General features: G+C 40.2%; 1 protein-coding gene and 1 pseudogene across 1 annotated transcript; one reads left to right on the forward strand and one right to left on the reverse strand.

Moving 5' to 3' along the window:
* The first annotated feature begins 6,780 nt into the window (after positions 1 to 6,780).
* LOC117276506 (pectin acetylesterase 8-like) lies at positions 6,781 to 32,549 on the forward strand (annotated as a pseudogene).
* A 20,267-nt stretch (positions 32,550 to 52,816) lies between these two features.
* On the reverse strand, positions 52,817 to 53,413 carry LOC138902310 (uncharacterized). Its single transcript, XM_070190156.1, has one exon. The coding sequence runs from the start codon at positions 53,411 to 53,413 to the stop codon at positions 52,817 to 52,819; it is 597 nt and encodes a 198-aa protein (XP_070046257.1).
* Between the last annotated feature and the right edge of the window lie 18,676 nt (positions 53,414 to 72,089).

Here is a 72,089-nt window from a genome sequence, read left to right on the forward strand (position 1 = left end):
AATAAAACCCTTTTTCAAATACAATTTCCTCAAATAAACATCTTTTGAATATAAAATTCTTTCAATAAATATCTTCAAATATAATTTCCTCAAATAAATATCTTTCGAATATAAAATTCTTTCAATAAATATCTTCAAATATAATTTTCTCAAATAAATATCTTGAATATAATTCTTTCAATTAAAAGTCACCATGTGACACCTCATTTCTAAATCAAAATAATACGGGTCTCAGCCCATTTTTATATTTTTCTTAAACACGGGTCTCAGCCCATTTTTTATGTTTCCACGGCACCTCGTGCCCTATAGTTAAACGATCATATTTCTCCGGCACCTCGTGCCCTCATTTCATATCACAACTGCACAGACAATTCACATGCCAAATATCATTATCATTTCATCACAGCACCTCGTGCCCACAATTCACATCTCAACTGCACAGACAATTAACGTGCCAAATATCCTCATTATTTACTCACGGCAACTCATTCCCACATTTTATTTTATAATTCGCCTGGCCATAGCCACAGGCTCTCAATTTCAACATAAATCATATTGTTATCAATTTACCAACAACAAGATAAATTGCACAAGGTATAAAAATAAACACAAGAAAATCACAACATCACATGAAAATCATCAACACCACAACCCCACGTCATCACATATCGTCCCTGACAATAGCCACCCTTATCGCTCCTATTGCCACCCTTATCGCTCCTATAACCACCCTTATCGCTCCGCCCAGACAATATCAATAGCCACCCTTCTCGCTTCTATTGCCACCTTTATCGCTTCGCCCAGACAATACTCCAACAACACAACAACAGTGAAATACCACCCTTATACCCACATAATATCAACGGTGAAATGCCATCCTTATCTCCTCAAAATAATAATTCACACAACATAACAATTTATACGGCAAATTATCACGGCAATATAACAAAATCAATTCACATTACAGTTTGCTCAATGGCCACAACAAATTCCAAGGATATAACAAAATCAATTAATTTCACAACAAATAGCCAAAAGTTCCACACAATGTGTACAACACCAAAAAACAACCAATAGAGATAGAAATTACTCAACATAAAGCAAAGTCTTCATTAAATTCAAATTTTCAATAATTATATAAACACCTATTCTTAAGCTCATTTAATTAATTATTTGTAGAGGGAAAATCCATAATTAAATTAAATTCTAATTATTATCAAACCAACAAATTCACGAAATTACATAAATAATCAAGTAACAATCATATCAAATTGTCATATAACAATAGATTCAACAACAACAAGGATTTAGGCACGTCAAATAGATGATTAAATATATACCAACAATTATCCAATTTACCACACAATATGTTCAAGACTTTAACTCAATTAAATTTACACATGTAAGCCGAGTACATACTCGTCACCTCGCTTACACAGCTTTTCACATTTCACAAATGGCACATACGACTCGATGCCTAAGGGGTAATTCCCTCACTCGAGGTTAAGCAAGATACTTACCTCTTTGAAGTTATGTAGATATTTTAAAATCGCCTTCTTGCTTGAATTGACCTCCGGACCACTCAAATCTATCCAAATTAATTGTATAACTTCATTAAAATTCATCGGAAATAATTCCGGATAATAATACGTCGACTTAAAAATTTATTCCAAAAAAGTCAACAAAAGCCAATGCGGGGCCCGCCCCTCGGAACCCGAAATATTTTGCATGAAATCCGAACACTCATTCCGATACGAGTTCAACCATACCAAGTTTATCGAATTCCAATAACAACTCGACCTCCAAATCTTAAATTTTTATTTTTGAAAGATTTTACAAAAATCTTGATTTTCCTCCATTTAAATCCAAATTAAATGATAGATTCAAAGACATAATCATGGAAATTAATCAAAACTGGATATGAATCACTTACCCCAAACACCCACGCAAGAATCTCTCCAAAAATTGCCTTCTATAGAGCTCCTAATTTGATTTTGAGTTATGAACTCTAACCCCCGTTTTTGGGACTTTTAATTCTGCTCAGATACACGTTCTCCGCGTTCGCGACTATTGCTTCATGTTCGCAATGGCCAAAGCCCAGTTGCCTCAAATCCTTCTTCGCGTTCACGTGACCAGAGTCGCGTTTGCGAAGGCCAACTATTCCTACCCCATCATTTCCTCTTCGCGTTCGCGTTCGTGACCAGCTGTCCAGCTCTTTCGCGTTCGCATTCCGCGCTTCACGTTCGCGAAGGTCACACAAACTCAGCCCCAACTCTTCCTTTCTTCTTCGCGTTCGCGTTCCCTTGGTCGCATTCGTGAAGGCTTGCCCTGCTCCTTCTTCATGTTCGCGTCCACAGCTTCGAGTTCGCGAAGGCCAAACCATCAGCCCTTCAAATTCCTCTTCGCGAACGAGGGACTCCCTTTGCGTTCGCGAAGAAGGAAACAAGACTTCAGCAACAACAGTCCAAACAGCTCCAATTTGGTCCGAAACCACCCCGAAACACACCCGAGCCACTCGGGACCCCGTCCAATCATACCAACCTATCTCATAACATAAAACAGACCAGCTCGAAGCCTCAAATCACATCAAACAAAATCAAAATTATGAATCGTACCCTAATTCAAACTTAATGAACTTTAAAACTTTAACGTCTACCATCGATGCCGAAACCTATCAAATCATGCCCGATTGACCTCAAATTTTGCACACAAGTCACATTCGACATTACGGACCTACTCCCACTTTCGGAATCGGATTTCGACCACGATATCAAAAAGTCAAGCCCACAGCCAAACTTTCTAAAATTTTGAGTTTCGCCATTTCAAGCTTAATTCCACTACGGACCTCCAAATAATTTTCCGAACACGCTCCTAAGTCTAAAATCATCATACAGAGCTAACTGAACCGACGGAACTCCATTTCGGAGTTGTCTTCATACGGTTCCGACTACGGTCAAAATCCTAAGACTTAAGCTTTCTTTTTAGGGACCAAGTATCCCAAATCACTTTGAATCATCCGCTAACTGAATTCAACCACACACGCAAGTCAATACGCGTAATACGAAGCTGCTCTAGGCCTTATGCCGCTGAACGGAACTTAAATTCTTGAAATGACAAGTCGGGTCGTTACAGGTCTGAATAAAATAAAGTTGTCTTAAAGAAAACACACAGCTAAAATAAAGTAGACGAGGACTTCAGAACTGCAGACGTTGTGCAGTTATACCTCAAGTCTCTTCTGGGTAGCTGAAATCCGAGCAAGCCTATGGTACGCCGCTGGGACCAACTCCGAAATCTGCATAAGAAGTGCAGAGTGTAGCATCAGTACAACCGACCCCATGTACTGGTAAGAGCCGAGCCTAACCACTACGAAGTAGTGACGAGACTAAGGCAGGTCGCTTACATTAGCATGTACACAATAATAATAATAATAATAACAAGAATAGTAGTAAGACCGGTAAATAATCTCAATAATTGAAGTCAATTCATCAGTCACAATCCCTCAACTTGTTTCCATTGCGGCGTGCAACCCGTTCCAACAATATAAACTTTAAATAAATCTGTTGCGGCGTGCAACCCGATCCCCCAGTATAAACTTTAAATAATTCTGTTACAGCGTGCAACCCAATCCCCCAGTATAAACTTTAAATAAATCTGTTGCGGCGTGCAACCCGATCCCCCATTATATTTATTTTTATTTTCGTTGCGGCGTGCAACCCGATCCCCCCATATATTTTAACAACTCTTAAATGTAATAAAAATACTCCAATAAATACCACGTTCAATTAGAAACTATTAAGCTTCAAGGCATACAATAATTATAATTTATTTATGAAACAAACAATGACAAGTAGCAATTAATTGTGGAAATCAGGAAGAAAATAGGTTGTCTAATATTTAATATGCTAAATGTCAAGTAGGAATTAAGACATATAAATCAAGTAAACATGTAACAATTATTGCAGGAATTCAAGAATTAATATTTAACAAGGAATAGGAGAGAAATAATTATTATAACAATTAATTCGTGTCTTACAATAATTTAAGATGTTAAAATAATTAAGCAAACAATTAATTTGATAAAGTATAGATACTCGTCACCTTGCCTATACATCGTTACACATGAAATTCAGATAGCAGATAATTCAAAGTTTCTATTCCCTCAAATCAAGGTTAACCACGACACTTACCTCGCTTTGCAACCAAATTCAAGAATCTAATAAACCTTTCCCTCGCAAATTCGTGTCCTAAATCATCAAATATAGTCATAAACAATTCAATATACTCAATACAAATCATAGGAATTAATTCCATATGAATTTACAAATTTTCCGGATTAAAATTCAAAATTTATTTTAAAAGTTCAACAGTGGGACCCACGTATCGAATCCCGAAAAAATTACGAAATCCGAACACTCGTTCCGATACGAGTTTAATCATACAAAAATTATCGAATTCCGACATCGGATTGGCTTTCAAATCTTCATTTTACATTTTTTAGAAGATTTTATAAAAATCTGATTTTTCTTCCATAAATTCACGGATTCATGATGTAAATGAGTATGGAATCATGAAATATAATCAATATATGATAAGGAACACTTACCTCAATATTTTCCCGTAAACATCGCCCAAACATCGCCTCACCCGAGCTCAAAAACTCGAAAAATAAAAAATGGGACGAAATCCCATTTCCAAAACGTAAGTTATGATGTCCAGGAATCTCTTCTTCGCGAACGCGATAGCACCTTCGCGTTCGCGAAGCACATTTTTGTGTTGCCCCAGATTTCTTCTTCGTGAATGCAAGGGCAGTCTCGCGAACGTGATGCCTTGCCAAACTTGGCCTTCGTGAACACGGTCTCCCCTACACGAACGCAAAGCCTTATCGCTTGGTGCCCGGCTAGGCCTCGCCCTTCTAAGCGAACGCGAGCGTTCCCACGCGTTCGTGATGTACACTGCCCTTTATCCCTTCGCGAATGTGGTCCCCTCTTCATGAACGCGAAGATTAAATTTTGCATGTCTCCAGTTCCTCTTCGCGAACCTGAGACTCCTATCACGAACGCGAAGAAGGAAACCAGACAGTGCATCAGAAAAATTCCAGCAGAGTTCCAAGTCCAAAATTCAACCCGTTAACCATCTGAAACTCACCCGAGGCCTCCGAGACCTCAACCAAATACACCACCAAGTCCTAAAACATCATACGAACTTAGTCGAAACCTCAAATAACATCAAACAAGGCTAAAACCACAAATCATACCACAATTCAAGCTTAAGGGACTTAAGAATTGTCAACTTCTACATTTGATGCCGAAACCTATCAAATCAAGTCCGATTGGCTTCAAATTTTGCACACAAGTCATAAATGACATAACAGACCTATAAAAATTTTCAAAACTCGAATCCGACCCTGATATCAATAAAAGTCAATTTGTGGTCAAACTTTAAAATCTTTAAACCTTTAGGCTTCTAGTTTTTGCCAATTAGCAATAATTCAAGTTATGAACCTCCAAATTAAATTCCTCGCATACGCCAAAGTCCTAAATCATGATACAGACCTACCAAAACTGTCAAAATAGTGATCCGAATCTGTTTGCTCAAAATGTTAACCAAAGTCAACTCAGTTGAGTTTTAAGGCTCTATTTCACATTTTAATCAATTATTCATATAAAAACTTTCCAGAAAATTATACGGATTGCGCAAGCAAGTCGAGGAATGATGAATAGTAATTTTTGAGGTCTTAGAATACAGAAATAATTATTAAATTTAAAGATAAATTCTTGGGTCATCACAAATAGAGGAGGCGAATTCACTTCAAATGAATTTAATAACTTTTGTCAATCTCGTGGAATTCGTCGTCCTCTAATGGTACCTTATTCACCCCAACAAAATGGGCTTGTAGAGAAAAAGAATCGAACGATTCTTAATATGGCTAGATGTATGTTGAAAGCTAAAAGTATGCCCAGGGAATTTTGGGCCGAAGCTATTTCTTCTGCAGTTTATTTGAACAACAGATCTCCAACAAGAAATGTTAGAGATCAAACCCCTCAAGAAGCATGGAGAGGAAGAAAGCCAAGTGTCAAGCACTTGAGAATCTTTTGGAGCATAGCCTATACTCATGTGCCACAACAAGGAAAAGTGAAGCTTGACAATCGAAGTGTCAAGAATGTATTTTTTGGCTATGATTCGAGTTCAAAAGGCTATAAGTTATACAACCCAAGCAGCGGAAAGGTGGTGGTAAATCACAATGTTAAATTTGATGAAGAATTGGCATGGAATTGGGAAGCTCAAGAAGAACCTTTATATGATTTTCTTCCATACTTTGGTGATGAAGAAGAATCAAAGACTTTGGAACCTGTTCAGGATACAACTCCCCCTCCTTCTCCAACCAATGTTACACCTCCCTCTTCTCAAGAAAGTTCAAATGAACAACCGCAAAGGACAATGAGTATTCAAGAGATCTATGAGGACATAGAAGAAGTTACTAATTTTGATTTTTTATATTGTCTCTTTACTGACAGTGCACCAATGAACTTTGATGAAGTTGTTACAGACAAAAAGTGGAGAGAAACCATGAAAGAGGAGATCGAATCAATAGAGAAGAACAAGACTTGGGAGTTAACAACTCTTCCCAAGGGTCATCGAGCAATTGGAGTAAAATAGGTATACAATACAAAGAAGAATGTTGATGGAGATGTGGAGAGATACAAGACACGACTTGTGGTTAAAGGATACAAGAAAAGGCACGGAATTGACTATGAAGAAGTCTATGCACCTGTTGCCCGCATGGAGACGATTCGTTTGCTGATCTCTTTGGCAGCGCAAATGAAGTGGAAGATCTATCAACTTGATGTCAAGTCAGCCTTCTTGAATGGCTATATTGAAGAAGAATTCTATGTTGAACAACCATTGGGCTTCGTGGTAAAAAATCTTGAATATAAAGTGTTAAAGTTGAACAAAGCTTATTATGGATTGAAGCAAGCCCCACGAATATGGAATAGTTTCATCGACAAGTATTTTCATGACAATGGGTTTACTCGTTGTCTCCATGAATATGCTCTTTATCTTAAAGTTCATACTAATGGAGATATCTTACTTGTTTATCTTTATCTTGATAATCTTATTTTTACGGGTAATAACCCAAGTTTGTTTGAATCTTTTAAGAAAGATATGTTTCGTGAGTTCGAGATGACAGACGTGGGGCTCATATCACACTACTTGCGTCTAGAAGTAAAGCAGGTGAAGGATGGAATTTTCATCTCTCAAGAAAGCTATACAAAAGAGATATTGAAGAAGTTCAACATGCTCGATTGCAACCCCGTGAACACACTGGTGGAGAGTGAGACAAAATTGTCCAAGTTTGACAAAGGAGAAAAAGTGGATCCCACATTTTTTAAAAGTCTTGTGGGAAGTTTGAGGTACTTGACTTCTACCATGCCAGATATACTCTATGGAGTTGGTGTAGTAAGTCGCTCCATGGATGCTCCTAGCTCCACTCACTTGAAGGTCGTTAGAAGAATTCTTCGTTACCTAAAAGGTACGATTGAGTTTGGGCTATTTTATTCTACTTCTAGTGATTTCAACCTTACAAGATTTTGTGATAGTGATTATGCGGGAAATATTGATGATAGAAAAAGCACAACTGGTTTTGTATTTTTCTTGGGTGATTCTGTTATTTCTTGGAGTTCAAAGAAACAGTCCATTGTTACTCTCTCGACTTGTGAAGCTGAATATGTTGCAGCAACATCTTGTACGTGTCATGCTATCTGGCTTGGAAGATTATTGAAGGAGCTCAATTTGCCACAAATTGAAGCTACAGAGATTTGTATTGATAAAAAATTCGCACACGCACTTGCCAAGAATCCGGTGTATCATGATCGAAGCAAGCATATTGACACACGGTATTACTTTATCAGAGAATGCATTTTAAAGAAGGAGGTATAACTCAAATATGTGAAGTTTCATGATCAAGTTGCGGACATTTTTACAAAACCTCTCAAACTTGAAGATTTTTAAAGATTGAGATCAAGACTTAGAATGAAGAAGAAAAATGAGAATTAAGGGGTAGATTTGTGGGACCAAGTAAAATAAAAAAAGTCAAATTTGGTTGGTTACATTGCATGTGGGCGGCTAAAGAAAGTTAGCATTTTGCAATGCAAATTGCAAAAGCCAAATTTGATGGGTTGCATTAGACGGCTCCTCCCCTTATAAATAAAGACATTCACTTCCATCTCAAACACACCAAAATAAGATAGAAGTATTAGAGTTGTGTGAGTAATCCACAGACTATTTTGTGGGAGATATTTAAAATAGTCTGTGAGAAAATAGAGTGGGAGTAATATTATGGTGAAATATTTAAAATAAAGAGTGTTATTTCTTTTGAGTCGTAGTAGTCTTTTGACACTACACAGTTGTAATATTATAGTGGTATTATATTGCTCCTATCGGGTATTGTATTTACCCCGTTAAAAAATTTGGTGTTATTGTTACTCTCTTGTGTTATTATTATTTGTCATGGATATTATTCCTAGGCGGGATATATTTATTTTCCCAACATAAGGAACACTCCATATTAAATTACATATGTATTAATTTGCATGCTTTACGTTCTATTATGGGGGAAAAGGGGATCAAAATGCTGCTAAAAGTTTTCTCTTAAGGTATATATAGAATTAACATGCAAAACATAACGGGACCAATTTAATTTTCTGCTTCAAAATTAGAAAGCAAGGGGTCACATATAAAAAACATTTTTAGTAACTAAGTTAAAGAAGATTTGCCCTATATTTCGTTTATAAGCCGTTCAAATATTAAGAATGTGGGGACCAATTTAATTAATGGGCTGTGAATTTATAATTGTACTCACATGCTGCTAAGTTTAGTTCTATTACAAAGACTTACTGGTTGATCACAGTGCTTTATAAAAAGGCTTTATATCTCACGCTTCTTTCTTCTTCTTTACAGCATTTTACTGGGGATTATATAGCAAAATTCGCAGGAAAATAAGTTTCCTACAAATTTTTCTTCCGAAAATATTTCGATGAAAAATCTTCGTAGGTAATTATTACCTGTGAATTTTCAAGATCCTCAGGTAAGTTACGTGGGGATTTTGAATTCGCATGTAAATTATCTGGGGTTTTAAATTCGCATGTAAAGTACTTGCGGATGTTTCCATAAAAAATTCTAAATATTCGCATGAAATATTTGGTAAAAAAATAACGAAAATTAGGAGTTTTCTTGTGGATTTTGATAGGAATTTTCAAGCGTAGGTGTCAAAATTTTTAGACTATAAATTAAAATTAGTATCATAGCATTTTTATGTATTTTATTAATTCAACTCTCAGCATATATGTTTTTCGTATATACTATATATATACCCAACTGCCACTTCCCAATGTAGTACTACTATTTACTTACTAATGCTTACTTCTTATTTTATAATTTTTTTTTATTTTGTAAAAGGATGCATTAATTAAGGATTCCGCAAAACAACGAAACACTCTTCTGCGAGTAATAGCAAATTACGTTCATATTACTGTTAAATTTAATATCTTTTTGTTGTTTTTCTAAAATTCATTTATATTCTCGAATAACATATTAATTTATTTTTTTAAATAAAAAATACATTAATTAACAAGAATTAAATACATTGTACATGATAATTAGTAAGAATTATTTCGCTACTCCTAATAAAGTATATGTGATTAAGTTATTTTAATAATAATAGAATTTAATCCAGAGATGATGTTAGAAGGTAGAATCATAAGATCACTAGATTAAGTTTCAATACTGACAATCTCAAACTACATCATTTTATACATACTATAGTTAAATTTTATCTTATTAAATACACGTGAAAAAATGACATACTTAACATAGAAAGTTATAAAAACTAGTTACGTTTTTATAAATGTAACATAATTTTCTCTGCTAAGAAACTAAACTTAAATACTATTCAATCATTTAGTATATTTTTTAAAGATATTAGCTGAAATATGTCACATGTAGTTGTATCCTAGCTTTATCATGTCCTTTATATCAGTCATATTAAATTTTTAATTCTTAAAATAACTAGCTTTGTGATAATTATTTTGTATTGAATTTGCTGAAAAGAGAAATAATTAACTATGTTATGCTTAATGCCTTATAATGTTCAATCCAAACATGTATACATCTATAGGTTTTATATAGGATCAATATTTTTACATTTACCTACATATAAATCGATAAATTATAATAGATAAAATCAATTCCTATGGATATTCTTTACAAATTATAATCTACGCTCTTAAGCCTTAAAAATAATATTTTTACCCTCCTCGATTTGTGTGCGCAGTTCGGGCAGGTTTTCGAAAAGCTTTTATCTTGAAAAGTAATGAAAATAAGAATTTTTGCCTTAAAAGATGATTTTAGTTGACTTCGATCAATATTTTTGGTAAACAGGCCTGAATCCGTATTTTGACGGTCCCAGTGGGTCCGTAACGAATTATGGGACTTGAACGTATGTCCGGATTCGAATTCGGAGGTCCCTAGCTCAAGTTATTAATTTTTCATGAAAATTTAAAGTCTAGAAATTAATTATTTTAAAGAATTTATTGATGTTTGGCATTGTTAGTACCGGGTCCGTATATTGGTTCCGAGACCGGTACAGGATTATTATGATATTTAAGGCATGTCTGAGAAATTTGGTGAGAAACGAAGTTGATTTGGACCTTCGGTTGAGAAAATAGTAATTTTTAAGTGTTCTTGAAGATTTCATTCGATTTAGTGCTAAATTCGTAGTTCAAGGTGTTATTATGGTGATTTGATATCGCGAGCAAGTTCGCATGATGTTTTTTAGACCTGTGTGTATGTTTGGTTTGGAGCCCCGAGGGCTCGGGTGAGTTTCGGATAGGTCACAGGATGTTTTGGACTTTGGAAATCTGGTTTTTCTACAGAGTCTGTATTCTGGCATGTCCTTTATCGCATTTGCGAAGGTACTCTTGCGAACGCGAAGAGTAAACTGGGAAGCTGATGTTTTCTTCTTCGCGAACACGAAGGCCTGGTCGCGAACGCGAAGTGATGGGGGACTTACCCTTCACGAACGCGACTGGCTCAACGCGAACGCGAAGCATGTGGGGACCTGGGGGATGGTTGGTCATGTTCTTCTACACGAATGCATCTACGGGGTCGCGAACGCGAAGGCTTGGGGGGAGCTGCCTTACGCGAATGCGTAGAAAGACTCGCGAACGCGAAGGCCTTAGGCCGCTGTGCATCGCGAACGTGACAGGCTTCTCGCGAACGCGATGAAGGCCGGTCCAGTAACTTAAAACAGACTCCAAACATGGGTTTAAGCCATTTCTTCAACATTTTTCAAGAACCAAACGGGTAGAGGCAATTTTCAAGAGTCATTTTCTTCCCCAAATTGTTGGTAAGTGATCCTAAACCATTTTCTTTCAATTACCCATTACATTTCTCGAATTTTCAACCTAAAATCTAGAGTTTTCATGGTAGAATTAGGGGTTAGGGTAGAAACTAGGAATTTCAGAAATTTGGGGATTTAGACTGCAATTTGGGGTCGGATTCCAAAACCACTTATATATTCGAGCTCGGGGATAAAAAGGTAAAAGAATTTGATCCGATCCTCGGGTTTTAACCAAGTGGGCCCGGGGTCGATTTTTTGACTTTTTGGAGGAAAGTTTGAAAAATTTAATTTATGAAATATAATTGATTCCTTTAGCAATAATTAATATTATTGAGTCATTTTTGAATAGATACGAGTGGTTTGGAGGTGAATTCCAAAGGAAAAGTTGTGATTGAGAATTAAGTGGCCTTCCGAGCAAGGTAAGTGGTGTGTCTAACTTTGGCTTGAGGGAATAGGTATTGTGTGAGTATTTGCTACATATTTTATTGTTGAATACGATGTATAGTTGAGGTGACGAGCATCTATACGTTGTGGTCGAGTCATAGCATACGAGTGAAATTCCATTTCTTGCAAATTTGTAGTCTTAAATCTTGTTATCCATGCCTATTATTGTTGTTGAAATGTTGGGAGACTTGTATCTGGTTCCACGGAGGTCGATAAAATTGTGAATATTGATTCGAGGTCGAGATGCTAAATTGTGAAAGTAATCATTGATGAAATATACAAGAAATTTCTCTCTCTATCCGTTATTATTGATTCTGTGAATTGTGACTCCAAATCCGGGTGGTAGTAGTTAATACAGATTTATGATATCTCACACTTATTATATTTCATCTTAGTTAATTAGTGTTAATTACTGAATGGAAATAAGGAATTGATTAATGATTCTCTAACATTGGCTTGCCTAGCAAGTAAAATGTTAGGCGCCATCACGGTCCCGTCGGTGGAAAATTTCGGGTCATAACAGTTGGTATCAGAGCACTAGGTTGCTTAGGTCTTACGATTCACGAGAAATCTTAGTAGAGTCTGGAGGATCGGCACAGAGACGTCTGTGCTTATCTTTCAGAGGCTATGAAGTTTAGGAACAAGTTTTCCTTCTATTCTTCTCTGTCGTGCGATTTTGCTTTCTCAATACTGATTGAACTCTTCTCCTCTTATTCTCTCGCAGATGGCGAGAACACGTACTGCTTCCTCCGCTAAGCAGCAGCAAGAGCCTCCAGTGACAGCTCCTACGAGGGGCAGAGGTCGAGGCCGAGGTAGGGGCAGGGCTCAGCCTAGGTCCCGAGCAGCAGCCCCAGCAGTGGAGCCTCAAATAGAGCTTGACGAGGAGGTTCCAGCCCAGACTGTTCCTGCCGGACCAGCTCAGGTTCCGGAGGAGTTCATTGTCACCCCAGTACTTCACGACGCTTTGGTCATTTGGTGGGCCTTATGGAGAGTGTGGCCCAGACTGGCGCATTTCCCATGGCACCAGCAATCTCTCAGGCTGGAGGAGGAGCCCAGACTCCTACCACTCCCGCTCCAGAGCAGATAGCTCCCCAGTATCAGGCTTTAGCAGCTCAGCTAGTCGGATTAGTTTAGCCGGTTATTACGGCACAGGTTGGAGAAGGGCCAACTATGTCTTCTGAGGCCTTATGAAGATTAGACAGGTTTATCAAGCTCTTTCATGTTCACTTCAGTGGTGCTCCTTCAGAGGATCCCCAGGAGTATCTTGACAGCTGTCACGAGGTTTTATGGAACATGGGTATAGTGGAGACCAATAGGGTCAATTTCACTGCTTTCAGATGATTGGTTCCATCAAGAAATGGTGGAGATATTACTTGTTGACCAGACTAGCTGGGACGCCTGCTCTTACTTGGGACCAGTTCTCTCAGCTCTTTATAGAGAAGTTTCTGCCTATCATATTGAGAGAGGAGCGTCGCCGTCAGTTCGAGCGTCTCCAGCACGGCAGCATGACTGTTACTCAGTATGAGACCCGTTTTGTGGATTTTGCCCATCATGGTATTCTCCTACTTCCCACCGAGAGAGAGAGAGAGGGTGAGGAGGTTTATTGATGGACTTGCTCATCCTATCAGATTGCAGATGGCTAAGAAGACTGGGAGTGAGATTTCTTTTCAGGCGTCTGCTAATGTCGCCAGACGAGTCGAACTGGTTCTTACTCAGGGAGGTCAGGGGTGTGACAAGAGACCTCGTCATTCCGATGAGTTCAGCAGTGCCTCACCTTGAGGCAGGAGTACTTTTGGTAGAGGCTATCCTCCCAGGCCATTTCATTCAGCGCTCCAGGCATCCTATGGTGCCTTAGGTGGTAGTTGCCCTTAGATGCATTATTCCGACCAGCTAGCCTATAGTGCACCATCAGCTCCTATTAGTGCACCTCCACTCCAGAGTCATCAGGGTGGTTATTCAGGTCGACAGGGTCAATTTCAGGGTCAGCAGTCACAGCAGCCGAAGTTATGTTATACTTGTGGTGATCCGAGGCACATTGCTAGATTTTGCCCTCGGGCGACGGGCAGCTCACAGCATCAGAGTTATCGTGCCATGGTTCCTGCACCAGTTGCTGCACCACCTGCTCAGCCAGCCATAGGCAGGGGTCAGGTAGCTAGAGGTAGAGGCCCGACTGTTATAGGTAGAGGTCAGGCCGTTAGAGGTGGAGACCAGAAAACTAGAGGTCATCCCAGGGACGTAGTTCAAGGTGATGGGGCCTAGCCCCGGTGTTATGTTTTCCCAGCCAGGCCTGAGGCTGAGTCATCTGACGTTGTTATCATAGGTACTGTTTCAGTTTGCAGTAGAGATGCTTCAGTTCTATTTGCTTCTTGTTTGGTTGTGCCTTGTAATTCTTTGGGTGCTCCTGTGTATGTGTCCACACCAGTGGAAGATGCTATTGTTGTAGATTGTGTTTATCGTTCGTGTGTGGTCACCATTTGGAGTCTCGAGACTCATGTAGATCTTCTACTTCTCGACATGGTTAATTTTGATGTCATACTGGGTATGGATTGGTTTTCACCTTATCATGCTATATTAGATTGTCATGCCAAGATAGTGACCTTAGCCTTGCAGGGGTTGCCTCGATTAGAGTGGAGAAGAAATCTTGGCCATTCTGCCAGCAGGGTTATCTCTTATGTGAAGGCTCGGCATATGGTCGAGAAGGGGTGTCTAGCTTATTTGGCTTATGTCCGCGATTCTAGTGCGGAGGTTCCTTCCATAGATTCGGTGCCGGTTGTTCGTGAGTTTCTGGAGGTGTTTCCTGCAGACCTTCCGGGGATGCCACCCGATAGGGATATTGTTTTCTGCATTGATTTGGCTCCGGGCACTCAGCCTATTTCCATTCTGCCATACTGTATGGCCCCGCCAAAGTTGAAAGAATTGAAGGAGCAGTTGCAAAATTTGCTTGGTAAGGGCTTCATTAGACCTAGTGTCTCGCCCTAGGGTGTACCTATGTTGTTTGTGAAGAAGAAAGATGGATCGATGAGGATGTGTATAGATTATCGACAGGTGAACAAAGTCACCATCAAGAACAAGTATCCATTGCCAAGGATTGATGATTTATTTGATCAGCTTCAGGGTGCCAAGGTATTTTCAAAGATTGATTTGAGATCTGACTACCATCAGTTAGGATTAGGGTATCCGATGTTCCTAAGACATATTTTCGGACTCAGTATGGGCATTATGAGTTTCTAGTGATGTCATTTGGGCTAACAAATGCCCCAACAGCATTCATGGATTTGATGAACCGGGTGTTCAAACCCTACTTGGATTCCTTTGTGGTTGTATTTATTGATGATATCTTAATCTACTCCCACAGTCGAGAGGAGCATGAGCAGCACCTTTGGATCGTTCTTCAGACTCTGAAAGACAGCCAATTATATGCTATGTTCTCAAAATGCGAGTTTTGGTTGAGTTCAATTGCTTTCTTGGGTCACGTTGTATCAGCAGAGGGTGTTTAGGTGGATCCTAAGAAGATTGAGGTAGTTTAGAACTGCCCTAGACCCACAACAGCTACAGAGATCCGTAGTTTCCTGAATTTGGCGGGCTATTACCGTCAATTTGTGGAGGGGTTTTCATCTATAACATCCCCGTTGACCAGATTGACCCAGAAAGGTGCCCCGTTCAGGTGGTCAGACGAGTGTGAAGCGAGCTTTCAGAAGCTCAAGACTGCTTTGACTACGACACTGGTATTGGTGTTACCCACAGGTTCAGGATCTTATACAGTATACTGTGACGCATCTCGTATTGGTCTGGGAGCGGTATTGATGCATGGTGGCAAAGCTATTGCATATGCTTCATGGCAGCTGAACGTTCACGAAAAGAATTACCTTGTTCATAATCTAGAACTGGCAGCCATTGTTCACGCGCTGAAGATTTGGAGGCACTATCTTTACGGCGTTCCATGTGAGGTATTCACTGATTATTAGAGCTTGCAGTATTTGTTCAAGCAGAAGGAACTCAATTTGAGGCAGAGAAGGTGGTTGGAGCTGTTGAAAGACTATGATATCATCATATTGTATCATCCCGGGAAGGCCAATATGGTGGCCGATGCTTTGAGTAGAAAATCAGCTAGTATGGGTAGCCATGCATATATTCCGGTGGGTGAGAGACCGCTTGCAATGGATGTTCAGGCCTTGGCCAACCAGTTCGTGAGGTTGGATGTTTCTGAGCCCAGCCGTGTTCTTGCTTGTACAATGTCTCTGCCTTCTTTATTTGAGCACATCAGAGACCGGCAGGATGACGATCTTCATTTACTTGTCCTTAGAGACATAGTGTGGAACGGTGGTGCCAAACAGGTTACTATTGGAGATGACGGAGTTTTGGGGATGCATGGTTGTATCTGTGTGCCAAATGTGGATAGACTTCGTAAAATGATCCTTGAGGAGTCCCACAGTTCCCGGTATTCTATTCATCCGGGCGCCGACAAGATGTATCAGGACTTGAGGCAGCATTATTGGTGGAGGCGAATGAAGAAGGACATAGTTTCCTATGTAGCTCGGTGCCTAAATTGCCAGCAGGTAAAGTGTGAGCATCAGAGACCTGGTGGTTTACTTCAGAGGTTAGAAATTCCTGAGTAGAAGTGGGAGCGTATCACTATGGATTTTGTTGTTGGACTCCCACGGACTTAGAGGAAGTTCGATGCAGTTTGGGTTATTGTGGACAGGCTGACTAAGTCAGTGCATTTCATTCCTGTGGCAGTTACCTATTTCTCGGAGCGGTTAGCAGAGATTTATATTCGGGAGATTGTCCGTCTCCACGGTGTGCCAGTGTCTATCATTTCCTATCAAGGTACGCAGTTTACCTCGCACTTCTGGAGGGCATTTCAGCGTGAGTTGGGTACGTGGGTTGAGTTAAGCACAACATTTCATCCTCAGACGGACGGGTAGTCCGAGCGTACTATTCAGAACTTGGAGGATATGCTCCGCGTTTGTGTTATAGACTTCGGAGGATCGTGGCATCAGTTCCTGCCCCTTGTAGAGTTTGCCTATAACAACAGCTACCAGTCGAGCATTCAGATGGCTCCCTATGAGGCATTATATGGTAGGCGGTATCAGTCGCCAGTTGGGTGGTTCGAGCCGGGAGAGGCTCGGTTGTTGGGCACAAACTTAGTACAGGATGCCTTGGATAAGGTCAAGATTATTCAGGATCGACATTGCACAGCTTAGTCCAGGCAGAAGAGTTATGCCTACCGTAGAGTTCGTAATATTGCATTCATGGTCAGAGAGAGAGTGTTACTTCGGGTATGACCCATGAAGGGTGTAATGAGGTTCAGAAAGAAGGGCAAGTTAAGCCCTAGGTATATCGGACCTTTTGAGATTCTGGAGAGAGTGGGAGAGGTGGCTTACAGGCTTGCGTTGCCACCTAATTTAGCAGTTGTTCATTCGGTATTCCATGTGTCCATGCTTCGAAAGTATCACGGCGATCCGTCCCATGTGTTAGATTTCAGCTCTCTCCAGTTAGACAAGGATTTGACTTACGAGGATGAGCCGGTGGCACTTCTAGCCTGGCAAGTTTGCCAGTTGAGATCAAAGAGTTACCCTTCAGTTCGAGTGCAGTGGAGAGGTCAACCTATTGAGGCAGCTACTTGGGAGTCTGAGTCCGATATGCGGAGTAGATATCCCCACCTTTTCACCAGCACGGGTACTTTTCTATGTCTATTCGATGACGAACGATTATTTTAGAGGTGGAGATCGTGATGACCCAAATGGGTCATCTTATGTTTTAGAACTCGAATCTGTTCTCTTAAGCCTTAAAAATATCATTTTTACCCTCCTCTATTTCAGTGCGGAGTCTGTGAAGGTTTCCGGAAAGCTTTTATGTTGAAAACTAAAGAAAATAAGAATATTTGCCTTAAAAGTTGATTTTAGTTGTCTTTGGTCAACATGTTTGGTAAATGGGCCCGGATCCGTATTTTGACGGTCCCGGTGAGTCCGTATCGAATTATGGGACCTAGGCATATGCCCGGAATCAAATTCGGAGGTCCCTAGCACAAGTTATGATTTTTTTATGAAAATTTAAAGATTGGAAATTAATTATTTTTAAGAATTTATTGATGTTTGGCATTGTTGGTAACGGGTCCGTATTTTGGTTTTGGAGCTCGGTACAGGTTTATTATGATATTTAAGACCTTTCTGAGATATTTGGTGAGAAACGGAGTTGATTTGACGTGATTCGGACCTTCAGTTGAGAAAATAGTAATTTTTAAGTGTTCTTGAGGATTTCATTCGATTTGGTGCTAAATTCGTAGTTCTAGGTGTTATTTTGACGATTTGATATCGCGAGCAAGTTCGCACGATATTTTTTAGACCTTTGTGTATGTTTGGTTTGGAGCCTCGAGGGCTCGAGTGAGTTTCAGATATGCCACGGGATGTTTTGGACTTTGGAAATCTTGTTTTTCTGCAGAGTCTGTATTCTGGCATGTCCTTCTTCGCGTTCGCGAAGGTACTCTCGCGAACGCGAAGAGTAAACTGGGCAGCTGAAGTTTTCGTCTTCGCGAACGCGAAGGCTTGGTTGCGAACGCGAAATAATGGGGGACTTACCCTTCGCGAACGCGACTGGCTCAACGCGAACGCAAAGCATGTGGGGACCTGAGGGGTGGTTGGTCATGTTTTTTCTACGCGAACACATCCACGGTTTCGCGAATGCGAAGGCTTGGGGGAGTTGCCTTACGCGAACGCGCAGAAAGACTCGCAAACGCGAAGGCCTTAGGCCGCTGTGCATCGCGAATGCGACAGGCTTCTCGCGAACGCGATGAAGGCCTGTCGAGTGACTTAAAACAGACTCCAAACACGGGTTTAAGTCATTTCTTCAATATTTTTCAAGATCCAAACGGGTAGAGGCGATTTTCCAGAGTCATTTTGCTTTCCCAAATTGTTGGTAAGTGATTCTAAACCATTTTCTTTCAATTACCCATTACATTTCTTGAATTTTCAACCTAAAATCTAGAGTTTTCAAGGTAGAATTAGGGGTTAGGGTAGAAACTAGGAATTTCGGGAATTTGGGGATTTAGACCTCAATTTGGGGTCAGATTTCAAAACCAATTATAAATTCGGGCTCGGGGATGAATGGGTAAAAGAATTTTGGTCCGAACCTCGGGTTTTGACCAAGCGGGCCCGGGGTTGATTTTTCGACTTTTTGGAGGAAAGTTTGAGAAATTTAATTTATGAAATATAATTGATTCCTTTAGAAATAATTGATATTATTGAGTCATTTTTGAATAGATACGAGTGGTTTGGAGGTGAATTCTAAAGGAAAAGTTGTGGTTGAGAATTAAGTGGCCTTCAGAGCAAGGTAAGTATCATGTCTAACTTTGTCTTGAGGGAATAGGTATTGTGTGTGTATTTGCTACGCATTTTGTTGTTGAATACGATTTATAGTTTAGGCGACGAGCATCTATACGTTGTGGTCGAGTCATAGCTCTTGCAAATTTGTAGTCTTAAATCTTGTAATCCATGCTTATTATTGTTTAATGATTCTCTAACGTTGGCTTGCCTAGCAAGTGAAATGTTAGGCGCCATCACGGTCCCGTCGGTGAGAAATTTCGGGTCGTGACACATATTAATTTTGTAACTTTCCGAAAAAATATAATTTTTAAATTTAAAATAATATCCTCTTAAAATTTCAAATAACATTTTAAAAAGTTTTCAAAGAATTTCAAACTTAAATATCTAGTTATAAAATTATCAGGTAAATTTTTTAGTATCATATATCGAAATAAAACAACAACAATAAATTTTTATCTAAATCCTAAGAACAAATTCCCAATTTGTATCATGAAATACTCAGTAAATTATCAAACAATAATTTTTGCCTAAATCCACACAAGTAATCTCTAGTTAATTTCTTACGTAGTAACATTTCTAGGTAAATCCCAAGCTATATCACCAAGAATAAATTTTAGCAAAATTACAATAATAAAATCTATATGTGATTCCCCAAATAAGTAAATCCCCAAGAAAAATATTTTAACCAAATTCACTTCGACATAATCTCTAGGTAATTTCCTAGGTAAGAAAATTCCCATGTAAATCCCCAAGAAACTATTCCTAACTAAATCCGCAATAATAACATCCCAGGTAATTTCGCCGCTAAGAGAATTCTCAGGTAAATCCCTAGGAAACTATCCCCAACTAAATTCGCATGTAGAATTTCCTACGAATTTTCCTTCGAATTAACATAGGATTTTGTTTCTATTTTCTTTATTGGTTTACCTACGGATTTTCTTACGTAAATATACTTGCCAATTTGTTCCCAGGTAATATTTTGGCGCATAATGACGCCAATATAATAAAAGGAGTAACCCAGATATAAAATGCTCAGCTGAATCATGATTTTAAAAAAAAAATGTTCTGCTTTTCAAGTACATCAATGAAAACCCAAATCGTTCACCCGAGTTGTCAGAAATATGAATAAGTTTGAAAACAATCATTTTTCCCAAAATCCTATCAATAATAAATAAGATGTATCATTTTCTTTCCAGATATCCAGCGTAAAACAAATACATCACTATGCACATCTCTCAACATGCGTGAGAAATCATGAATGATGTGATACCGTACAGTATGAGGAAAATACATCTCTATGCATGTATGTCATGTGTGCATATCAATATAATGTATCTCAGAGATGTACTCATTTACTCACACTCTCAGAGTACTCAATCTCACTGTCTCGCATTCTCTCTCACTATGCTCAACACACTCAATCACTCAACGCTATACAATACCTATTGCGGCATGCAGCCCGACCCCTGTTTATAGTCGACTGCGCTCACTAGGGGTGTGCAGACTCCGGAGGGGCTCCGACAACCCAAGCGCTATAATCTAAACGGACAACTCACATGCTGCACGGAAAACTCACGTACCATAATATCAATATCTGGATCCGCACGGACAACTCACGTGCTATAATAAGCCAATCTGGCCTGCTGCGACATGCAGCTCGATCCCATAATAATAAAGTATATAAAGCCAATATGGCCTGCTGCGGCGTATAGCCTGATCCCATAATTATCCTCACAATCAGGCCCTCGGCCTCACTCAGTCATCAATCTCTCCAGTCTCTTTCTCATGGGCTCACAATGTCATGAAAATAGCCCAAAATGATGATATGATGTATCAATAAATAACAACAGAGACTGATATATGCTATGCAATGAAATAAAAATGACTGAGTATAAAGTTTTAATCTAAAACAAATAATTCACAGCAATATGACCTCTGTGGGTCCCAATAATACTGGCACATAGCCTCAACATAATTTTTAATATGATTCTCAGCTAAATTTCTTCAACATATAAAACTGCATAGAAAATGCCATGATTATGACTACAAAATTCAACAGAACCAATTACATCACAATTTTTATGGTGCACGCCCATACGCCCGTCACCTAGCATGTGCGTCACCTCCCAACAATTCACATAATACATATATTCAGGGTTCATACCCTCATTTTCAAGGTTAGAAGAGTTACTTACCTCGAACAAGATGAATCCAATGCCGAGCAAGCTAAACAATGCTCCAAAAATCCCATTCTGCACGTATCAACTCCTGAACGGCTCGAATCTACCCACAATAAATTTGATTCAGTCCACTCAAATTATAGGAATTTGTTCCATATCAAAAGACTAATGTTTTTCACAAAATCCGAAATTACACTAAAAAATCGCCCGTGTGGCCCACGTCTCGAAACCCGTCAAAAGTTACAAAATCCGAAAGTCCATTCCACCACGAGTCTACCCATACTAATTTTACCAAAATCCGACCTCAACTCGACTTCCAAATCTTCAAATATTATTTTCAAATCCCTAAGTTCAAATCCCCGATTTACACTTCAAAAACATGTAATCTAGTCGGATTATTCTATGATAATTCAATATTATGGAGTATAAATGATCACAAGGGACTTACCTCAAGTTTTCCTTTGAAGACCTTGCTCAAACATCGCCCAAACCGAGCTTGAAATGCCCAAAAATGGCAAAAGCTCGGAACCCCTCTGTCTTTGTACGGCCCAGGGATTTTCGCACCTGCAGCAATTTGGCCGCTTCTGCGCGAACTGCATGTGCAGAAAAAGCCCCCGCATCTACGCCTTTGCTCGCATCTACGCACCTATGTGCGCTTCTGCGCAAGTCGCTTCTGCACGCATCCTTCCGCATCTGCGCTCACGCAGGTGGGGAATTTTCCTCACACCTGCGACCACTGTCTCATAGCCCTCTGCCCACATCTATGCTTGCCAGGCTCGCTTCTGCGATGGAATTTTCTACATGTGCGATTGCATCAGATGACAGAACCTTCAGCTTTTGTTTCAAAGTCCGAAATTGATCCGTTAACCATCCGAAACTCACTTGAGGCCCCCGGGATCTCAACCAAATATATCAACAAGTCCTACAACATCATACGAACTTAGTCGAACCTTCAAATCACCTCAACAACGCTAAAACCATGAATCATACCCCAATTCAAGCCTAATGAACTTTAAAATTTCAAGTTTCTATAAACGGCGCCGGAACCTATCAAATCACGTCCGATTGACCTCAAATATTTCACACAAGTCATAAATGACATAACAAAGGTATTCAAATTTTCAAAATTTGATTCCGACCCTGATATCAAAAAGTCAACTCCCCGGTCAAACTTATCAAAAATTTAACTTTCGCTATTTCAAGCCTAATTCCACTACGGACCTCCAAATAATTTTTCGGACACGCTCCTAACTCTAAAATCACCATACGGAGCTATTGGAAGTATCATAATTCAATTCCAAGGTCGTTTACATATAAGTGAATATCCGGTCAACCTTTCTAACTTAAGTTTTTAATTATGAGACTAAGTGTCTCATTTCACTCCGAAATCTTTCCGGACCTGAACCAACTAACTCGATAAGTCATAAATCAACTATAAGGCATAAATTGAGCAGTAAATGGGGGAACAAGGTTGTAATATTCAAAATGACTGGTTGGGTCGTTACAATTTCCCCACTTAAATATACGTTCGTCCTCGAACATGCCAAGAGTTGTTTCCAAGCCATCAAATCACTATTGCATCTTACCATGCACATACTCGGGGGTGATCCCACATCATCCTATTCCACATAGGCCTCACAACACAATACAACTGAATATCCATAATTTAACCTTAGCCCAAAAACCTTGGAATTCAATTCCCAACCTTCAAAATTTCTTTTTCAAGACACGAATCTTATATTTACACAATGTATAATCCTGAACAATTTGTATCCAGCCATAACCATAATCCCAGATTTAATCGCATAACATACTACACAACTCGCATACTCGTAATACCATTTCTGATCACAATAACTACTCAAAACCAACCAAGTACTAGTATAAAACCTCATATCAAGCCAAACCTCGTTCCAAAAACCTTCGTTCACTAGTGATAATTAAAGAAACATGCAGAAATCTCATGACCACTTACCAGATCAACAAGTCACGGAGCTCTCTCGCCTCAACCAGAACCAAAATTTCTTTCTGAGCCGACTTTCAATATTATCCTTCCGAATATACCGTAATCACACCTGATAGTACCCATTTTAGGTCCAATGACCTTATATTATTAAACACAACTATCCCACAGACATGCCACATCAATATAACCCAAGCCACAACTGCGCAATCTGTGTACCCAAATATGGGAGATATCTCAAGGAAGGGAACTGTATTGCAAGTTCAACAAGCACCAACACAAACGCAATATTACAACCAACTCCTCAAATTTTGTGAAAAGGATAACCGTAGGTTCTTGTGCACAATTGTAGACGAAGGAAATTAATAGATCAGATAAATTACTATAGAAATAGAATTCCCACCCAAGGCACGGACAACTCACGTGCCAATAATATGAATCGCCCGGCATGGTCACAGGCCTCCAATCCTAACATATCATACAGGAGAAAATAAACAAGTACACATGTATATGATAATAAAATAAGATTCTCATGCTCCTGGACTGGTAGAAATAGCACGCCATAGTGTAAGCACGTGCAAAGTCTGCTATCACACTTCAAATCGGCAATTTTATTTTTTAACGCAGAATTAGTAACTACCCCGTTTATTTAGGAAATCATCTTCTTTGTAACCTAAGGTATAGCCCAGATAGTTCTCAACAAAGGTACGAATATGGGAAATGTTATAACTTTACACTTAACAGTCAACCCTAGGCATATAATAGCCTAAGCATTCTTCGTAGTATGAATACTTGCTCTAATGACCGCACATGGGCTCAAACCTCACATATATGTGCATTCATAGCGCGTAGCTATCACAAATAATTAACGCAACTAGTGCCTCCACCGAGTTTTAAATAAAATAGTCACCTCAAATAGATCACAACCCCGAAACAATATATTTCTGAGAACTCCCAGTCTTCAAATCCCCAGAACACACGAATCACCATTTCTGATCCAATCTCCACAGCCCGAATGACTATCACATCCTTAATGCACAATCATCCCACTCGGAATATTTTCATAATTCTTCCGTGCCGCATAGCAATAATTTGAATATCAGCAGTCTATTAACCATGTGTGTACCGCAATAGCGAAACACAATGCACTTTTTGAAATGAGCACCCTTCTCAGGAATTACCGAACAATTATAACATTCATCGAAATATTTAAAATTGACCATGCTGTCCAACATTCGTTACCTTCTCTTCAAGACTGGACTGTCACCTTGTACATATAAATCCTAATCCCACACAACACATCACACTTATTATGCCATCATGTGACAAGCACAAGAATTCCATTATCAACTTTGAGTCACCAGCAAATTACATACCTGGTTAGTTAGAAACCTTCCTCTTGCTTCCTTCTAGGAGGAAATCACAATACACAACACGTTTCCCACACCAGTAGAAAATATCCGGTTCAAACCATGGTAGAAACCATCAAGAACACGTTGAAATCCATCTACACATAACCAAGCTATTAGAACTAAATTCCTCTAACTCGACCAAACCACGTAGGTCACCAAAACCCAAGAATATTGCCACCAAAACATCTATAGTCTCACCACATCATAATTACCCCTATAAATACCACAACCGAAACAACCACTCTGAAAAATACCTTATTTGAGTCTAAGGTCATTTCATTCACCTTCCTGATATCGAAATATAAAACCCATAATGATATACAAAAAAATGCCACAAGTTTCGACACCATCCAACTTAAGTCTCAGATTTTTGCCATAAACAAATCCGCCAAAAATTCTCAATTATTACATATTAATCTCGAATCCATTAGAACTTTCTTGAGAGTCACCCCTTTTGTTCAAATCCACATTACACCGCCCAAATAGGACAAAAGACACGTGCCCTATTAGCACAATAACACTCAAATAAGTAACTCTACTTTAATACCACCTATCAAATTCATACTCCGTGCGTACCACATCATTCACAAAATAACAACTCACACATCCCACGATTTCCATATACTCATAAGTGCAATATAACCCGTATCAAGGAATTTCCTTATTCGAGTCATCCTCGATCTCAACTTCTGCAAGTCATAACTAACCCACCTGTATGCCTCAGCCCAAAACTAAACCTTTACGTATAACCATGAAATTGAATTATCAATAGTAGGCTCCCCTACTTGGCTCAAAGCCATAGATTAAAACATTTCATAACTCACAATACAATTACTCTATTACTGCCATAATGCCACAGTCAGTTCAACGAAACTTCTTCTCAAACTCATGCAACGCTAACCATAAAAATACCCCAAATCATCCTCTAAGTTCGCAATCATTCTCTTGACACTCAAGTCAACTTTTTAAGCCAGATTCAAATTCAAATCTCCACACATACTCCATGCTGGTAGAAAAGAAACTCTCCACTCACATATAACAAAAATACCTACGTAGATTACTCCGCAGGAGATAACCCACCTGCTTAGTCTCAAATTGGCATCTTGTTATACCCTTTTGCAGCCACAATTACTATGAAATCACTTAATCTTTCTAAGTCCAAACTCATTAACCAGACACGAGAATTTAATTTTTCCTAAAAATTTAACAACGTGAAAGATCTTTCAAAATATTCACACTCGAGATTGTACGTCACATCAAAACAAAAATAAAGCACCCAATAACCTTCCTTTACATTTCAAGGAAACACTTCTCGTCATATTCAAATCGTCTTAACACATCCCGCGGTCATATCATACCCATCACACAGCTATTCCACCGCTCATCGAGCCACAAATTCTACTTGTAGGGTCATTATCGGACATATGAGTCCAATTGTACAAGTTACAACTGAAGCTACTGAGCTTAAGCTGCGGTCTAACCCTAGCCTCAAGTCCTCCAGACAAGCCCATCACCAAAACACAGAATACACATCTCGAACCTCATTCATAGAATCACAAGCTGGCGATGCACAACTGATACCGAGCACTCATGTGCGCATACGAATGCGTGGAAGGAATTCAAAGAGTTATATTTCAAGCAGAATCAATTCCGCATGATAACGAAAGAAAGATGGGAAATTATCCTAAATGCCCTGTAGCCTCTCGAAGATAAGTATGGACATCATCATACCGATCCGCAAGACTTTACTAGACACTTGCTCATGCCTTATAGAACCTATGAAACTAGAGCTTTGGTACCACCTTGTCACGAGCCCAAATCTACTAGTCGTGATGGTACCTAGCCCAACCCGCTAGGTAAGTCAACTAATAACCATCCAATTTCAATAATATTAATAAGACAATTGAACGAAAGGAATTATCTGAATCTTAAATATTTTTTCCAAGAACTGGTAGTACAAATCATGAGCTTCTAAGAATAGAGTTTACAAAGCGGAAATGAAATAAATACATCATCTGTTTGAATAGTAAATAAACAGAGTTTTGCAGATCTAAAGCTACCACAAACAAGAGGCAGCTACAGTCGGGCTGCAGGTACATCTTCAATCCAGCTCCCATCGAACACAGCAACATCAACAACCAACATCTGCACGCAAGGTGCAGAAGTGTAGTATGAGTACAACCGACCCCATATACTCAATATGTAACAAACCTAACCTTAGGTTGAAAGTAGTGACGAGCTTGTACCAAGATCAGTGTCCAACTCCCATAAGAAACAACAATTCATAACAACATAAAGCAAGTAATAAAAGGAGTAACCCAGATATAAAATGCTCAGCTGAATCATGATTTCAAAAAAAAATATTCTGCTTTTCAAGTACATCAATGAAAACCAAAATCGTTCACCGAAATTGCCAGAAATATGAATAAGTTTGAAAATATTAATTTTTTCCAAAATCCTTTCAATAATAAATAAGATGTTTCATTTTCTTTCCAGATATCCAGTGTAAAACAAATGCATCACTATGCCCATCTGTCAACATGCGTGAGAAATAATGAATGGTGTGATACCGTACAACATAAGAGAAATACATCTATATGCATGTATGTCATGTGTGCATATCAATACAATGTATCACAGAGATGTACTCATGTACTCATACTCTCAGAGTACTCAATCTCACTATCTCACATTCTCTCTCACTATGCTCAGCACACTCAATCACTCAGCGCTATACAATACCTGCTGCAGCGTGCAGCCAGATCCCTGTTTATAGTCGACTGCGCTCACTGGGGGTGTGCAGACTCCGGAGTGGCTCCTACAACCCAAGAGCTATAATCCGCATGGACAACTCACGTGCCGCACGGACAACTCACATTCCATAATATCAATTCCTGGATCCGCACGGACAACTCGCGTGCTATAATAAGCCAATCTGGTCTGCTGCGGCGTGCAGTCCGATCCCATAATAATAAAGTATATAAAGCCAATATGGTCTGTTGCGGCGTGTAGCCCGATCCCATAATTATCCTCACAATCAGGCCCTCGGCCTCACTCAGTCATCAATATCTCCAGTCTCTTTCTCATGGGCTCACAATGTCATGAAAATAGCCCAAAATAATGATATGATGTATCAATAAATAACAACAGAGACTGATATATGATATACAATTAAATGAATATGACTGAGTATAAATTTTCAATTTAAAACAAATAATTCACAGTAATATGACCTATTGGGTCCTAATAATACTGGCACATAGCCTCAACATGATTTTTAATATGATTCTCACCTAAATTTATTCAACATATAAAACTGCATAGAAAATGCGAAGATTATGACTACAAAATTCCATGGAACCAATTACGTCACAATGTTTATGGTGCACGCCCACACGCCCATTACCTAGCATATGCGTCCTCTCCCAACAATTCACATAATACATATATTCAGGGTTCATACCCTCAGCTCCAAGGTTAGAAGAGTTACTTACCTCGAACAAGACGAATCCAATGTCAAGCAAGCTAAACAATGCTCCAGAAATCCAATTATGTGCATATCAACTCCTGAACGGCACGAATCTAGCCACAATAAATTTGATTCAGTCCACCCAAATTATAGGAATTTATTCCATATCAAAATACTAATCTTTTCAACAAAATCAGAAATTACACTAAAAAATTGTCCGTGGGGCCCACATCTCGAAACCTATCAAAAGTTATAAAATTCGAAAGCCCATTCCACCACGAGTCTACCCATACTAATTTTACCAAAATCCGACCTCAACTCAACTTCCAAATCTTCTTCAAATCTTATTTTCAAGTCACTAAGTTCAAATCCTCGTTTTACACCTCAAAAACATGTAATCTATTCGGATTATTCGATGATAATTCAATATTATGAAATAAAAATGATAACAAGGGACTTACCTCAAGTTTTCCTGTGAAAACCTTTCTCAAACATCGCCCAACCCGAGCTTGAAATGTCCAAAAATGGCAAAAGCTCGGAAACCCTCTGTTTTTGTAGTGCCCGGGGATTTTCGCACTTGCGGTAACTTGGCCGCTTCTGCGCCAACCGCATGTGCGGAAACATCCTTCGCATTTGTGCCTTTGCTCGCATGTGTGCGCTTCTACGCAAGTCGCTTCTGCGCGCATCCTTTCGCATCTGCGCTCACGCAGGTGCGGAATTTTCCTCGCACCTGTGACCATTGTCTCACAGCCCTCTGCCCGCATCTGCGCTTGCCAGGCTCACTTCTGCGAGCTCGCACCTGTGATGGAATTTTCCGCAAGTACGATTGCATCAGATGGAAGAACCTTTAGCTTTTGCTTCGAAGTCCGAAATTGATCCGTTAACCATTAGAAACTCACCCGAGGCCCCCGAGATCTCAACCAAATATATCAACAAGTCCTACAACACCATACGAACTTAGTCGAACCTTCAAATCACCTCAACAACGCTAAAACCATGAATCATACCTCAATTCAAGCCTAATGAACTTTGAAATTTCAAGTTTCTACAAACGACGCCGGAACCTATCAAGTCACATCCGGTTGACCTCAAATTTTGCACACAAGTCATAAATGACATAATAGAGGTATTCAAATTTTCAGAATCGGATTCCGACCCCGATATCAAAAAGTCAACTCCCCGGTCAAACTTTTCAAAAATTCAACTTTTGCTATTTCAAGCCTAATTCCACTACGGACCTTTAAAAAATTTTTCGGACACTCTCCTAACTCCAAAATACCATACGTAGTTATTGGAATCATCAGAATTCAATTCCGAGGTCGTTTACACATAATTGAATATCCGGTCAACCTTTCCAACTTAAGTTTTTAATTATGAGACTAAGTGTCTCATTTCACTCCGAAATCTTTTCGGACCCGAACCAACTGACCCGATATGTCATAAATCAATTGTAAGGCATAAATTGAGCAGTAAATGGGGGAACGTGGCTGTAATACTCAAAACGACCGATTGGGTCGTTACACTTATTTTGGTTAATTTTGTTTATAAAGTATGTTTGGATGGAAGTGCTCCCGCATTCCACTCTTATCCAGGAACTGGCTTTGAGTGTATAGTTGGCTCATTCATCTTCAGGTATATATATACTCATATTTTATGTTAATTTGGTTAATTAATGTTGTTGTGTGTTTTTTAACCTTATTTTTGCTAATCTTGAACTCTTAATTTCTAGGGAGGGGGTGGTGTGAGACCACTTTCGACTGCCAAACTCGTGCGGCAACGGACTTATCTTCGAAAAATAAGCCAACTGTAGCTTATTTTAGAGAAGTTCTAAGCAATGTTCCTCAACAAAATCCAGGTGCATGTTTAATGTAGTAGGTTGTTTGTATTTTTACTATTTACCTTTTCTTCTTGCAAGTGTATGTTGTGGCACTAATAACTATTGAAGATACACTACTAGAAATTCAGCAAAAACCGACCAAGGTCGACCGACCAACTTTGGTTGGTAAAACAACCGACCAAAAAACCGACCAAAGTTGGTCGGTTTTTCAAAATATTTTTTTTTTAATTTTTTTTTTTAAGAAACCGACCAACTTTGGTCGGTTTTCTTTGGCGCAAAAATGCGGGAAACTATTTTTGAGTCCCGCGAATTTTATGTTTCAAAAAACCGACCAACTTTGGTCGATTTTTCAATTAATATAAATAAAAATTAATATTAAAAAAACCGACCAAAATTAGTCGGTTAATTCGGCGGGTCATTTAAAAAAATCGACCAACTTTGGTCGGTAATTTTACTTTTTAATAAAACCGACCAACTTTGGTCGGTTATTTTCGTGCGAAAATACAATTAAAGAGTATAAATCAAATAAAAAACAGTCTTAAAACAAAATGTACCAATGATCTAGTGGTAGAATAGTATCCTGCCACAGTACAGACCCCGGTTCGATTCCCAGATGGTGAATTTTTTTTTACATAATTAAAATACCGACCAACTTTGGTCGGTTTTTTTTGCAATATTTTTTTTTTGAATTTAATTGACCGACCAAAGTTGGTCGGTAATTTCCGACCAACTTTGGTCGGTATTCCTTTCCGACCACAAAAATATCGTCCACACGTAAATGGTCGCGTTTTGGTCGGTTTTTGGCCATTACCGACCAACGTTGGTCGGTTTTTTTGGTCGGTTTTTACCGGATTTCTAGTAGTGATATTCTCAACATTTATTTTTAGATTTCTACAATTGGAACCTAGTTAAGGTTAGATATTGTGATGGATCATCATATACCGGTAATGTTGAAGAAGTTGACCTGTAAGTTAGAATCTTCTCATTTGTTGGTGTTAATTAGAAGTGTAAAATGTTAACTGTCTAACTAGAAATGCCAAAAATATCAGGTTACAAACCTCCACTACAGAGGGGCAAGAATTTCTGGCGCAATCATAGAGGAATTGTTATACCGTAAAGGAACGATGTATGCTCTCAAAATGTATGTCTCATATCTCCCTTATTGTACTCTTATTTCTCTCCAATTAAGTGACAGAAATACAAAAAATGTTTCAAAATTTCTTTGACAGTCCATTCTTAGTGGAACTTCAGCAGGAGGGTTGGGTGCAATCCTACATTGTGACAAGTTCAGACTTTTTTTCCCATTGATTGCTCGAGTAACATTTCTGATGCTGGTTTTTTTGTGAACGTGTAAGTTCATGAACTATGAGAAATTAATCTTTTTAAGAGTGTATTTTCTCTTTTTAACTAATTCTTGTATTAGTTTATGCAGAAAAACTATAATTGGTGAACCAGTTATTGAGGAGAAGTGCAAGAAAGTCGTTGCCTTACACGTAAGAGGCATCGTTTAAATGATTTCCCTTTTCTTATTTTTATTAGTTTTATCTCGACTATAGTTCACTACATTTTCCTTGTACCTAATTAAATTAAATAAACATTTTTTATCCTCTTTTGGGGTAATTTAGGGATCTGTCAAGAATCTGCTACTCTCTTGCACGGCCTTGAGCTTAGACCCAAGTTTGGTAAGACCAATTTTATTTATTTAGTTATTTTGTGAAAAAATGAGCCTAATTGATTTGTCTCACAAATATACGATGATTTTGCAGTGCTTCTTCCCTCGGTATGCAGCAAGACATATTTGCACACCACTTTTCATCGTCAACTCGGCCTAAGATTCTTGGCAGGTTAGAAAATAAATTTCTATGATTTACAAATTTTGTTCATTTATCCTATTACTTTATTTCTTTCGTTTCCTTCCAAATTCTAAATGGTTTTGCCTTTTGATTCATAAAAATTTAGATAAACAACAGTTTAGTTCCCAAGGAGGCTGATCCAGATAATAGGTGGATAAATTGCAAAACAAATATAAATAATTGCTCACCTAGTCAACTGCAAACTCTTCAAGGTATATATATTAGCCAGTTTATTCTCTTTTAACATTTTCTCTAACTTGTTTTTGAGTTTTTGTTCATCAGATTTGAGGTTGACGTTTTTGGAGGCACTGAACGAACTAGGACCAAGTATATCAATAGGATATTTCATTTCCTATTGCCATTCCCACAATGGTATTGAAGAACAAGGCTATTGGTCCTACAACAACTCTCCAACATTAGCTAACAAGGTCACTTTTCGTTTTTCCTTTTTTCTATTGTATAATTTTCAGCTTTCCTTGAATTGTTATTTGACAATAACTCATTGTAACAGACAATTGTCGAAGCTGTTGGAGACTGATTTTTTGATTGGAGTGGGTTTCAAGAGGTTTATTGCCCTTATCCTTGTGGCAAAAATTTCCATTAGAGGTGCTCGTGCATGTAGTATTACGTACTATTTTTGTATTTCAGATGTTTTTTTTCCTTTTAACAAGTGGGAGTAATTAGTATAGAGCTACCTCAGTGTCTTTGTTATGACCCAAATACCGAACCAGTCGTGATAGCGCCTATCGTGAAACTAGGCAAGCCGACATTCTCAATATGCTTTCAATATATAACAGAAGTGAGCTAAAGCAATTAAACTAACTGAAGGTTTACATAATAACGGGGTAAAAACCCAAAACACAAGTGCAGAATGATAGCCCGACATCGGGGTGTCACTTAGTCATGAGCATCTAACAACCAATCTAGAAACAGAGTCTACTACAGTCTGTGTCAAATGCTAATACAAGAGAGAAAAGATAATAAGAAACGAGAAACAAGGACTGTGGACGCCAGCAGCTACCTCGCAAGTCTTCGAAAATCAGCTCGCGCACGAACTCAGCGACCGCCAGAACCATACACACCTGGATCTGCACATGAAGTACATGGTGTAGCATGAGTACAATCAACTCAACAAGTAATAGAATTAAATAAGGAACTGAGAAGCAGTGACGAACTATAAAAATACAGATCATTTCAAAAGTTTTTAGTAAAGAGCGAACATGCTTTCAAATCCGGTGGTATAAGTCAAATCAGTTCGAGCTCAAGTAAAACAAATACAAATCTTCAAGAAATTTCACAACAACAACAGATAACAACTAAGTGCAATAATAACTAAAAGCAAGTACAGTCTCTCAAGCCAACAATCACTCAACTCATCGCAACAGCTCATACTCTCGGCTCTCAACCCTCAATACATACTCTCAATAGGTACCTACGCTCACTGGGGGTGTACAGACTCCGGGGGGATGGGAGGGGAGGGGAGAGGCTCTTTCATCCCAAGCACTATATTGCTATGGCGCGCAACCCGATCCAATATTATTGCGGCATACAACCCGATCCAATATTATTGCGGCATGCAACCCGATCCAATAATATATATATATATAGCCCGAAGGTTTGTTGCGGAGTGCAACCCGATCTAATAATATATATATATAGCCCGAAGGCTTGTTGCGACGTGAAACTCGATCCATATACCTCACAGTTCGTAGCTCGGAACTCAGGCCCTATCTCATCTCTAACCTTTCCAGCCCCTCGGGCTCACAGAATATCATAATAATTAGCCCAAACAGAGAATACAATAAGTATCAACAAGAAATGAGAGGGAACGAAGATATAACACACAAGTAAGAGTGTGACTGAGTACAAAACAACAATTAGCAGTCAATTCAACAAGTATTCGACTGTTGCGGGTCCTAACAGTGATATCATATGGCCTAGACATGGTTTCTAACATGAAAGGCAATCAATTGCTCAAAGACAAGGAAAGACAAGTAATAACAATGGCTATTCGACTTTACAGTCTCACAGGACGGACCAAGTCACAATCCCTCATGTGTACGCTCACACGCCCGTCACCTAGCATGTGCGTCACCTCCAAATATTTACATCATACAAATTCTCGGGGTTTCATACCCTCAAAAACATATTTAAGATAGTTACTTACTTCAACCATGCAGAAATCCTACTCCGAAATGCCTTTGCCTCTCGAATCAGCCTCCAAATGTCTCAAATCTAGCCACAAACAGTACGAGATAATCAATATTGGTTAAAAGGATTAATTTCACAAGAAAAATACTAAATTATAGTCCAAAATCCGAAATCGACTCAACCCGGCCCACCGAGCCCACATCTCGAAACCCGACGAAAGTCACAAAATCCGAAAGCCCATTCACTCACGAGTCTAACCATACCAAATTTATCAAAATTCGACCTCAATTGCCCCTCCAAAATCCTAAAATTCACTCTCTAATTTCCAAGCCCTAACTTTCCAAATCTCACCTCAAACATTCACCAACTAGGTGTAAATATCAGTGGGAAAACACCATTATTGAAGATAAATAGGCACAAGAAACTTACCTCAATGATTACTCCAAAATCTCTCTCAAAATCTCCAAAATCCGAGCTCAAAAATGATGAAAATGGTGAAAAATCTCGAAGTGTTCTATTTATAGGTTCTGCCCAGACTTCTCTCACCTATGACTCCATTTATGCATATGCGGGCAAAGCCCTGATTCTGCGAAAAAATCACTAAACACTGCCTCCGCTCATGCAATCAAGTGACCGCATATGCGCTCTTCGCGGGTGCGGAAACTACATCGCACTTGCGGTCCAAACTCACACCTGCGCCCCTAAATCTGCTTCTGCCACCATCGCAGGTTATCATCGCACCTGCGTCCTCTGCCCAGATCCGCCTTAGCCGCATCTGCGGCTCCTCCTTCACTTATGCGGGCTCGCACCTGCGGTTCCCACTGCGCAGGTGTGGTTACACCAGTAGCAGCAACTTCAGCTGCAATTCCTCAACTCCCTTCAAGCCGTTAGCAACACGAAATCATCCCGAGGCCTCCGGGACCTCAACCAATTATACCAACAAGTCTTATAGCCCGATACGAACTTAGTCGGACCTTGAATCCCTCAAAATCACATCAAAACACCAAATTACACCCGGATTCAAGCCTAAAGAACTTCTAAACTTCTGAATTCCACAACAACATCGAAACCTACCAAACCACATCCGATTGACCTCAAATTTTACACACAAATAAAAAATGACAACACGAACCTATTCCAACTTCCGAAAATCCAATCCGACCCCGATATCAAAATTTTCACTGCTGGCCAAAATTCTAACTTTCGCCAATTCAAGCCTAATTCTACTATAGACCTCCAAATCACATTCCAGATGCGCTCCTAAGTCCAAAATCACCTAACGGAGCTAACAGAACCATAAAAATTCAAACCTGAGGTCGTTTTCCCTTAAGTTAGCATCCGATCGACTTTTTCAACTTAAGCTTCCAATTAAGAGATTAAGTATCTCAATTCACTCCAAAACCACTTCGGACCCGAACCAACCATTCCGGTAAGACATAATACAGTTGTAAAGCTCAAAAGAAGCAGAAATGTGGGAAACAAGGCTATAACTCTCAAAACGACTCCCCCTCTTAAACAAACGTTCGTCCTCGAACGGGTCTAGAAACATACCTGGAGTCTCAAATAGGTGTGGATATCTGCTCCGCATCTCCCACTCGGTCTCCCAAGTGGCCTCCTCCACAACCTGACCTCTCCACTGCACCTTCACTGAAGCTATATCCTTTGACCTCAAATTCCGAACCTGCTGCTCCAAAATGGCCACCGGCTCCACATCATAAGTCATATCACCATCCAACTGAACCGTGTTGAAATTCAAAACATGGGACGGATCGCCGATATTCTTTCGGAGCATAGAAACATGAAATACTGGATGCACACTCGACAAGCTAGGTGGCAAGGCAAGCTTGTAATCCCCGATCCTCCGAAGTACCTCAAAAGGCCCAATAAACCGAGGGCTCACCTTGCCCCTCTTTCCAAACCTCATAACACCCTTCATGGGTGATACCTTCAGCAGAACCTTCTCCCCGACCATGAAAGACACATCACAGACCTTCCTGTCAGCATAGCTCTTTTGCCTAGACTGCGTTGTGCGAAGCCACTATCGAATCAATTTCACCTTGTCTAATGCATCCTGGACCATATCTGTACCCAAGAGCCTAGCCTCACCCGGATCAAACCATCCCACCGGAGATCTACACCACCTCCCATACAAAGCCTCGTACGGAGCCATCTGAATGCTCGACTGATAACTGTTGTTATATGCGAACTCTGCGAGCGGCAGAAACTGGTCCCATGAACCCCCAAAATAAATGACACAAGCACGTAACATGTCCTCCAATATCTGGATAGTGCGCTCGGACTGTCCATCTGTCTGTGGGTGAAAGGTTGTGCTCAACTCAACCTGAGTACCCAACTCTCGCTGCATGGCTCTCCAAAACTACGATGTAGACTGCGTGCCTCTATCTGAAATGATGGAAACTGGGACACCATGAAGGCGAACAATCTCTCGGATATAAATGTCAGCCAACCACTCTGAAGAATAAGTAGTACCAACTGGAATAAAGTGTTCAGACTTGGTCAACCGATCCACAATTACCCAAATAGCATCGAACTTCCTCGAAGTCTGTGGGAGCCCAACTACGAAATCCATGGTGATCCGCTCCCACTTCCACACTAGGATCTCTAACCTCTGAAGCAAGCCACCTGGTCTCTGATGCTCATACTTAACCTGCTGACAATTGAGACACCGAGCCATAAACCCAACTATATCCTTCTTCATCCTCCTCCACTAATAGTGTTGTCTCAAATCTTGGTACATCTTCGCAGCACCCGGATGAATGGAATACCGTGAGTTATGGGCCTCCTCAAGAATCAACTCCCGAGGCCCATCCACATTGGGCACATATATCCGGCCCTGCATCCTCAATACGCCATCATCACCAATAGTCACATCTCTAGCATTACCTCGCCGAACCCTATCTTGGAGGACGAGTAGATGGGGGTCATCATACTGACGCTCCCTGATACGATCATAAAGAGAAGACCTAGAGACCACACAAGCCAATACCTAACTCAGCTTCGAAATATCCAATCTGACAAGCTGGCTAGCTAAGGACTGAACATCCAATGCCAAGGGTCTCTCCGCTGCTGGAAGATACGCTAAACTCCCTAAACTCTCCGCATGACGACTCAAGGCATCGGCCACCACATTGGCCTTCCAGGGATGGTACAAAATGGTGATATCATAGTCTTTGTGAAGCTCCAACCACCTCTGCTGACGCAAGTTAAGATCCTTCTTCTTGAACAGATGCTGCAAACTCCGGTGACCAGTGTAGATCTCACAACGAACCCCGTACAGATAGTGCTACCAAATCTTCAAGGTGTGAACAATAGCTGTTAACTCAAGATCATGGACATGATAGTTTTTCTCATGGGTCTTTAATTTGCTCGAATCATAAGCAATCACTCTACCCTCCTACATTAGAACACATCCAATACATATCCGTGAGGCATCATAATACATTCTGTAAGAACCAGAAGCTGATGGTAGAACTAGAACTGGAGCTGTGGTCAAAGCAGTCTTGAGCTTCTGAAAGCTCTCCTCGCACTCATCCAACCTCCTGAATGGAGCCCCCTTTTGGGTCAATTTGGTCAAGGGCGATGCAATAGTTGAAAAACCCTCCACAAAATAAAGGTAATAGCCCGCCAAACCAAGAAAGCTCCTAATCTCCGTGGCTGAGGACAGTCTGGGCCAACTCTGTACCGCCTCTATCTTCTTCAGATCCACCTGAATACCCTCACTGGACACCATGTGCCCCAAGAATACCACTGAACTGAGACAAAACTCACACTTGGAGAACTTTGCATAAAGCTTCTCCTCCCTCAATCTCTGTAACACAATCCTCAGATGTTGGGCATGCTTCTCCTGGCTATGAGAGTACACCAGGATATCATCAATGAATACAATAACGAATGAGTCAAAATATGACTGAAACACATTGTTCATCAAATGCATGAACGTTGCTGGGGCATTAGTCAGCCCAAAAGACATCACAAGGAACTAATAATGGCCATATCGGGTCTTGAAAGCTGTCTTAAGAATATCCGAATCCCGAATCTTCAGCTGGTGATACCCTGGCCTTAAATCAATCTTAGAGAACAACCTCTCCCCTGAAGCTGGTCAAATAGATCATCAATACGTGGCAAATGATACCTGTTCTTGACTGTGACCTTGTTTAACTGACTGTAGTCAATGCACATCCTCATAGAACCATATTTGTTCTTTACAAATAGAATCGGTGCACCCCATGGTGACACGCAAGGCGAATAAACCCCTTATCAAGGACTTCCTGAAGCTATTCCTTCAACTCTGCCGGTGCCATATGATACGGTGGAATAGAAATGGGTTGAGTGCCCAGCACCAAATCAATACCGAAGTCAATATCTCTGTCAGGCGGCATGCTCAACAGGTCTGCATAAAACACATCCGAAAAATCACGCACCACCAGAACAGAATCAATGGAAGGAGTCTCTGCACTAACATCCCTTACAAAAGCCAAATAGGATAGACAACCATTATCAACCATCCACCGAGCCTTCAAGTATGAAATCACTTTACTGGGAACATAGTCTATAGAACCGCTACACTCAACCCTTAGCAACCCCGGCATCGCCAACGTCACAATCTTAGCGTGACAATCTAGAACAACATGATATGGAGACAACCAATCCATACCCAATATCACATCAAAATCGACCATACTGAGCAGCAAAAGATCCACTCTGGTCTCCAGACCCCCAATAGTCACCACACAAGACCGATATACATGGTCCACAATAATAGTACCATCCACAGGAGTAGATACATGAACAGATGAAACTAAAGATTCAATATCCAGCAAATGAGCGAAATACGAGAAAACATATGAATAAGTGGAACCAGGGTCAAATAATACAGAGGCATCTCTGTTGCAAACTGAGACAATACCTATAATCACAGTATCTGAAGCAATGGCATCTGGTCTGGCAGGGAGGGCATAAAAATGAGCCTGGCCACCCCCTGATTTGCCTCCCCCCTCGGGCGACCCCTAGCTGACTGGGCTCCACCCCGGGCTGGCTGAGCGGGTGGTGGAGGGGCTGGTGCTGATGACATAGATTGGCTCCTCTATAGAGCAGGACCTCCCACTATATGGGGACACTCTCTCCTCATGTGACCAAACTCCCCAAACTCATAACAACTTCCCGGTGCTGGTGCAGGGGACTGAAGGGAGCCCCAAGCACCGGGATAACTGGTAGAAGGACCAGGCATAGACGAACACTGACCCGATGGAGCACGAGACGAACTCTAGGATATGAGGGAACCGAGAGATGAACGACCTTGCTGATAACTGTGAGAACCATGGCCAGATGATGCACCACGGTGAACTGGACGAGCCTTCTGAGCATGTATGAAAGGACGGCCTCTACCGTGCTGGCACTGATCCCCAGAAGGAGCACCTCTAAATCCTCCCTGTCCGCAAGGCCTATTGACCTCCCTCTCAACCATCTCTAGTCTGCGAACCATCTCAATCTGACGAAAAATGTAGACAACCTCATCAAAAGTAGAATAAGACACTCTCTCTCTAGTCATAAGCAATCACAGCTGTAAAGTGAGGCCATCAATAAACCTCCTGATCCTCTCCCTGTCTGTGGGAACCAACCAGATAGCATGATGGACCAACTTCGAGAATCGCATCACATACTGCGTCACAGACATATCACCCTGACGAAGCTGCTCAAACCGTCTGCGCAGCTCCTCTCTGCGGGACTGAGGCACGAACTTCTCCAGAAAGAGAACGGAGAAATCCTTCCAGGTAAGGGGCGCTGCGCCGACTAGCCTACGCCTCTCGTAAGACTCCCACCAACTAAATGCAACCGCAGAGAACTGAAAGGTAGTGAACGAGACCCCACTGGTATCCAGAATACCTATTGTACGGAGTATCCTTTGACACCTGTCCAAAAAACCCTCTCCACCACTGAAAGATAGAGGCTAGAGTCTCCCAAACCTCTCCAATCTACACTGCTCATCCTCAGGCATTGCAGGAACCACAGAGTCCTGAGCAGCTGCAACTGGCTGGGCTGGTAGTGTCCGTGGTGTCTGGAATCCCTGTACCACCTGCTCTGGTATGCGGGCAGCGGGAGTCTGAGCACCTCCCCCGGCTTGAGAAGTGGCTGCTGCAGCCGAAACATAGACCGCCTGAGCAAGACTTGTACACGCGGTCAGAATCTGAGCTAAGGCCTCCTGAAGGCCAGGAATCACGATGGGCACAGGTAGTGCCTGAGCTGGTGCATCAACAACTGGAATTTGGTCATGATCTGGGGTAATTGGTGGATCTGCAGGTACCGCCCCAGATGCTGTGCGGGCTGCACCTCCACCCCTACCGTGGACTCTACCGCGGCCTCGGCCTCTCGGGAACTCGGCCTCTTGCGGCCCAATAGTACGAGTCCTCACCATCTGTGAGTGAATGAAACAACATATGTTTAGTTACTAGAATCAACAGATTCGCATGACAAGAATTCAAGAATGTGGAGTTTCCTAAGGGTTCTGCAGCCTCTCGAAGATAAGTACAGATGTCCCCGTACTGATCCGCAAGACTCTACTAAACCTGCTCATGACTCGTGAGACCTATGTAACCTAGGCTCTAATACCAACTTGTCACGACCCAAATACATAACCAGTCATGATGGAGCCTATCGTAGAACTAGGCAAGCCGACATTCTCAATATGCTTTCAATATATAACAGAAGTGAGCTAAAGCAATTAAACTAACCGAAGGTTTTCATAATAATGAGGTAGAAACCCAAAACACAAGTGCAGAATGATAGCCCGACATTGGGGTGTCACTAAGTCATGAGCATCTAACAACTAATCTAGAAACATAGTCTACTACAGTATGTGTCAAATGCTAATACAAGAGAGAAAAGATAATAAGAAAGGAGAAACAAGGATTGCGGACGCCGGCAGCTACCTCGTAAGGCTCCGAAAATCAGCTCGTGCACGAACTCAGCAACCGCCAGAACCGTACATACCTGGATCTGCACATGAAGTGCAGGGTGTAGCATGAGTACAATCAACTCAGCAAGTGACGAACTAAATAAGGATTAAATAAGGAACAGAGAAGCAGTGACGAACTATAAAAATACAGATCATTTTAAAGTTTTCAGTAAAGAGTGAACATGCTTTCAAACCCGGTGGTATAAGTCAAATCAGTTCGAGCTCAAGTAAAACATATATGAATCTTTCATAAATTTCACAACAACAACAGATAATAACTAAGTACAACAATAAATAAAATCAAGTACAGCCTCTCAAGGCAGCTGTCACTCAACTCATCTCAACAGCTCATACTCTCGGCTCTCAACCCTTAATACACACTCTCAATAGGTACCTGCGCTCACTGGGGGTGTACAGACTCTGGAGGTGCTCCTTCAGCTCAAGCGCTATATTACTGCAGCGCGCAGCCCGATCCAATATTATTGCGGCATGCAACCCGATTCAATATAGTTGCGGCGTGCAACCCGATCCAATAATATATATATAGCCCGAAGGCTTGTTGCTGCGTGCAACCCGATCAAATATTATTGTGGCATGCAACCCGATCCAATAATATATATATAGCCCAAAGGCTTGTTGCGACGCACAACTCGATCCATATACCTCACACCTCGCAGCTCGGCACTCAGGCCCTATCTCGGTCACTAACCTCTCCAGCCCCTCGGGCTAACAAAATATCATAATAATTCGCCCAAATAGAGAATACAACAAGTATCAACAAGAAATGAGAGGGAACAGAGATATAACACACAAGTAAGACTGTGACTGAGTACAAGACAGTAATTAGCAGTCAATTTAACAAGTATTCGACCGATACGGGTCCCAAAAGTGATATCATATGGCCTAAGCATGGTGTCTAACATGAAAGGCAGTCAATTGATAAAAGACAAGGAAAAACGAGTAATAACAATGGCTATTCGACTTTATAGTCTCATAGGACGGACCAAGTCATAATCCCTCACGGTGCACGCTCACACGCCCGTCACCTAGCATGTGCGTCACCTCCAAATATTCACATCATACAAATTCTCGGGGTTTCATACCCTCAAAACCAGCTTTAAGACTGTTACTTACCTCAACCTCGCAGAAATCCTACTCCGAAATTCCTTTGCCTCTCGAATCGACCTCCAAATACCCCGAATCTAGCCACAAACAGTACGAGATAATCAATATTGGCTAAAAGGATCAATTCCACAAGAAAATTACTAAAATATAGTCCAAAATCGGAAATTGGCTCAACCCGGCCTCCAGGCCCACGTCTCGTAACCCAACGAATGTCACAAAACCCAAAAGCTCATTCACTGATGAGTCTAACCATACCAAATTTATCAAAATCCGACCTCAATTGCCCCTCTAAAACTCTAAAATTCACTCTCCAATTCCCAAGCCCTAACTTCCCAAATCTCACCTCAAACACTCACCAACTAGGTGTAAAAATCAGTGGGGAAATACCATTATTGAAGATAAATAGGCAAGGAACTTAGCTCAGTGATTACTCCGAAATCTCTCTCAAAATCCCCAAAATGCGAGCTCAAAAATGATTAAAATGGTTAAAAATCTCCAAGTGTTCTATTTATAGGTTCTGCCTAGACTTCTCGCACCTGCGGCTCTATTTTCGCATCTGCGGAGCCGCATTTACCGGCAAAGCCCCGCTTCTGCGGAAAAATCACTAAGCACTGCCTCCACTCCTACGATCAAGTGACCGCATCTGCGCTCTTCGCGGGTGCGGGAACTAAATCTCACCTGCGGTCCAAACTCGCACCTGCGCCCCTAAATCCGTTTCTGCGGCCATCGCAGGTGCGGGAATGCCATCGCATCTGCGTCCTCTGCCCAGATCCTCCTCAGCTGCATCTGCGGCTCCTCCTTCGCTTCTGCAGGCTCGCATCTGCGGTTCCCATTCCGCAGGTGCGGTTACACCGGTAGCAGCAACTTCAGCTGCAATTCCTCAACTCCCATCAAGCCGTTAACCACCCGAAATTACCCCGAGGCCTCCGGGACCTCAACCAATAATTATTCCAATAAGTCCTATAACTCGATACGAACTTAGTCGGACCTTGAATCCCTCAAAACCACATCAAAACATCAAGTTACACCCTTATTCAAGCCTAAAGAACTTCTAAACTTCCGAATTCCACGCCGAAACCTACCAAACCATGTCCGATTGATCTCAAATTTTACATACAAGTCAAAAATAACACCACGAACCTATTCCAACTTCCGAAAATCCAATCCGACCCCGATATCAAAATTTCCACTGTCGGCCAAAATTCCAACTTTCGCCAATTCAAGCCTAATTCTACTACGGACCTCCAAATCACATTCCGGACGTACTCCTAAGTCCAAAATCACCTAACGGAGCTAACATAACCATAAAAATTTAAATCCCGGGTCGTTTTCCCATAAGTCGACATCAGATTGACTTTTTCAACTTAAGCTTCCAATTAAGAGACTAAGTGTCTCAATTCACTCCAAAACCACTCCGGACCCGAACCAACCAACCAACCCGGTAAGACATAATACAACGGTAAAGCACAAAAGAAGCAAAAATGGGAGAAACGGGGTTATAACTCTCGAAACGACCGGTCGGGTCGTTACAGTCTTAGATATTGTTAGCTAACCTACTTATGTATGTGAGGATATTATCAAAAACAACTGGTGGTTCTTAAGATTGTTCATCAAATTTTTATATATTGTTGCAAATTGTAATGTTTTTTTTTTTCACTTCAACATGTTTTGATCGAGCAAGTTATGAAAAAAGCTTAGATTAAAATTCTCTTCACATTTTACTCCATCTTGGCCGAGAGTGTATATATATATATATATATATATATATATATATATATATATATATATATATATATACTAACACAAAGTTTCAAGTTCATGAACAAGTTCTTGCCCTTGACGCTCACGAGTGATGGAACTGGGCAAGTCATTCCTCAAAATTGTAACTTACTTTTCTTAAGCCAAATTATTCAACAACTCAAAGCAAGAAGCTCAACCCAAGAGAGGTAAAGACCAATTAAGTAGGAGTAGTACTTAAATACTTTAAAAAATGTTAGAATTGTTCCCCAAATTATTTTTTTGTTGATTTAATAATTTATTAAGTACTTATTTGGGTTGTTTGGTCTCGTTCGGCCTCCTAGGGGAAGGGCTGCGTAAGATTTAAGGCAAAGTCTCTTTTATTTTTTTATGACAAGGAATGAAATTGATGCGAACTCTAACTGAAATCAAATATTGAATACAATGATTAAAAATAAGACTTAGACCAATTAATTAAATAAAATTAGGTAGATCATATTTGATGGCCGCTTATATTGTACTAGAAAACTTTAGATAATATATACAGTCAGACTTTTCTATAATAGTATCGATATATAACAACCATTCACTATAAAAGCCAAGTTTTTTGTAGAACCGATTTTTATGCTATGTTATAATATATGTTCTCTATAATAATACTTCGCTATAACAACCAAAAAATCCGGAACAAATGAAGTTTTTATAGAGATGTTTGATTGTATTGGTGAACTTATTCAAATTCAATGTAAGTTTGATTATTGCTTGCATGCGATGAATGTTTCCATGCCATATTCATAATTAAAATGAAACATACAACACGTTTTTGAAACTCCCAAAAGAGTAAATAAATTTGGATCGAACGTTACAATGTCAAAGACCTATTTATGAACCATCTATTGTTTGATAAAAGAAAAACAAATAAACATCTGTTGTGTCTCACATTAACTTGATCAAGCATTACCAATCAGAATAAAGCTGTTTCGCAAACATAGTTTGACTGTCAGAATTGCGTAAGCAAACTAAACTTTAATTTTATTTAATTGTTGAAATTATTTATATACTTGTGGTATATCTATTTGCATAGATCTTTGCATTTGTACCCCTAATATATGATATAAATCCAAGTAAATGATAAATGTTTTGTAATATTTTATCACAGATTGTCTAAGAATCTATTTATACAAGGCAATATGCATTGATAATGTTCATCATCCAAAATTAATGTTCTCAATAAGCTGAGATATTTTTTACATGTAATTAAATCTATAGTTACTTTTCATTTCATTCTAATTACGATTCCCTATTTTATTTAAATGGACGGATTTGGGCATGAGGATTCTAAATTGACAAGTGTAACTACTTTATAATTATTTGGATGCACAGTAGATATTTAAAAGGGATGTCTTCTAATAAGGTGCCAATTAATTTATAATTTTAGAAAAGATGGTTACCAAGAATTTTTATTGGTATTGATAAAAGTATTATTTTGCAGGAATATATATGATGAGAAAAATGTGTTATAAGCAAATTATGGCGGTATTACAAATTTGTATTTTTGTTTTAATTTTATTTCCAGAGACATTCGTAAATTGTAAAATTAAAACAATTGAAGAAATAGAGTACATTTGCTATCTGCAATGCATGGAAGACTATATAGAGTACAGTTGGGACCTATTTAAGGATCTTAACAGAGATCAAATTATTGAAAAATGCAAAAGGGGTGAAAGATATCTGCCATGTGAAATTGACGGAGAAGCGATTTCATAGTGCATTACAGATGTTATTTTTGCCATATGATCCTTTTCACATGGGATAAGTGGAAAATAACATAGTAGACTTATAAATAAAATACGAAATATTTTTATAAGATTATTTTCTTCTAGGCAAATTGTAAGCGAGCATAGAAGATCATTCAACTGATATTATTCAGTACTGACCTTATCCAAAATTACAAAAAATTTAATACATTACTCCAACCTCTCTTATTGGGTTAAACTATGTGTTGGAGGAAATGGAATTAAAAGAAAGAAAAAGTATAAGGATGAGAAATAAATCCATCAAATGTCTCACGACCCCAATTTTCCTCCGTAGTATGTCGTGGTGGCACCTAGTCTCTACGACTAGGTAAGCATAAAAAATAGTATTAACTTGACAAAAACAATTACCAAATGCTAAAGCAAGATTGGATAACTGATAAAAATCTTCCGATACAAAATATAGTCTCAAGAATATATCCCCAAAACCGGTGAGACCGAGTCATAAGCTCTATAGAATAACTCTAGAATATCTAATACATCACTGTCTGAAGGAAATACAACAAGAAATAAAATAGGGAAGGTGACTCCGAGGCCTGCAGACATGGAGGAGGTATACCTTGAAGTCTCCCCAAGCAGTAGCTACCACAACCTCTAACGACCGGTACGAGTAGACGTACCTGGATCTGCACAACAAAATATGCAGAAGCGTAGTATGAGTACACCACAACAGTACCCAATAAGCATCGAGTCTAACCTCAGTAGAATAATGACGAGGCCAGTTCAAGACACCTATTAGGATATAAAAAAGTAATATAAAAACGAAATACAGATATAAAATGAAAAGGGAAGAAACAACTGATACGAAACAAGATAATAGCATGAACTAGTACCGGAAATCAACAATGAAAATAGCATAATGAAGAAATAAAAGAGCTACGATGATCATGTGCGGTCAACAAACGATAGTACAATAAAGAATGAAGCAATAAGATATATATTTCCCACCAAAACACTTTGCAACATGGAATAAACGGCAAGAATCACATCGAGGTACCGCCTCGTGTATAACGAAATCTAAATCGAGGTACCGCGTCGTATAATCAAGAATCACAACCGAGGTACCGCCTCATATTCATAATTCTCAATTTCAATCACAATCATTCCTTATACCGCCGCGTAAGCCTTACATTTGAAAATAGATTTTGAAAACAATTTTTCTGAAATTGCTACACGCACTTTAGCCCACCTTATGATGCCGCGTGGCTTCACGTAGTTCCTCTACAAGTAACATGTACATAAGTCCCACCCTATACCACCGCATGCACATCAACCCCAAGCCTTATACCGTCGCATGCGCGTCAATAACATATCACAATAAAAATTCACACCACAAGTGCCCATATATCACAACTTGCTAACAATAACAATATCAATGTTCCCAGTACAATAGCTCACGGCTCCACCACAACGTATACAAGCATATCAATAATAACAGTGAATGAAAAATTCTCAACAAGATAGATGTTTTAACAATAACCAACATCGCCTCAAGGTATTAACGACTTTCACAACTTAAACCCCAAATAACTCAACAATGAGAGAAATAATATATAACCACGATATTAGATAAGACTAACTTGCAATGAAGGAGATAATATTTAACAACGAGCCTCAAATAATGGAAATGAACAAGTAAGGAGATAACATGAACAATTACTTCAAGTACAAAAATCAAATAAGGAAAGAAATAACACGGACAATAACTTCAAATAATGATAATCATCAATAAAGAGATAGCACGTATAAATAGAAAGAGACAACAAGTTCAACTAAAGCATGGAAGCAATTTTGCATGTAGGTTGTAGATCAAGTACTAAGCAAGTCAATTAAGGCATGTAGGGATAGTTTAATACAATTAAGGATAAATTGACTATGAGAATTTAGAACATGATATGACATTTCAATTAAAGCAGAAAAATAGTCTAAGTAGCCTCAAACGATCAAATACCACGTACAACCCGTGTACCCACTCGTCACCTTGCGTACACAGATTTCACTTAGCACAATTAGATCAACAATACCAATCCTATGGGGTAGTTTTCCCACACGAAGTTAGGGAAGACACTTACCTTGACTAGGCCAACTCAACCCTAAAAAATTGTTTTTCCCTTAAAACTCGTCTCCACACGGCTCAAATCTACCCAAAATTAACTCAATATCATCAACCAATGCAAGAGAAAATAATTATAATAAATAAAGCTTTGATCATTACACTTTCCCCAAAAAGTCAACAAAAGTCAACCCGGGGCTCGCCCGGTCAAAACCCAGATTCAATGGTAAATTTCATCTATCCATGACCCCACGAGTTTATATATGTGATTAGTTTCAAAATCCGAGTCCAAATCGACTCTCAAAACTCAATTTCTTATTTTTCAAAAACATGACAAAGTTTCACAAGTTTTTACTTTGATTCATATGATTTTGATGTTAAAATCTATGATATGTTGATGGAATATAATAAGAAATAGATTAGAACCACTTACCCAAGGTTTGTAGGTGAAAATTCCCCCTCGAAGTCGTCTCCTACTGAGTCTAGGGTTAAAAACGAGAGAATGATTGATAAATCCCGACTTCCAGCCCTTTTGATCAGTTGCAGGTGTTGCGATTGCAACATGGGTTCACAATTGCGAAGAAAGCCTCGCAAATGCGGCACTGAAGCCTTGGAAATCTCATCGCAAATGCGAATATGGGATCACATTTGCGACCCCTGCTGTCCTCCCAATTGCGACAAGATCATCGCATTTGCGAACCTAGCTTATCCCAGAAAACCTTCGCAAATGCGACCAAGGCATCACATTTGCGATACCTGTGATTCCTGCTATAGTCGCATATGCGACCTTGGTGTTCGCAATTGAGACACCTGAGGGAACCAGACACCAGCTTCTATTTTTCAGTCCAATACACTTCCGGAATGTGTCCGAAACTCAACCGAGCCTTTGGGGCTCCAAGCCAAACATCCACACAAGTCTAAAAATATCATACAAACTCGCTCACGTGATCAAAACATAAAAATAACATCTAAAACTACGAATCGAATAAACAAATGCATGAAATTCGAAGAAATTTTATAGAACACGAAGAGGACCAAAAAGAAAGACCACCAAAAGTAACGACCACCAAGATAGGCATAGTAATTCGATCTTTTGATCACCCATTTTTTGAAAACCATTTTTGGGGGCTTCCGCCTTACACACGGAAGATTGGATTGCCTGAATCACGAGTCTTATATACTGTGTTACGATCACCTCATATTGATAAAAAGTCCAGAGAACAATTTTATATGAAAATAAAGAAAGAATTTCTGGTCATAAAAACAGAAAGGCATGAATTGCGCAAGAAGTTCTTTCGGTTAAAACGCCGTGCGACTCGGAGGACATAAGACTTCTTGGTCAAGCCAAAAAGATTGCCGACTGGATGCTCCTACCCCACCATGCCTGGCCCTTTATCTTACCTTAAGAAGAAAGAGGAGGTATGAAGCGTGGGACAGAATGCAAGAAGTGATACAACAGATAACCTTATTAAGGAGTGGCGGCAACCCTCTTGATTGATCAACGCGAGTGAACTGTGCTTAGACGCTTCGTAAAACCGCACCGATCTACGAGAGGAGCTGATAGATGAGTAGGCTTCCCCTTTCGATTCACGGAATGTGATCTGGGACACGATGGGAGTTTGCGTGTCTCGGTAGGAAAGAGATCACCGGAGTATAGCACAAGATCGCCTTTTCTTGCTGCCGTGGGGTCGACCTGTGAACAAGGTAAACCCAATGAGAACTTCTAAAATTATGAATAAGCGTCCGAATCCTATCAAATCAACTCCGATCGACACCAAATATTGCAAACAAGTTCTAAATGCCAAAAATGGACCTATTCCAAGTCCCTAAAATCAAATTTCAAGCTCGATAGCTAAAAGTCAACCTAGGGTCAAACTTTCTAACTTTAAATTGCCAAATTTTGGCAAATCAACAAAAATCAACCTACGGACTTCCAAAATCAATTTCGGGCATACGCCCAAGTCCGAAATCACGATACGAAGCTATCGGAGCCATAAAATTACAGTTCTGGGGTTATTTTCACAACATTTTTAAATTTAAACTTCTAAGTCAAGAATCAAGGGTCCAAATCAACCCAAAAGCTTCCTGGAATGAAACTAATCAACTCTGCAAGTCATAAAAGCATAAACACACATGTGTGAAGCATGAAAAGGAAAAACGGGGTGTAATTACACAAAATGATCGATCTGGTCGTTACATTCTCCCTCTATTAAAACAAACGTTTGTCCTCGAACTTGCATAAGGACATACTTGAAGTGGTGAATTAATGAGGATAATGACTCTGCATGTCGTGCTCGGTCTCCCAGGTCTCCTCCTCGACCGAATGACCCCTCCACTGAACCTTCACTGAAGCGAAATCCTTTGATCTCAACTTCCGGACCTGTCGGTCCAAGATAGACACATGCTCCTCAATATAACTCAAATCCTCGTCCAACTGGACTGTGCTGAAGTCTAGAACATGAGACAGATTACCATGATACTTCCGGAGCATATAGACTTGGAACACTAAATGAACCGCAGATAAACTAGGTTGCAAGGAAAGCATGTAGATCACCTCCCCAATCCTTTCAGGGATCTCAAAAGGTCTGATATACCTAGGGCTTAACTTTCCCTTCCTCCCGAACCTCATCACACCCTTCCAATCCACGTAACACATCTGTCTCGATTAGGATGTACGAAGTCAATCTTGGATCATCTTGACCTTTTCCAGAGTATCTCAACCCAGATCCGTGCCTAATAACTTAGCCTCTCCCGCCTCAAACCAACCAACTGAAGAATGACATCGTCTCCCAAATAGAGCCTGTAAGGAGCTATCTGAATACTCGATTGATAGTTGTTGTTGTAGGCAAACTCTGCAAGTGTCAAGAACCGATCCCAAGCACCCCCACCATAACACAGGCGTGAAGCATATCCTCCAATATGTGAATAGTGCGCTCGGACTGTCCGTCCATCTGAGGGTGAAATGTTGTACTCCACTCAACCCGTGTGCCTAGCTCACGCTATACAACTCTCCAGAAGTGTGATGTGAACTGCGTACCCCGGTGAGATGATGGATACCGACACACCATAAAGTTGGACAATCTCGCAGATATAGATCCAAGCAAGCTGCTCTAAAGAATAGGTAGTTATTACCGGAATGAAGTGAGCCGACTTGGTCAACCTGTCCACAATCACCCATACTGCATCAAATTTCTTCTGAGTCTGTGGAAGCCCAACAACAAAATCTATGGTGAAACACTCCCATTTCCACTCGGTAATCTCAATTCTCTAAAGCAAACCGCCTGGCCTCTGGTGCTCACACTTCACCTACTGATAATTTAGGCACCGAGCTACATACTCCACTATGTCTTTCTTCATCCTCCTCCACCAGTAGTGATGTCTCAAATCCTGATGCATCTTAGCGACACCCGAATGAATGGAGTACCGCGAACTGTGGGCCTCTTGAAGAATCAACTCACGTAAACCATCCACATAGGGCACACATAACCAGCCCTGCATCCTCAACACTCCGTCATCCCCAATAGTAACCTCCTTGGCATCACCGTGCTGAACCGTGTCCTTAAGGACAAGCAAATGGGGGTCGTCATACTAACACTATCTGATGCAGTCATATAGAGAAGACCGAGAAACCACGTAGGCAAGAAATCGACTGGGCTCAAAAATATCTAATCTAACAAACTGGTTGGTTAACGTCTGAACCTTCAATGCTAATGGCCTCTCAACTACCAGTAGATATGCTAAACTACTCAAACTCTCCAACTCTCGACTCAAGGAATCGGCCACCACATTGGTCTTTCCGGGATGATATAGAATGGTGATATCATAGTCCTTAAGTAACTCTAACCATCTCTACTGCCTCTAGTTAAGATCTTTCCGTTTGAATAGATGTTGTAGACTCCGATTGTCGGTAAAGACCTCATAGGGAACAATGTACAAATAATGCCGTGAGATCTTCAATGCATAAGCAGTGGTTGCTAACTCCAAGTCATGGAATGGGTAATTCTTCTCATGGGTCTTCAGTTGTCGAGATGTGTAGGCAATCACCCTACTGTCTTGCATCAACACCGTGCCAAGGCTAACACGTGACGCATCACAATACACAGTATAAGACCACAAGCTCGTAGGCAACACCAATACTGGGGCTTTAGTCAAGGCAGTTTTGAGGTTTTGAAATATCACCTCACACTCTTCGGTCCATCTGAATGGAGCAACCTTTTGGGTCAATCTGGTCATAAGTGCAGCAATAGATGAGAAGCCCTCTACGAAACAACAATAATACCTAGCCAAACCAAGGAAACTCTGGATCTTAGTGGCTGAAGACGGTCTGGGCCAACTCTGCACTGCCTCAATCTTCTTCAGGTCTACCTTGATCCCCTCAGTCGACACCACATGACCCAGAAACGCCACCAAATCAATGTAGAATTCACACTTTGAGAACTTTGCATATAACTTCTTCTCTCTCAAGGTCTGGAGCATGATCCTCAAGTGCTGCTCATGATCGTCTCGACTAAGGGAGTACACCAAGATATCGTCAATAAACACAATGACGAATGAATCAAGATAAGACTGGAATATACTGTTCATTAGGTGCATAAATGTTGATGGGTCATTGGGCCCAAAATATATCACAAGGAACTTATAATGACTATAACGAGTCCTAAAGGCAGTCTTCGAGATTTCTAGATCCAAATCTTTAACTGATGATAACCTGACCGCAAGTCAATCTTGGAGAACACCCTGGCACCCTGTAGTTGATCAAATAAGTCATCAATGCATGGAAATGGATACATGTTCTTCACCGTAACCTTGTTCAATTGCCGACAGTCAATACATATGCACATATAACCATCCTTCTTCTTTACATATAAGAGCAGAGCACCCCACGACGATACACTAGGCCGAATGAATCCCTTGTCAATAAACTCTTGCTACTGCTCCTTTAACTCCTTCAGCTCCGATGAGGCCATACGATATGGTGGATAGAAATGGGATAAGTGCCCGACAATAAGTCAATACCAAAACCGATATCTCTATTGGGCGGCATGCTCGGAAGATATGCTGAAAACACATATGTAAAGTCTCTCACTACCGAACTGACTCAACGGTAGGAGTATCAGCACTGACATCCCTCACAAAGGATATATAAGCATCACACCCCTTATCAACCATCCGCTGAGCCTTTAGAAAAGATACAACCTTGCTAGGACCATAATCTAATGCACCTTTCCACTCTAACTGTGGTAAAACTGGCATAGCCAACATCACAGTCTTGGCGTGACAATATAGAATAGCATGATAGGGCGACAACTCATCTATGCCCAAGATAACATCAAAGTCTACCATACTAAGAAACAATAGATCGACTATAGTCTCAAAAACACAAATAACAACTAGACACGACCGATACACACAGTACAGAACAATAGAATCTCCCACGGGAGTGGACACATAAATGGGAGACCTCAAAGAATCACGAGATATACCCAAGTACGGAGCAAAGTAAGATGAAACATATGGATAAGTGGATCCCGAATCAAATAAGACTGATGCATCCCTATAGCAAACCAGAACCATACCTATAATGACTGTATCTGAAGAAACTAACTCCGTACTACCTGGAACATCATAGAACCTGGCCGTAGCTGGCTGTGCGGGTGGAGTGGCAACTGGGGCAACAACCATGGCTTATGAAATCTGTAGATCTAACTAGATCTATGAAGCCTCAACGGCCTGTGGAGGTGCACCCCTCCTGAGTCTGGGGCAGTCTCTAATAATATGGAGGGTATCACCACACTCAAACGTGCAAGTTAATTCCACATTGGCGGTGTTACAAAAGAGGAAGAAGGCTATTGGGTGGACTTTAGCGGATATTCAGGGTATAAGACCCACCTTTTTCATACATAAGATCAAGTTGGAGGATGGTGTTAAACCGTCCATTGAACATCAAAGAAGACTCAATGAGGCTATGCAAGAAGTAGTCAAGAAGGAGATTATCAAGTGGTTCGATGCCGGATTTGTCTACCCCATCTCCAATAGTTCATGGACCTCTCCGGTTCAGTGTGTCCCAAAGAAGAGGGGCATGATGGTGGTTACCAATGAGAAGAATGAATTGATTCCTACAAGAACGGTGACCGGTTGGAGGGATTGTATGGATTATCGCAAGCTCAACAAAGTTACAAGGAAATATCACTCTCCACTTCCTTTCTTAGATAAAATGCTCGATAGATTGTCCGGCCATGATTTCTATTACTTTCTTAATGGGTACTCGGGCTACAAAAAGTTCTTATTACTCCGGAAGATCAAGAGAAAACAACCTTTACATGTCCCTATGGTACTTTTGCTTTCAAGAGGATGCCATTTGGTTTGTACAATGCACCGATGACTTTTCAATGGTGTATGATGGCTATTTTCACGGATATGGTGGAGGACTACCTGGAAGTTTTCATGGATGACTTCTCGGTGGTAGGGGAATCTTTTGATGATTGTCTTGCAAATTTGGACAAAGTGATAGCTAGATGTGAAGACACCAACTTGGTACTCAATTGGGATAAATGTCATTTCATGGTTGACGAAGGTATTGTCCTTGGCCATAAAATCTCAAGGGATGTAATTGAAGTTAACAAGGCGAATATTGAAGTGATTTCTAAGATTCTACCTCCAACTTCGGTGAAGGGTGTGCGGAGTTTCCTAGGCCATGCGGGAGTTTACCTGCGCTTTATCAAAGATTTCTCTAAAGTGGTGAACCCATTGTGTAAGCTCTTTGAGAAGGATGCCAAGTTCAATTTCAATGATGATTGCATGAGGGATTTTGAACTATTGAAGCTCAAGTTGATAACTACTCATATCATTACAACTCCAAATTAGAGTATGCCTTTTGAACTCATGTGTGATTCAAGTGAAGTAGCGGTTGGGGCAGTTTTGGGGCAACGTATCAACAAAATTTTCTATCCATTCTACTATGCTAGTAAGACCATGAATAGTTCCCAAGTCAATTATGCCATTACGGAGAAAGAGCTCCTTGCTATTGTGTTTGCAATTGAGAAGTTACGCCCGTACTTGATGGGTGCCAAAGTTATTGTCCACACAGACCATGCGGCGCCTCGTTATCTTATGAGAAAAAAGGATTACAAAGCCCGATTGATGGGATAGGTACTCTTGTTGCAATAATTTGATATTGATATCCAAGATAGGAAAGGTAGTAAAAACCAAGTGGCGGATCCCTTGTCTCGTTTGGAGGAGGAGGGGAGGCCGCATGATTACTATTAAATCAATGACTCCTTTCCCGATGAGCAACTTTTGGCGATTTCAATGAAAGAGGTGCCATAGTTTGCGGATTTGGCAAATTTTCTTATGAGTGGAATCATTCCGGATGAGTTCTCTTCAAACCAAAGGAAGAAGCTCAAAAGAGATTGTCAAAATTATAATTGGGATGAACAATACCTTTTCTGGATTTATATGGATGGGGTGATTAGGCGGTGTGTACCAGAAGAAAAGCAAGGTGATATTCTTGGGGCTTGGCATTCTTCATCATATGGTGGTCATCATGGTGGAACAAGAGCGGCGGCCAAAGTTCTTAGTTGTGGTTTCTATTGGCCTACTCTTTATAAGGATGCAAGTGATTTGGTAAAAAGATGTGATGAATGTCAATGGACCAGTGTATTCTCAAAGAAAAATGAAATACCTCTCACAACCATCTTGGAGATTGATATTTTCAATGTTTGGGGCATTAGATTTATAGACCCTTTTATGAGCTCTTATGGTAACACTTATATCTTGTTCGCGGTGTATTATGTGTCCAAATGGGTTGAGGCCATCGCCTTACCCAACAATGAGGCGAGAAGTGTAGTGGCTTTCTTGAAAAAGAATATTTTTATAAGATTTGGTATTCCACGTGCAATCATAAGCGATGGGGGGTCACACTTTTGCAACAAAGCTTTTGACACTTTACTTAGCAAATATGGTGTTACTTACAAGGTCACGACGCCCTATCACCCATACGCTAGTGGGAAAGTGGAAGTCTCCAACCGAGATATAAAGAGTATCTTGTTAAAAACGATGAATGCTAATCTGACGGATTGGTCCAAGAAACTTGATGATGCGTTGTGGGCTTATTGGACGGCTTACAAAACACCTATCAGAATGTATCCATACCGGTTAGTGTCCGTAAAGCATGTCATATTCCGGTGGAACTAAAGCAGAAAGCAATGTGGGCTCTAAAGAAATTATATCCTGTGTGGGATGTAGGCGCTAACTTGGGGGTTACACACTTGAATGAATTGGATGAGTTCTGGTACCATACATATTCGAGTTCGTCCTTGTATAAAACAAAAGATGAAATATGTTCATGACAAATACATTTGGAACAAAGAGTTCAAGGCGGGCGATCTTGTATTGTTATTTAACTCAAGGTTGAGAATGTTTCCCTAGGAAGCTAAAATCCAAGTGGAGTGGTCCATTTGAAATTGTTGGTGTGACACCTTTTGGTACATTAGGCTTGAAGAATAAAAACAATGAAGTATTCTGATTCAATGGTCATCGGGTGAAGCACTACTTGGGCAAGGTTGGAGATAGTCACGTGGTGGCGGTCATTTAATTCACTTGAGGATGCTTTGACATTGCGTAGTGCCGCGACATTTAATCAGATGCTTCTTGGGAGGCAACCCATGTTCATTTCCTTTTTATTTCGTAGATTAGATGTCATTTGTTGTTCTAACTTGATTTAAAGTGTGCTATAGGATTCTATGTTACATGAAAGAAGGGTGGACTAAAAATGGCTAAGTGTTGAAGGAACTACGGACCACACTCTAATTGTTGGGCCGCAGAATTTCATGTGCCACAGCAAAACTGCTTGTGCGACCACATATTTCACATGCGGACAGCACAATTGGAGTCTTGCCAAAGTGTCAAAATGTAAACTCTTTGAAGTTTGAGTCTGTCAGTGCGGGGCAAACCTGCGACCGCAAGAAGAACTCTATGGCCACACTAAAAAATGTGCGAGTTTCAGAGAAGGCAGGCCCATGTAAAAGAATGCAGACCACACTTGGAATTGTGCGCTCGCACTCGATCTCTTTTCCTCTTAATCACCTAAAGTATAAATAGGGGTTTTGAGGTCATTTTACACTTTTCACTGTCTTCACAATCACTGTTGCTCTGCAAGTTTTTACTGAGAAGATTTTTACTGCCAACCACCTGCACCTACCTGTGCTTACACACTTAGTGCACTCACTTTATCTGGTATGCTTCACTTCATGTTAATCTTTGTGTTAGTTTAATTTTTGAAATTTTAGTTTCTTTTTAGGCCATCTATTATTAGAGTTCATCCATGTGTCCATGTGGGGTAGACCTGTACTGGGTAGTTAATAATATATGCTCAATTGGGTTGGGTTAGTGAGATTTCATGTTTATACCATGTTGCCATACCGATTTGTACAAGTAATTGCAAAATCTAAGTAAATATAAATGACTTCCTATTCGTAAAATTTGAAATCTGTGGCTGCACTTGAATTTGTGCGGTCCATAGTTTTGTTGTTCTAGGCAACCTGGTGAAGGAAAGTGCTTCTGCAGTCGCACTTCAATTGTGCGGATAGCAGAAATCTGAGAGAGGCCGCACTTAAGTCCGCATAATCTATCAGAGGTCTACCTCTTGAGACACAAATGTGCGGACCGCACTGATAATTCGACTGACTGCAGATGCATTTTGTGGCCATAGAAAGGCTTTCGTACTATCTTTGGATGAGAGGCTTCTGAGCCTCTAAAGTTTATTTGTCAGAAGCGCGGCTGCACTTGCAGTTGTGCGGTCCGCACTCCCTGTTCCCAATTCTTGATTGTGGACCGTAGTTCCCAATTCCTACCTAATGTTGTTTCTATTGTAACCTTACTTTTTCCACAATATTCTCCCTTGCCTGCATAAGTCTTGATTGTGTTGAATGATGAATTGTAACTAACAATCCTCCTTGCTTTGATACAGAAAATGGTTCAATTGCACGGCCGTGGAGAAACTACAAAAGGTAGAGGTGACTCTTCTAAGGGTCGAGGTAGAGGTACATTGCCCCTTAGCTAGCCCAAAACTATCAGGAAGAAGGCCACAATAGGCAGAGGGAACGGTGCAGACCTCTCCGAGTCTAGATCTTATGTCTTGTTTAGAGAAGCTTCTGAGGGAAAATCCACATCTATTCCGAAGGAGCAGGCAGTTGCACAGTCTAGGCCACAGGGGCAATCTGAGCACATGGATGAGGCTCTTCATCTCACAACACTTACGAGGGTTCGAAAAGTGCTAGCCAGACTTCTGAGCCAGCAGTTGTTCGAGAGACGGATGTGCAGACTGTTCAAGATATAGCTGATGATAGTAGAGGGGGAGAGGGTACATCCACTGGGGTGGAGAGATGAAATAAGAAGGATATATGGGAGGGCATATTTGTTATCTTGGCTTCCTTCACTAACTTCCGAATGTGGAGGCCCACGAGATCCTTGACCCTTGAGAGGCAGTTTCTGTTAAAGGATCTAGATAAATACAACCCTACAGTGCTGAAACAATTTAGATCAAGGAAGGGTTGGATGTTGTTCACTGAGAGAGTGGTAGATGCCAAGGAGCACCTTATCCACGAGTTCTATACAAACGTTTCTCAGATCCAAAAAGGGACAAAAGTGACCAAAGTACACAACCTCAAGGTGAGGTTTGATTAGCACACGCTAAATGCGTACTTGAGGTTTGATGACTTAGAGCCAAAAGAGTACCTAGAGAAGTGTGCTATGAAAGAAGAAGTCCGACTATGGCTAGCTGAGATTTTAGCTCCACCGGGGCCACCACCACCATGGATCACTGCTGGGGTACCCATTCTGAAGAGTACATTGAGCTTTGAGGCAAAGGGTTGGCAGACATTTGTGTGTAGCAGACTTGACCCATGCCAGAATAAGAACAATTTGCCTATTCCAAGTGCAATTCTAGTGGCTTCTATCATGGTCGGGTACCCAATTAATGTGGGTACAGTGATGTCGGCCAACATCTTATTGGTAGCGCAGCAGACTAACGCAGCTTACCCTTCTTTCAACACTATCATAGAGTACCTTATTGATGCAAAGGTAGAGCCAAGAGCATATGATACAAAGGTGAAGCCGAAGAAGCCGTTTGACTGGTACTCGTTGATGGATCTGATCAACCCAAAGAAGAGCTTAGCCTTCTACCACCACAGGACTTCTGATGAGCCGGCAGTGGTAGTATCTGACACAACTGACATTCCATCTACATCAGCTGAGCCCTCTTCTCGTGTCGTTGCTATGCCTCTACCACCAACTTCAGGTCCTACCATAGCCCCCAGGGCATCCCCTACTCCAGCTCTGAAGTCGGTGCCCATGCCTACTACTCCATTATCTGATCTACGAGTCTCCTAGACATTGGCGGGTCTCAATAACTGGATGCAGACAACTACTTCAAAGTTGTCTGATATATCTAGTATTTTTCCAGGACATGCATCCAAACAGGCACCACAGGTTCCCACTGATTTTGATGATAAGTTGTGCAAGGTCCTGGAGAACTAGAAATTGATAATGAACACTCTGGTATAACATGGTTCATTTATTGAGGACTTGACCAAGGAGGTGAAGAAGCTGAGGAAGTCCCAAGCCAGCAAGAGATCAGTTGATAAGCTTAAGAAGGAGGTGACCCGAATTGCAATAGTTGGGGATTTCCCATTTCACATGCTGCTTGACCTAAACAAGTCTGCCCCAGATCCATATGCACTGGTTACACCAGTTGGCCAGTATGATGAGCCATGACTTGTTGCAGATACTACTGAAGCAATGTGTACGATGTTTACTACTCCTTCCACTCCCAGATATGATGATGATGAGATACATTTGGCCGACCCAACGGGAGATGATGCTGCTGGGGACACTAATATGTCCAAGGATGCTTAGGGTGTTTTCTTCGCTCTCTCTCTTTTCACTCTTATTTTATTAAGCATTGGGGACAATTCTTACTTTTATTCGGCGGAGGGGGGTGGAGTTTATTTGATTGACACATTTGGATACATTCGGGCTATAATAATTGGATGATTCTGTTTCTTTTATTATTTTTAGTTTGTTTTGATAGTAGCTTTTTTTTTTTTATGTTTGTAGTTTATTTTTATGTTTTTCATAGTAGTATAGATAATAAAACTTTGGTTTTCTTAATGCCACGGTTCTTTCTAAAAGTAGTATTATGTGAACCGGGTGACTCTTCTGGAGGATGGATGGTGTGACAACCTTCTTAAGGGAATGAGTCCATTTTTGTGTTTAGGTAATAACAATAGTAATAGTAATGAATAAAAGGGCTAATCAAGTCATTCTTGGAAAAGAGTTATTTATGCTTCATTTGGTACCAACACACTTAACTACGTGCTTATGGTTTGAAACAAAGTTTTTGAAAGAAAATAGCTCTAGTTAGTGACTTTGAGACTCTTGAGTTGACTTTGGTAATCATTCAGTGGTTTATTGGACCATAGTGATCCTTAACTTGATTGTGGTTGTTGTAGGATCTCGACTCTATCCTCTTTTATGGTCTAGTTGCATGAGGGGTGAAGTGATTGTTCGTTACTAGTCCAAGTACCCGTGCAAATGGTCTAGAACTTGCCCCGAATGTGCTTCAAGGCGAAATAATAACTTTGCTTGGTTTAGGAAATGATTGTAGTCATTCCTTGGTCCGTTTGAGATTACTATTTCAACCCAATGTTGTTATCCCTAGTCAACCCCCTTTAATCCTTTAGCCTTTCTCATTTGATAACCATGCTATAAGACTTTACCCGTTTTGTCGTGACCCTCTCTTGGCACCCAGACCTTACTTAATACTCTTGTGAAATAAGTGGCTTAAGGCATAAGTTTTGGGGGAGAGTTGAGGAATTTGAAAGAGGTATCAAGGCACCAAAAGAGAAAGAAATAATCTCTATGAAAAGAGAAGGCAAGAAAGAAAAATAACAAAAAGAAAATGCAAGAAAGGGAATAAAAAGAAGGGATGATGAAATCAAAAAGAGGTTATTATCCCTAGCATGAGCATCAAGGGAGAAAAAGAAAGAAATGAATAAGAAATAGTGATGTCAAGTCTCTCTTACCCCCAAGAAAAAGAGAATGCCTCTAAGAGTTGGTAAATATGAGCCAAGAAATGAAATTATGGAGTGCTTAAGGAAAAGTGTAACCACTTACCCATATGGTATCCTACCCTGATCCAAAATCCTTCATTACAATCCGAAAGAAGTCCTACTTGATTTTGAACCGACTGAGCTTACGTTAATGGCAATCTACATAAGGGGCAAGCCTATAATACTTGAAGTCGTACTTGTGACATTTGTTTGTGAGAGAAGAGTGAACCTTTCATTGATCTAAAGATTGAGTGCTAACTTTTGAAGTGAGCTTGGATAATGGAAGGTAGAGGAGAAAGAGTTTGGAGTCCACCATGATCTACATGATAGAACAAGAGTCCTTGATAAGTAAAGACAATTCTTGAAGCCCAAATGTCATATTAGAACTATATGTGCATAATATGTGATTTTTCACCTTGTTGATAATGCATAAGTAGTGTGGGTGATTGCTGGTCCCAACTAAGTATGAATCGCTTACCATTGACTTTATGAAATGACATTTCACTCTAAGGAGGTGGGAGCTATCTATTATCTTGAGAACAAGCAAAGACTTAAGTTTGGGGGAGTTGATAAGTGTGGATTTTAACCACTTATTATTACCTTTGCTTTAATTTTAGTCCGAAAGTGTTGATTTATGTTCCCAAAACTAATGAAAGTGTGAAAATTGGAGGAATGTTGGAGAATTGGACTCTAATGAAGAAATATAACTCAAAAGGCAGTGTTCCAGCTCATAAGGCAAGAAGGAGCACAACAGACTAAAAGTGCGGCCCGCAAAAGTATTTCTGCGGACGCAGAAGAAAGCACAGACCGTCGAATTCTCTCTGCGGCTGATCTAGTGTTGAAGCTCAGAAGTTGATTGAAGAAAAGCGTGAACCGCACACAATTTGTCCGGCCACAAAACATGGCTGCACTGACAAGAATTCAAAAAGTTCAGAGAGCGTGCAAAACGACTAAGAGTAAAGCCTTGCGAGAAGTGCGGACCGCACATGGAATTGTACGGCCCCAGAAGCTAAAGTGCAGCCGCAGATCAAATTGTGCGGTTGTAGAATCCCTCAACCTGCAGACTTTGAGCAAAATGCGTACTGCACATGGAATTGTGCGGCCGTATAACCTCCCGAAAGGAATTTGTATTAGCGAATTTTGGGCCACTATAAATAGACGGAAATGACTTTTTAGGTCATGTTTGGTAGCTTTTTGACTTGTACCCGTTGTAGTTTACCACTTTTTGTAATTTGTGAACAATTTGGATTTAAAACACATTAGTTTATCATTTTAATTTTGTATGGCTTTAATTAGTATTTCTTCTTTATTTTCTTCTATTCCCATTATGGGTAGCTAGATATTTTCTAGGGTTGTGACCCAACCCTAGTATGTAAACCTTATGGGTAATTAATCTATTACTTGTTTATGATTGGGTGTTTGTTATTTAGCTTTTTTCATGCTTTAATTTTAGAATTAATGGTTGCAAACATGGATTCATGCCTTTTTGACTTGATCTTTACTTGAAAAAGAGGGACCTAGTCCAGAAAAATTTGGCTAAGAAAACATTGGGCTATTCAAGGTTTTGACTAGCCTAATTAAAGGGTTTGAACTGGAGATAGGAAAAACCCGACTTGAGCTCATATCAACTATTTGGCTTGATACGCATTTGGGCTTGAGAAAGCTAAACTGGGCAAAATCACTCTATGACCGAGAGGTATTGAGTGGGTAACTTAGAGTTGAGAGTGATAATACACCCCGATTACTAAAACAAGTGCTAAAGTAATTAACCCATTAGGCTAACACCTAGACGAAGGTTACATCCCTAGGCCTTTTACCTATTTGAAAACAACAAAAAATAATTAACTAATCTCTAGTTTCATTTCTCTAGTTAATCGCTGTTAGTATAGATTGTAGACGTAATTTGCAAAACTATCTAGTTTGGAAGCGCATTTAATCTATTTATTCCATACTCATCAAGTGTACACTCTAACATCCACATTTAGCTCCCCGAGGAAATTGAACCCGACTCATAGTTGGGTACTATTCTTCCAACGACCTCTCCCACTCATTGTTGAGTATGGATTAGGAGTGGATCACGAACGCGAAGCAGTGAGGGGATTATCCTTTGCGAATAAGGCCGTTCACTCGCGAACGTGATGGGTTAAGGGAGATTCTGGGGAGGCATGTGGTTACTCTACGCGAATACGAGCCTAGGCTCGCAAATGCGAAGGCCGGGTGGGTGAGGTCATCACGAACGTGAAGGGTTTCCCGCGAATGCGAAGGCCATTTAGGCCGCAAAGCTTCGCGATCGTGTATGTTGTCTCGCAAACGCGATGAACACCTGACACCCAGTCTTTTAAACTTCTAAAAATCGGAATTTATTCCATTTCTCACCATTTTCAAGTTTGAGCTCGGGCTAGTGGCGATTGTGAAGAGGTTTTTCATTACAACTTCATAGGTTAGTAGATTTTAACTTGCTACTTCACATTTTCAAAAACACCCATTGATTTTAACCTTTAATATATGATTTTTCATGGTAGAAATTAGGAATTTAGGTAGAAATTAGAGATTTTGAGAAATTGAGGTTTAGACCTTAAATTGAGGTCGAATTTCAAAACTAATCACATAATCGGGCTCGGGAGTTAATGGATAATTGGGTTTTGGTCCAAATCTCAGGTTTGACCAAGCAGGCTCGGGGTTTAATTTTGTTGACTTTTCCCAAAAACATTAAAGATGAATCTTTTTCACTCACGGGTAGTTTCTAAAGCTTATTTTGAATTATTTGAACTATATTTTGTTAGATTTGATTGGTTTGGAGGCTAATTCTTGAGGAAAGCCGCGATTGAGCATTGATTTGATTGCGGGGTGAGGTAAGTGTTGTGGTTAACCTTGACTTAAGGAATTAGAATTTGTTGGTCTATTTTCTACGTGTTTTTATGTGTGGGGATAACGTATATATGAGGTGACGAGTACCTATGCATTTTCATTGGGTTAAAGTATGCGGGTAGGAATGGTTTCTTTGTATTATATTATTTCTTTAATTATGTTATACATGCTTAGGTTAGAATATTACTTCTTTAGTTATTCGTTTCGTATTTATTGTTTATTTCGAAGATGTTGAATATTTTGAAAGTTGAAGTTTGATATCATGGCACCGTGTTTGAAGTGAAATTGTTCCTCGCCTTGATTTTATTCTTCGAATTCATATTGTTGCTTGGTGAGAAAGAGAGAAAAGCACGAAGGGTGTTGTCGTGCCTCATTTACATTCATTATCATATATTGTGAGGTTTTAGAGTAAAAGCATGAAGGATGATATCTTGCCATTATATTCATGCTATTACATGATAAGGATGAGAGTAAAAGCACGAAGGGTGAATACAATATAGCTCCCAAAATAATACACAAACTAATTCTCGTATGAATTTATGCAGAAAGACTATAAGGGTGAACCAGTTGTTGAGTATAAAAGGGTCGTTTCCTTACACATAAGAAACATCATTTAAATAGTTTCTCTTTTCTTATTGTTATTGAATATTTTATCTCAACTATAGTTTACTTTTTTTCTTGTACAACTTTGGGGGTGTACTTTAGGGATCTGCTAAGGTTTTTCTAAACAAATTTTTAGCATTCCCTATGTTTCTTTATTACTATATTAATTTTCTTACTTATTACAAAAAATTGCTGTAACGACCCAACTAGTCGTAATGGCACCTAATCCAACCCGCTAGGTAAGCCAGTTAACCACAAAATAATTCCAAAAATAATTAATAAAGCAATTAAGTAAAGAAATATTTGAATCTGATACATTCCCCAAGAACTGGTAGTACAAATCATGAGCTTCTAAGAATAGAGTTTACAAAGCTGGTGTAAAGTAAATACATCATCTGTTTGAAAATTACATAAATAGAGTTCTGTGAATCTAAGGCTACCATGAACAAAAGGCATCTATAACCGGAACGCATGTACATCTTCAGATCCAGCTCCCAACGAACACAACAACATCAGCAGCCAGCATCTGCACGCAAGGTGCAGAAGTGTAGTATGAGTACAACCGACCCATGTACTCAATAAGTAACAAACCTAGCCTTAGGTTGAAAGTAGTGACGAGTTTGTACCAAGGTTAGAGTCCAACTCCAATAACCAATAACAGTTCATAACAACATAATGCAAGTAATAAAAAAAGTAACTCAAAGATAAAATGCTTAGCTTAATCATGGTTTCTGAAAATAGTTATGCCTTTTAAGTATATCAGTGAAAACCCAAATCGTTCACCAAAGTTGCCAAAAATATGAGTAAGTTTGAAAACAGTAATTTTCCCAAAAATCCTTTCAATAATAAATAAGATGTTTCATTTTCTTTCCAGATTGCCAGTGTAAAACAAATGCATCACGATGCCCATATATCAACATGTGTGAAAAGTCGTGAATGACGTGATACCATACAACATGAGGAAAATATATCTTTATGCCTATATATCAACATGTGTGAGAAGTCATGAATGACGTGATACCATACAACATGAGGAAAATACATCTCTATGCTTGTATGTCATGTGTGCATGTCAATGCAATGTATATCAGAGATGAACTCATGTACACTCACTCTCAGAGTACTCAATCTCACTTTCTCACATATTCCACTCATCATGCTCAATCACTTGGTACTGTATATGGCCAATTCGGCCCAGGGAAGATCCATCCCGGAATATACACATCAACTGATCATCAGTCACTCAGTGCCGAGTAGGGCCAATCCAGCCCGTGAAGAAGACCCATCTCCAGGTATATAATGCTTCGGACAAGATCCATTTCCAGGAAAGATCCATCCCTCAATAATATCAACCGCGCTCACTGGGGGTGTGAGCAGACTCCGGAGGGGCCCCCTCAGCCCAAGCGCTATCATAAATCAATATAACCATTCCGCCGTGCAGTCAGATCCTATAAATATCACTCATAATCAGGCACTCGGCCTCACTCAGTCATCAATCTCTCCAGTCTCTCTCTCACGGGCTCACAATGTCATGATACTAGCCCGAAAATAATGAATGATGCATAAATAAATAACAACAGAGACTGAGATATGATATGCATATGAATGCGTATGACTGAGTACGTAATGCAATGAAAGCAAATAACTCAACAGCAGAAATGACATCAATGGGTCCTAACAGAATAAACATGTAGCCTAGACATGGTTTCTAACATGAATCATAGCTCGATAACTCCTGTACGTAGAGATTTCATGATTTCAGATAAGTTCATGTAACTACACAGTAACACAGGAAAAGCAGAGTCACAGCTCACACGGTGCACGCCCACATGCCCGTCACCTAGCATGTGCGTCACCTTAACACCAAACACATAACACGTATATTCAAGGTTCATACCCTCAGCTCCAAGATTAGAAGAGTTACTTACCTCAAACAATCCAATACCAATGCCGAGCAAGCCAAGCGATGCTCCAAAGATACCATCACGCACGTAGCGACCTCCGAACGGCTCAAAACTAGCCAAAAGTAACTCAAATACATCAAATAAAGCCCAAGGAAACAATTTCAAATGATAAAGATCGAATCGTTAATCAAAACCCAAAATCAGCCAAAAATCACACCCGGGCCCGTGCCTCGTAACCCAACAACACTCACAAAATCCGACAACCCATTCAATTATGAGTCCAACCATACTAGTTTCACTCAAATCCGACTCCAATTTAATGTTCAAAACTCACAAATTCATATTATGAAACCTTAGGCCAAAACCCCCAATTTCCTCTTTAAAATTCACAATCTAATTACCAAAAACGAAGGTAGATTCATGAAATATAACTAAAATCGAGTAGAGAACATTTACCCCAATCCTTTTGATGAAAATTGCTCCAAATATTGCATCAATCCGAGTCCCACATCTAAAAATATGAAGAAAGAACGAAAGCCTCGATTTTGAGGTTTCTGCCCAGCATTTCTGCATATGCGGTTAAAATGTCGCATTCGATACCAACTTGTCACGACCCCAAATCTACTAGTCATGATGGCACCTAACCCAATCCACTAGGTAAGCCAACTAGTAACTATCTAATTCCAATGATATTAACAAGACAATTAAACGAAAGGAATTTACTGAATCTTATACATTTCCCAAGGGCTGGTAGTATAAATCATGAGCTTCTAAGAATAGAATTCACAATGCTGAAATGAAATAAAAACATCGTTTGATTGAAAAGTACATAAATAGAGTTTTATAGATCTAAGGCTACCACGAACAAGAGGCAGCTACAACCGGGACGCAGGTACATCTTCAATCCAACTCCCATCGATCACAACAACATCAACAACCAACATCTGCACGCAAGGTGCAGAAGTGTAGTATGAGTACAACCGACCCCATGTACTCAGTAAGTAACAAACTTAACCGTAGGTTGAAAGTAGTGATGAGGTAACGCAAAGGTCGGGTACAACACCAATATTCCACAATAGTTCATATCAGCATAGTACAAGTAATAAACGAGGTATCTCGGAAATAAAATACTTAGTTCGTTCACAGTTCCCAAAAAATTAGGCATGCTTTTCAAGTATCTCAGTAAACATCCAAATCTTTTACCGAAAATGCCAAAATACGAATACGTTTGAAATCTGTAATTTTTCCCAAAAATCCTTTCAACAATAAGTAAGATGTTTCATTTTCAGATAGCATGAGGAAAGTACGTCTTTATGCCTACATGTCAAGATACAGGTAAAATCATAAATGTCCCCAAAACCGGGTAGCAGAAGGAAATGTATCTTTATGCATGTATCTCAAGTACGCATGTCAAATGCAATGCATCTCGATGATGAGATCATGTACTCACACTCCCAAAGTACTCAATCTCACTGTCTCGCATTCTCTTTCACTATGCTCAATGCTCAGCACACGCAATCACTCAGCTGTGTAAAATACCTGTTGCGGCGTGCAGCACGATCCACATATGACCATAAGGCCCTTTGTGGCGTGCAACCCAATCCACATATATATATAGTCGAATGTGCTCACTAGGGGTGTGCAGACTCTGGAGGGGCTCCTTCAGCCCAAGCGCTATATCGCTGTGGCGTGCAACCCGATCCCATAAAATGTAATCAATATAACATGCTATGGCATGCAACCCAATAACAAAATATGTAATAAATATAACATGTTGCGGCATGCAGTCCGATCCCAAAATATCACTCACTCAGGCCCTCGGCCTCACTCAGTCATCAATCTCTCTAGTCTCACTCACGGGCTCACAATGCCATGAAACTAGCCCGACAAAATTGATATGATGTATCAATAAATAATAACTGAGACTGAGATATGGTATGAATGTATGGATATGAGTGAGTACGAAATATCAATGAAATCAGTGAGATGACAGTAAGAAACGACCACTATGGGTCCAAACAGTATCGGCATAATGCCTAAACATGATATCTAGCATGATTGACAGCTTAACTACTTTATCACATGGTGGAAACACGGATATCAACAAAGTAGGACCACTATATAGTGCCATAGAAGAAACAGAGTCCCAATTCACATGGTGCACGCCCACACGCCTGTCACCTAGCATGCACGTCACCTCAATACCGATCACATAACACGTATTATGGGGTTTCATACCCTTAGCACTAAGTTTAGAAGAGTTACTTACCTCCAACAAGCTAATACCAATGCCGAACAAGCCAAGCGAAGCTCCAAAGATGCCATCACCCGCGGAGCGACCTCCGAACGACTCAAAACTAGCCAAAAGCAACTCAAATACATCAAATAAAGCCCAAGGAAACAATTCCAAATGATAAAGATCGAATTCTTAATCAAAACCCAAAACCGGCCAAAACTCACACCCGAGCCTGAACCTTGGAACCCAACAAAACTCACAAAATCCGACAACACATTCAATTATGAGTCCAACCATACTAGTTTCACTCAAATCCGACTCCAATTGAATGTTCAAAACTCAAAAATTCATATTAAGAAACTTTAGGCCAAAACCCCCAATTTCTCTTTAAAATGTCATCAACCAATTGTCAAAAATGAAATTAGATTCATGGAATAATATCAAAACCAAGTGTAGAACACTTATCCCAATCCTTGTGATGAAAATTGCTCCAATAATTGCCTCAATCCGAGTCCCCATCTCAAAATATGAAGAAAGAATCAATACCTCGATTTATAGCTTCTGCCAGCATTTTCGCACATGCGGCACATTAGCCGCTTCTGGGACATAACCTCCGCTTCTGCGGAATCAGCTGGGGACTCGACCCTCGCACCTATAGACAACATATCCGCTTCTACGACATCGCAGGTGCGAGACACTATCCGCACCTGTGAAATACCTCCATCACCTCGCACATGCGCATCCGCATATGCGCCCAAATCTCCACTTCTACGGTCTTCCTCAACCAGCACTCACCTCGCCTCTGCGATGCCTCTATCGCTTCTGCAGCCATCGCAGCTGCGCAAACCAGCCGCATGTGCGATCACACCAGAACTAGCAGCTTAGCAAAAGTCCAAAAATGCAATGAAATGATCTAAATCTCGTCTGAAACTCACCCGAGACCCTCGGGACCCCGACTGAACATGCCAACAAGTTCCATAACACAATACGGTCCTACTCGAGGCCTCAAAACACACATAACAACATCAAAACGATGAATCACACCTCAAATCAAAATCTATGAACTTTGAACTTTTCAACTTCAATTACTCGTGTCGAAATATAGCAAATCAACCCGGAATGAACCCAAATTTTGCACACAAATCCCAAATGACAAAACGAAGCTATTCCAATTCTCGGAATAACAATCCGAATCCGATATCAAAAAGTCCATTCCTGGTCAAACTTTTCAAAAATCCAACTTCTGCCATTTCAAGCCAAATTCTACTACGGACCTCCAAATCACAATCCGAACGCGCTCCTAAGTCCAAAATCACCCAACGGACCTACCAGAACCATCAAAACTCCATTATGGGTTCAAATTTATAAAAAGTCAAACTTGGTCATCTCTCCTAATTTAAAGCTTCAACAATGAAATCCATTCTTCCAATTCGATTTCGAATAACTTGAAAACCAAAACCGACGATTCACATAAGTCATAATACATCATACAAAGCTACTCATGCCCATACACTATAGAGCGAAGTGGAAATGCTCAAAATGACCGATTGTGTCGTTACATTCTCCCCCACTTCAACATACGTTCGTCCTCGAACGTGTCCAGAGTTGTTCTCAAAGCCATCAAACCAACGTATAACCTTACCATGCACATACTCGGGGATGATCCCATGCCACCCTATCCCATACAGGTCTGATAACAAAACATAATTGAAATTTCTCAATTTAACCTAGCCCACAAGCCTTAGATTCCAATTTCTAACATCCGGAATTTCTTATAAGATCTGAATCTCGCAACCTACACACCGTATAACTCTGAACAAGTTGTACCATACCGCAACCAAAACCCAAGTTACAATCACAGGATATACCACATAACGCAAATACCCCTAGCAAAATTTCCGATAATAGTAGCTAATCAAAATAACCCAATTCCGGTAATAAACCTCATATCGAACAAAACCTCACTCTAAAACCTTCGTACACTGCCGGTAATGAAAGAACATGCAGAAACTCATAACCATTCATCAAATCAACAAGCCATGGAGCTCCCTCTCCTTCAAAGAGAACCATAGCAATTTCCTAAGCCGACTTCCGATATTATCCTTCCAAATATACCGCAATCAAATCCGATAGCACCCATCCTAGATCCGACGACTTCATCTTATCGAATACTAACTACTCTACTGACACGCAACACCAATACTACCCAAAGCCACAAACAGTGCATTCCATGCACCAATAAGCAACAATCCAAATATACTCAAACACGAAAATGACTCAATCAAGAGAACTGTCACGCAAGCTCAACGGGTACCACCACAACGCAATGCTAAGAACCTATCACACACCGTAGAACCAAAATATACGAATCTAACACAAGGGATCATATCTCAACATAACTCCGCTGCAATGTGTGACCCCATCCAAACACTGATCCATATGAAATACCTTAGCCATCATGCTCAAAATCAATAACCACGTGCAATCCGACATCAAGTACTCAAAGTGCATTACCATAACCATAGAGAAGCAGATAACATAATGCCATACAAAACCTGAAAGAACATAACCCATACGCCATCAACCATGCAATACCCAATTACTCATCTCGCTCAAATTTCGCTATAAAGACCAAATAGAACCGCACCAGGTGTGCTTATAGCCAATGAATCACCACTCCTCGTAGCATAGAAGAGTAACTCACAGATCTTTTCAGAACACGAATAAGCTCAACAATAACCGAATGGCACATCCCTCAATAATAGTAGTATAAAGCCAACCAATCCGGCTTGGTGTAGAATACACATTATAATTGGGCCTACCAATGGACCCCCAAATCAATTCCGGCCACCCACAATTAGATAAATAACCCTCCGAAAGCCCACAATGACTGAATCATAATACATAGTATTATCTGGCTAGAACTCCAGTCTCCAAATACATAGAACACATGAATCACCATATCTGATCCCACCTCCACCGCCAGAATGCCTAACACATCTCTCACACATGATCATCCCACAAGAAATACTTCTAAAATTCTTCCGTTCCACATAGCAAAATTTGAATATCAGCAGTCGATCAACCAGGAGAGTGTCGCAGTACCAGTGAAGTATACCAGTGAAGTATCCATAAATCAAAACACATTGCCCATTATGAAATGTATACTCTCATCAAGCCATACCAAATAGTAATATAATTTGCATAGTCATCTAAAACCGTCCATGTTGCTTACGAATTTTATGACCTTCCCTTCAAAACTAAACTGTGATCTCGCTCACGTAAATCTCAATCCCACGCAACATACCGCATATGCCATGCCATCATATGAAAAATATGAGAACTTTATAGTCCACCCCGAGTCACAAGCAACTACATACTCAATTAGCCAAGGACCTTCCATTTGATTTCATCCAGGTGAAATTCACTATACACTGCATGCTCCTCACGCCAGCTAGAAATATACTCCTCGAACCGTGGTAAAAACCATTGAGAACTCTTCGACACCCATTTGTACATAACCAAGCTATCAGAACCAAATCTCTCTATCTCAACCCAACCATGCAAGTCGCCAAAACCCAAGAGCATTGCCACGAAACACCTGTAGAGACTAGCCACATCATAAGTACCCAAAGAAC

This window comes from Nicotiana tomentosiformis, chromosome 12 (assembly GCF_000390325.3).
Source record: "Nicotiana tomentosiformis chromosome 12, ASM39032v3, whole genome shotgun sequence".
NCBI classification, from domain to species: domain Eukaryota; kingdom Viridiplantae; phylum Streptophyta; class Magnoliopsida; order Solanales; family Solanaceae; genus Nicotiana; species Nicotiana tomentosiformis.

Bases quoted from the DNA above. Each gene is read 5' to 3' on its own strand.
- LOC138902310 (XM_070190156.1), bottom strand. From the start codon at position 53,413: ATGGTTGTTGCCCCAGTTGCCACTCCACCCGCACAGCCAGCTACGGCC.